Raw genomic sequence first — 72,089 nt, forward strand, 5'->3', positions numbered from 1 at the left:
ATGTGAGCAATTGAGTTTCTTTTATCCTTCTTGGAATAGATATATTGGTTTTTTGTTCTTTTTAATATTTTACTAAGGTTTTTGAGGTTTTTTTTTTTTTTGAATCATATATTGGACTTTTAGTTTCTCTGTTGCTTTAAAAAAAAAAACTTTTGCTGATTAATTAGGCTTTTATCTAATTTGGGGTTTTTTTTTTAGCTGAGCTTAGTTTTCTTCTGCTTATTGATCTGTGTTTTAAGTCTGATTTTGAATTATGTGATTATATTTTCTTTTTCTTTTTTTATCTAGAAATACAATTACTTTATGGTAAATATTTTCTTACCTTCCTTTTACTTGCACTATTACACAATATTCACAACCGATGCTAAGTACACATTTTAAAAAGCGAAAAAAATGATGTGTTATTTGAAACATGAAAAGTGGATGTAAAATAAAAGTAAGGGAGAATCATTATCCTTATTTTTATTTGACAAAAAAGTATCAATTATATAAAAGCAAATTTGGAAATTATAGTGATATCAAAATTTGAAGGCTATTATGTAAAAAACTTATACACTTGATATGACCTTCTTGATATGTCATAATTTTGTACGGATTACTCTTCAATAACCAAAGAATAAATAATTGTTCTGTTTCATTTAATTTTTTTTTCCTTTCTCTTGGTTTTGAGATTGTCTTTTTTCTTTTCACTATCTTACTTATGACTTCACAAATTAATTATGTATTTATTGGAATCAAATTTCAGATCCATGGAGTGCTATGTGCAATTGGTTGGGGAATTTTGATGCCTTTTGGTGTTATAATAGCAAGGTACATGAAGGTATTCAAATCCGCAGACCCTGCATGGTTTTACCTTCATGTCACTTGTCAAACCTCAGCTTATATTATTGGACTCGCTGGATGGGCAGTTGGTCTTAAACTTGGAAGCCAAACTCCTGGTGTCCAATACACTGGGCACAGAACAATCGGCATTTTGCTTTTTATTCTTGGAACACTTCAGGTACCCATAATTTTTCTAATGCAATGTGACATATTACTGTATATATTTCTTCTGAAGTTTTTATTTTAATTTTAGCTTTACTAAGAGAAAGATTTGCATTTTGCTTAGGTCTTCGCTTTGCTTATAAGGCCTAAAAAGGATCATAAATTCAGATTTTACTGGACTATTTGCCACCATTCAGTGGGATATCTTGTTATTCTTCTAGCCATCATTAACATATTCAAAGGTTTCGATATTTTGAATCCTGAAAAGAAGTGGAAGTATGTCTACATCGGTGTTGTTGCGATTTTGGCTATCAAAGCTGTGTGCTTGGAAGCTTTTACATGGTATATTGTTCTGAAGAGAAGAAAGTCAGAAACGGCGGAGAAAACACCTCAGGGTATGAATGGGGCTAATGGGCATGGTGCTAGGCCAACACATGTTTAGAATAGTATACCAGATATTGGACGTGATAACTATTTGTTTTTTATCACAAATATTCATTTTCTTTCTGCTTCTACGTATTTACACGCTTTTGTAAATTTATGAGAGAGGGTGTTTTGGATACCCCATGTAGTCATGTACTGAGGGAGTTCGAGACTAGAGGTGATTCTTTCATAGAGTAGCAGTGATTGGAGGCTTGGACCATATATATGGTGTCCTATACATACATGTATCAGTTATATTTATTATTACACCTATGTTTTCCTTGATTTATTATTATTATTATTATTATTATTATTATTATTATTATTTATCTCATTTCACTTATTTGTGTTATTTTACATCAATTTTATGAGTGAATTCAATTAACTTAACTGATAAAGTCTCTTGTCTTTAAATAAAAGAATTGGAGTTTGATTTCTACTTATACAAAAAACCAATAGCGAATCTAGGGTTCAATTTCCGTTTACACAAAAAACCAATTGCGAACCTGGGTTTGATTCCTACTCACACCAAAAAGCAATTGCGATAAAGAGATGTCTAGAATTTAAATTTTCCTCCCTAGGGTTTAGGGGAGAAAGAGTTCAAGTTACGGGATTAACAGCATATTGATTAAAAAAAAAAACTTTCGAGAATGAGGGAAAAAATTAAAAACCCTGTAAATTTCTCCTTTCAAGGTATAATTTTTTTTAGTATTCTCTCTTTAATTACAAATTTATTTGTAATTAGTTAAGGCTTTATTTCCTTTTTGGATGAAAATATGCAGAGATAAAAAATGTTGTTGCTATTATTTCTCAAAATAAATTGTTAACTTTAGATTCTATAAATCGTTAACTTTCTTAATATTGTCTATATTATTGTTGTTGTCATTTATATATAAACGAATGGTATATATATATATATATATATATAGAGGGTACCTAAAGGCTAATATTGTTGAATTAAGATAGTTTGATCCCGGTTAATTAATTCAATTATCCAAGTTAATTAATTACGTTCAACTGCATGCAAATCGTGAAGGCACTAACAAATCACCAATTAAACTAAGTGAAGCGAAAATTAAATTGATACGGTGATTTGTTGACAAATGGGAAAAACCTCTCGCAAGGTAAAAACCTCACTGGGTGAATTTAAGGTCACCACTCCTAAGAATTCACTAATCAACAATCAAGCGATTACAAGTATAAGAAATCTTACCACTACCCTGGACTATCCCGAAATACCAACATACAATTAAACCTTTACTCCAATACCCAATTAGACTTAATCTTGTAGTAGCCTTTTTCCTTTGATGCATAAATCTCCAATTTGTGACTATCCCTTTGCTCAGATCCTAGCACGTAACTAACTCTAGCAACTTGAATGATGTTGTTGGTTGCAAAGTTCTTCACTTCATCAACGATAAAGATCAAGAAGCATTTGATTATAAAACTCTATAGCGTACAAATGCAGTAGCTTCTCTCAGAGAAAAAAAATCTCTTGATCCTTGTATTCATATGTGACGGCTTTTAAAATATGTCTTATATATGTCTAGGGTTATGAGAAAAGAAACCCTAAACAAATACATAAGCTTGGGCCGAATTTTAGACTTGGAAATTCTGAAATCGTAATCTTGATAGATCAAGCTGATGTTGAGCTTGCCTAATAAATCTCGATAGATGCTATCTGTTGAGCTATCTGTTAAGCTTCAATAAAATAGTTTTTCTTCAATTGTTTTTTGAATCAATTTTCATGTCTTTAATACGAACACTTGATATGCTTGAACAACATATTTTTTGATGTATTAAACCCAACTTAAATCTACCTAATTACAAGTAAAGTACATTTTATCAAAAGATTAGCAATTACATAAAATATGACCTTAACAAATATTTATAAATTACAAACAAAAAACTTGTGCTAAAGCACCGTTCAACTAGTTATTTAAAAATAATAACAATCAACTTCATGATGTAACTAAGTATTGTTTTAGTACGTAATATATACAGTGAAAATTTATTTTTTGTCATTCTGTATTGGCCAGCCGTTTTAAATTATGAATCACTCTTTATAAAATACTTTCAATGGTAGTAGTTTACATAAACCTTTTCCTAGATTATCAATTAAAATGATGGCGGAAATCACATTTTCGTCCCTACATTTTCAGCCGATTCCCATTTTGGTCCATAGATTTTATTTTTACCGATTTTAGTCCCTATCCTTAAAAACGCTTCCCGTTTTGGTCCCTGCCGTTATATCATTGACGGAAAATGACACGTGGTAAACGGAAAAATTAAAAAAATATTTTATTTTATTTTAAAATAAAATAAAATTTTAGTTATCAATAATTTTAAAATAAAAATATTAAAAATTTTAATTAAAAATAATTGTTCTTCATGTTCTTCCACCAACAACATGGTTGCCCAAAAAATAGAAATTCAAGATTTTCTTCTCTTTTATTTCATTTTCTTATCATCCAAACAAGCAAAAACATATACAAAACTATGATTAAACTCAGATACCCACAAAAAAAATTCAAAGCAGAACCAAAACTTAAACCTAATCTAAGAGAAAGAATCGGAACACCCACAGACCCACTGCCACCAAATCGCCACCCACATCTATTGCAACCTGCATAAACCCGCAGCGAACCCATCCCCACCAACAACATAGCAATCCCCCACTGCCGCCACCATAAATCTGGCATCAATACCCACAACAAAAATTCAAAGCAAAACTAAAACCCACATCCAATTTGAGAGAGAGAATCAGAGTGAGAGAAAGAGAGAATCGGAATGAGAGAAAGAGAATCCACATCGCCACCACTCCAAACCACCACATCGTCGCCGTCGATCTCCAAACCACCATGCTGTCACTGCCGATCTCCAGTCCATACTACCGATGTCGATCTCCAGTCCATATTGCCGATCTTCAAACTCGATGTCGATCTCCAGTCTACGCCGATCTGAGAGAGACACCAGATCAAAGAGAGGGGAGAGAGAAAGGAAGATGAGAAATGAAAGAGAGGAGTGACTTTATGATTGAAAGAAGAGAGAGTGATTGTGTTGATTGTGTTGAAGTATCTGCGGTCCATAGTTGCTAATTTTTTTTTTTTTTTGGTTTTGTTAGTTGATTGCGCTAACGTATCTGAGTTTGATCATGGTTTTGTATATATATTTTATTGTTTGGATGCTAAAAAAATGAAATAAAAGAGAAGAAAAACTTGAATTTCTTATTTTCTGGGCAACCATGTTCTTGGGGAAGAACATGAAAAACAATTATTTTTAACTAAAATTTTTAATATTTTATTTTAAAATTATTGATAACTAAAATTTTATTTTATTTTAAAATAAAATTTAATATTTTTTTAATTCTGCTGTTTGCCACGTGTCACCCGTCAATGTTGTAACGACAGGGACCAAAATGGGAAGTGTTTTTCAGGATAAGGACTAAAAACGGTAAAAATAAAATCTATAGACCAAAGTAGGAATCGGCTGAAAATATAGGGACGAAAATGTAATTTCCACCTAAAATGATTTACATCCAACCTCAAACACGCGTGTTTCAATATTCTGGATTATTTTTCAGTGAATATCCCTTTAGTGTTTCGGTTAATAATTTATGACTTGTTGACCATTTTGGTTGTAGCACTAGCAACTAGCAAGTAGTAACTAGGGACACTTCATGCTTTAAATGTCAGCAGGTTTCTTATAGCAATTGTAATCATGCTTTTCTAATTCAGATCTGTTTGGAATTTCAATATTTTAAACTGGACATTTTGAAATCTAAATGAGAGTTGATTTTTATTTATTTAATGAATCAATTTAGGAATATCCAAAAAACAATTGTATCTATCGTGATTGAGGGGTCAAACAAAAAGTTGTAACCCTTTTTTATGTCTGACGGGTCAAACAAAAAGTATATCCTTATTGATCATGCTCGAGGATCCTTCAAGCTCTTTACTCTTTTGAGGATAAATAGTATATATGTAGAATTATTTATAAAACAATGTTAAAAGTACGGTCAATTTTATCCCAAAAGAATTTGTACATAATACATGTTAGGGGCAGTAATTTAAACAAAGCAAATTTGTATAAGCAATAATGTGAGTTCTCGTCTCATCTGAATGAATCTACAATGTCACAACCCTGAGTACAAGAGACTATTTCTATCAAAAATCATATCAAACCAAACCCAACTGAGAAATAAAGATACCATACCAAGAAGAATGCTATGTCAATCACAAATCACACCAAGAACATCATTGAAAAACTCTGATATCACACCAAGGACTCCCAAAGCCGTACGTGTTTATTGATCAAGCATTCCACATGCAATTTGTTGAGTTAAAAAATATAAATAGCTAAAATATAAATTATGTCATTTAAGTTTAGGCAATTTGTTTTTGCAATTTAACTTTTAATTTTATCTTTTTCATCTTTTTAAGTTCACATTCGCTGTCAAAGAATTCCTTTAGTCCACTACCACTAAAAAATTTGTCATTAACTCCTTAAAAAATGATATCAATCAATCATCAAAAAAAAAAAAAAATTATATATATATATATATATATATATATATATAAATAGAGACAGAGAGAGAGAGAGAGAGAGAGAGAGAGAGAGCTTACATGGAAAAGTATGAAGTTCTGTCAAGTGACACATTCTTGACAAAAAGTTCTCAAGTGCCACATCAAAGATAAGGTAAAATTAAATATTAAAATTTTATTTTATTTGGTTCAATGTTTCAAGACTTTTCTAATTAAAAAGTAAATATTCTTTATATCTTCTAGTTCAATGTTTCAAGACTTTTCCTCCCTCACACATACATGCAAGATTCTTTGCATTTCAATTCACCATTTTCACTCTCTGCACTTCTACTCCTTTATATATACCTACCAAGGCAGTCCCCATGGGCATGCTGAGGGATGCAGGCTAGGCCAAAGGCAGCTCCATATGCAAGCAGCTAAGGCCAAGGCATGCTTGCATGCATGTTGCCAAGGCTAAGGCATGCCTGCATGCATGCTGCCCCATAGCCCTTCATGTTATCCCATGTCAAATATGATAGATCAAAAATGATTTCATTTACCTTCAATCTTTCGACGACACTTAGCTTTAACATTGTTGTCTCATCTAATCCTAATCCATATGAATTGACTATTATTAAGGAAAGGGAGCTTGTATTTTATATTGAGTGACGACAGCAACAATTACAATTTTGGTGTTAAGGTCAAATGTTGTATATTTGTGGGTTTTCTAAATGATATAATTGATTGTAAGTGTTTGAGATGTGTATTTTGTTTCAGAATTAAGGAGAAAGAGAAAGACACATTTTATATAAACTTTTATTCTACAATATTTCTCCAATATTGTTTTTTTTTTCTCATTACTTGAACTGAATAATTATAACGGATATGTGTGTGTAATTTATAATTGTTTCTTCGTATGATGAACTCATTACTAACAAAATTCTATAACAATTATACTATAATATATGTACAACATTCTCCAAAACCATCTTACATAAAATATTACAATATTATCCGGGCATTGCATGGGCAACTTACTAGTTGCTTTGAAATGATGATGAAATTGATCTAGACGTGGTGGCGGAGAGCAATGCGAGCAGCATATTTGATCTAGATGTGGTGGTGAAGAGTAGCATTAGCGTAAACCCATAGGAATTTAGGCGTTTTCAAGTCATCATTGATGCTGCAAAAATTTTGATTGACAATCTTTGTCAAATTTGATAGTCCACGATTGTTTTAGCCCAAATCACCATCTTTCTATTCAGGGACAGACTCAAAAGAGGGCCCAAGGGGGCCTGAGCCCCCTGGCCTAAAATAAAATTTTAGCTATATTTTGTCTTGTTTTTTTAGTTGAAGCCTCTCTTCTCCAAAACCTTAGCTCCCATTAGCCAGCGCAGCCCAACCTAAACCTTTCTTTTTTTGTGTGTAGAAAATACGGTAACTTTATTAAAAAGAAGAAAAATACATAGTATCCTAAATCACTAGTAGGACTATGTAGAACTTGATCGACACTAACCGACTGAGCTGATGCCGGCAAGCAGAGGCAAAAGCTCATTCCGATGTCAATGCAGTGCTACCACCGGAGTTGCAATCCTTCTCTGCTGAAGACCTGAACCAAACTGACTACTTTTTTAAAAGATTGGTTTTTATTTTTTAAAACAAAAAGCGTCATTTCACTTAGCAATTAAAAAACACAAAACGGGCCAAAATGGGCAATTAGCCATAGTTATTGAACAATATAGTTAGTAGGCACAGTTTAGAAACTATATATTTTACTAACATCTCGACTTTAAAAGAGTCGATTTTGGGGGTCAAAATCGACTCTCTAAGACTCGATTTTCATAGTCTATCATTTCTGATGTGGCATTTTATCCACGTGATGACCACCTGGAAGTCGACTATTAGAGACTCGATTTACAAACCTTACATATTTCAAGACACTCTCAAAAAAAAAAAAAATCCCTGAAATTGTGACCTGGGTCGCGCCGCCTGGGTCGCGACCCAGGTGCGCGACCGCGACCCAGATCGCGACCCAGGTCGCGACCCAGATCACGACCTGCGCGCCTGGGTCGCGATCTGGGTCGCGGTCGCGCGCCTGGGTCTTGCGGGCTGGGTCGCGCCACTGGGTAGCGCCGCCTGGGTCGCGCTGCTGGTCAGTGGCGATGGGCCTGTGGTGGCTGACCTTGTGCCGGTAGCAAAACAGATGCAATAAGCAAATGGAACTCAGAAAAAAGGGGAAGGAAAATAAGAAAAAATAAGTGTAAGTGAAAGTTATAAATTGACTGTTAAATACTCGATTTTCAAGTACAGTCTACGTGGAAAAAATGCCACATCAGATTTGATCGGACTATGAAAATCGAGTCTCAAAAACTCGATTTATAGTCCAAAATCGACTCTCTTAAAGTCGAGATGTTAGTAAAATATATAGTTTCTAAATTGTGCCTACTAACTATATTGTTCAATAACTATGGCTAATTGCCCATTTTGGCCCACAAAACGGCATTGTTTTGAGTTAGGTTTTGGGGAGTATTAATACGTTCTTTTCTCTCCAAAGAACCTAACTCTCTCAGTCTCTCTCAACTCTCGCTCTCACCACTCTTGGAATGTCTTGCACTCCACCTCACTAGTCACCACGGTTGTTGCCGGTCCCTCCCTCCCTCCTCTCTCTCTCTCTCTCTCGTCTTCTACTTCTTCTTCTTCTTCTGCTTCTTCTTCTTCTTCTTCTTCAGTTTTCACCGAGACTGCACCAGTGTTCTTGTGCCTTTTGCTTTAGTTGTGTGTGTGTGTGGCTCTTGTTTCATGTGCCTTTTGTTTTGATTGTGTGTGGGGCTCTTGTTTAATATATTTTGTGTGAGGTCTGAGTCTTCTGACACCCCACGTGAACTAGAAATGAGCAATTTCAAACATGCTTTGACTTATAGCTGGCTACCACTCAAATTGGATAAGCCATTTTATGTTTTTTTTTTAAAATAATTAATATTACCTTTTTAGTTCTTTATTATTATTACAATCTAGTATGTAAGGATATATTAATAGGTTGATATTTGAGCAAGAAATAATCATATTAAAAATAAGCAATTAATTTAGAGAAATATGCTATTATAAATTCAAGGATTCTTATATAGATTTATAAATAATTCTAAATAAATAATCAAGTATGTCTATATATATAAAATAATAGCGATAACGAAACGGTTGTGTACGGTATCCAATATATCGTAATTGTTGTGTATTGAATCAATACACGATATTTCGAACTGACCAATACCATTCGTGTCTTAAACAGGTTGTGAATATTGGGCTTGAAAGCCCAATTAATAAATTTTTTTAAAAAAATATATATATATTTTTTCAAACTGACCAAACCAATTAAACCGACAATAAAAAAACTACACTAGGTCAGAAAACTGATCTTAAGTGGTGTGCATCGGTTCCAATTATAAAAAAATCGATCCCTATCGGTTTGGTGATAAATTTGGAAAAAAATCGCACTGACCAAAACATGCACACCCCGGAAATCAATTACGGATGGATTTTTCTCTATCTTAGTCATTTTAATACTGTATGAATGCTTATTTGAAGTTTTCTAATTTTTAATTTTTTAATTTATACTTTGGCCCCTTAACTTGAAATCTCGGGTTTGTTCTTGCATTGTCTTTGTTTGTGTGCATGCACGCGTATGCAGTATGCACGCTTTTAGCTGAATAGTGGATTGGGAGCTTTATGACAGCGTTGACATGGCTTGGAATTGAGTGGCTTTGAGGTGTTCCATTGCTGAGTAGAAATAAATTGATTTGAGGTTAATTGTAGCGTCATAGAGGTTGGATCACACATTGTGTTGTCAAGTGCACATATCCCAAAACCGTTGAAGGATAGTTTAGATGGAAAAACTTGAGAATGCAAATTCATAAGATACGTGAAAAATGGGAGTGGTTATCGATTTTATGATTTTATCATAGTTCGGTGCATCCTCGTGTACTTAATTCCACTTATGAAAGAATGGTTTATTTCATAGTATGGTTATGTTGTTTGGTGATGGATTATGACTCTTGAGGGAGACACAACTTTTCCTAAGGATGTGATTCTACGTAATATTAATTATGCATGCTCATCTAAACTAGTTAGAGATAAACATGGGATCATTCAGACTATATTAATCTTGTTTTGAACAAATTATTTGTACAAAATTACACTCGCACAAAAAATTATCTTATAAAATGGTCTCATAAAACTTCTATGTGATCACACCTGTACAAAAAATTATCATATAAGATGATTTCATAAAATCTCTTTCTCATAACATATATACTATAAGAGGGTGGTATTATAAGACAGTTTTGTGAGATACTCTCCCCTCACCGCTTTCACAACTCTCCTCCAAGACCAACAAATTAACATAACCCATACAAATAAAATGTGACATGATATTGCCGGCAATATGTACATCGATGAATTACATCTTGAAACACTTTAAAATGGCATCAAAACCTTTTCCAACACTTGATATTTTAATATAAAATCCAAAAACTCATGTCCACACGGATACGCTCTGAATAAGTGAAGAATTGTGATTAATAAAATGCAGCAGGATATAAGATATTCCGTATATATAATTTTAAATTTTAACAGGTTTTAGTTAATTAATAACTATTTGTTCTACAATCTTCTTAATTCTTTCTCTACCTTCCCAACGGTAACATCAAAGTTCAGAAGCTTGAAGAACGAAGAAGCCGCGTTGCGCCAAATGTAATTAAGAATTGAATAAAATTGTTAGATTTGGAACTTTGTGTTTATCATCCTACAAACATTTGAATGTTATTGCCGTAAACGTACAGGCAATGTGAGTAACTATATTTAAAATTTCTCTACAATTTTTTTTGTGACACTCATTGACTCATTAAGCAACAAAAGACAAACACAATGGGTTCGTCAATTCGGCACATTTCCTTTCACTCATGGCTTTGTATTGGGTGGAGGATATGAATATCCCACAATGTCTCATGAGTATATATACTTATAACTTATCTTTTTTAAAGGAATGTTAGGATCACGACTTTTACCACAACTTATTCACGTAGTAAGTTATAAGTGATAAATTATGAACTCATCATTTTTACTCTACCACTCATAAGTTGCGGCAAAAGTTATGCTCCTAATATTTTTCCCCCTCAATTTTAGCCTGTCCCACACGCTTTGCTCAGCTTTTTGCCCACAACTAAAAAGCTAACTTGTGGGCCTTGAGAAAACAAGCTCATAATTAAGCTTTGACAAAAGTGGGCTGGATCAAACGTGGTCCAACGCACCCAACAAATACATTGACTAATTAAGACCAAGAGTTTATGCAAATAATACCCCCTGAAAGTAATAATTAATTGTCCCTCACAACATACTCGGCCAAAGATGCTGTAATTTTGTCGTTGTCATGCCAATTACATACTCCTATATTATAAAGAAGTTTTTGTTTTGGCATTAATCAAATAAAAATCATATCAGAATCAAACTTTAACGTACGAAGTTTCCTTTGTTGAGCTCGTTAGTGCCAAAAAACTCAAAGAGAGAGAGAGAGAGAGATGACAAGCTATAGCGGCTGCACATGACAACAAATGGTGGACTTGGTATACTGTAGAATTGACAAGTTAATCTGGGTTTGGTTTTTTTTTTTTTTCTCATGGAAAGACGAGTTAAATTGTATCTGACCAGCTGAAAGAAACAGTTGGGTTGGTTAACACTTATTGAAGGGACGCTCTTGTATTTGTTTCAGCCTCTCAATTCTAACTTTTTATCTCACATAGACACAAACTCTTCTATTCTCTTCTCAATCATTCTCTTTCAATAATCTTTTCTCAAACCGATCGAATCTTGGATCGTCAAATTAAAAAATTTATGCATTTTTTTCAAAAAAAAAAAAAAATTATGCATTATATATATATATATAAATTTTTCTTTTTTTCATTCATTCTCTTGTTGGCAAAAAGAATATGCTCAACTTAGACAAAGTAAGATTTGGGTCCAACACTTCTCCTCCTTAATCCTCTAGCTCTTCTTGGTTCTTGGCACCCAAAAAATACATCCCCCATCTTTGTCCAACATGTTGAGGCTTGTGCTAGTTTTCTCTCTTCTTTTCACTCTCTGCCTTTCATCCTCTGCTCAAACATGTCACACATACAAATCTTTTTCTAACAACGTAACCTACAGCTCCTGCAACGACCTTCCTTATTTGAACTCTTCCATATATTGGAACTACAATTCATCGTCTGGAAGCCTCCAAATCGCCTATAGACACACCGGGATCACGGCCTCTAATTGGGTTGCATGGGCCATTAACCCCATTGGTTTACAATCAGCCATGATTGGAGCACAAGCACTTGTAGCTTTTCAACTATCCAATGGCACCATGAGAGCGTACACGTCCAAGATCACTAGCTATGCTACCACCTTGCCGGAGGACAAGCTGCAATATGATGTCCCGAATTTGACAGCAACTTATGCAAATTCTCAGATTATAATCTATGCTACTTTGGCACTTCCAAGCAATACAACCACTATCAACCAAGTTTGGCAAGAGGGTCCGGTTTCAAATGACAATCCAGGAGCACATCCTTTGGCTCCTAATAATACTAATTCCAAGGGTACCCTGGATCTTATTTCGACTCCGGCCCCTTCGAGGCGGTCTGGAACAAATTCTATAGCTCCAAATGCGAGCTCATCAAGAAGTAGTGGAACGATGCTTACATGGGTGTTATTGAGGTTTTGGCTAACAATGTTGTGTGGTTGGAAGCTTATTCACGTTATATTGTTCTGAAGAGGAGAAAGTCAAGGACTGAGAGGGTGGTTCTGGGCTTTAATTGGAGCACATGAAGCTAATAATTTGGTGATGGGTCAACATGTGGTTATTATTTTTTGGGTTGTAATTTTTATTCATTTCCTTTCTACTTTTTTATTATCATAGTTGTCAAAATCAACATGAATTGAGTAATGAATCAAATTTTCATTTTGTTCTATCAAGCATCATTATCATATTGCGTGTGGTAAGATACACAAAGCAGTTTATAGAATATTAGAATTTATAATAAAAAAATTAAAAATTTCATATATATAATATTTATTATAAACTTGAATTTATTTAATTAACAATTAATTTAATCAACACTTATGTACATACTAAACTCACTATACGTACAAAATAATAAAAATATTAGGCATGAGATAATATATTCATTATATATACACATCTAGTTATGTTCAACTAGGTTTTTTTATTTTTTTATTTTAGAAGTCATTTAGTTATATTAAACTAATAAATAACCACAAAAAGATATGAGTACAGAGTACAGGTCTTGATTTACTCCCTTATAATAAATATTGACCATCCATAATCTATAAAAACAAAATTAATCCAACATGCAGTTTCTACATTTACAAATACAGTATATAAAATATGGAAAAGTTTTGTATTTTTTAAATGTTTATATTCGGAAGTTAATAATAGTGGAGGAGAGAAATTTAAAACCTAGACATCTTTGTTGGGAATATCAAGAAATACTAATTGAAATACAAACCTCTTGACATTATGGACAAAATTAAAAAATTACCTTTAATCTAAATTGGATGTCAAAGAAACCCACACCTAGGATAAATGGGCCTCATGTGTCATGTTAAAATGTAAAAAAAAAATAATAATAATAAAGCTATGAATAACATACCATATCAACCAATATGACTAATATTTATCGTATCAATTACTTTTGTAAATATAAAATTGTTTTAATCTATCTCCCATATTCCGGCTATTTCAAAACATAAGTTTATTTTGGACCAATTCAAAAAGATTGATGTTTTTCAAAACTTGCTGATGTCGACAATGTTGCCATCAAAATTTGAACTTGTTGGTATCGCACTCTCGAGCAAACATATTATTGGCTTTTTCCTTCTTCCACATTGTGCATATCCTCTCACCTAGAAAATGTCTAATGATACAATCTGTATTAAAATTGGTTGAAATAACAAGTTATGATTAGTGAAAGTTACCCCTCAGCCACCTCTCCCTTCTAGGTTAGTCCGCTAGGCACTTGCATTTCTTAGTGAAAGTTACCCCTCAGCCACCTCTCCCTTCTAGATTAGTCCGCTAGGCACTTGCATTTCTTGTTTTATCCTCGTGCTAATTTCTTGCTTTACCAGCCACTTTCTTGGTTTCTCTCCAAATGACTTTAAGCTTTTTTATTTTATTTTTTAAATACAAACTTTCAACCTTTTTCCTTTCTTTTTACTTTATATTATATTATATTATATTATATTATATTATATTATATATATATATATATATATATATATATATATATAAAAAGTGAATTCCGGTTAGGTTATCGATAAAAGATTTAGAGTTCTATAGATTGAAACTCTATTAAAAAAATTAAAAAACTTAAAAATAATGCAATTTTTTTTTTAAGTTGGCATTTTAGTACTTTACTTTGCATAGATTGTATGTATTATTAAAATTTGTAAAAATTACATCATCGCTCAAATGAAAACTAAAACTTGAACTAAACACTGAGTAAAGCAAATTTATATAAGTAACAATGTTATTTGTCATCTCCTCTGAATCTACAAATAATTTGGCACTAACAAGTGACAAAGGCCACTATACCATTTGTAGTATTCTCAAAATTATAAATACTCTTAGCAAATGGAGCATGATATAATAGTAACATGGGAATGAACTTTAAGCCTCCATTTGAGATACCAATGGAAAACGAAAATTATTTCACTATTAAGTTCATTTTTGCTACTATTCATAGGCCCCTTGTACTATTTCAGCTAATTTTTACCTTTATCTGTTGTACTTTCAGCAATAAGTTTTCAGTTTCAGCACAATAAACGGTATCCAAATAGACCCTAAATATATTGAATAAGCAGTGGTCTCAATTCATTATCAAATGAGTGTTTTCTCATTCCGTTTGCTGCAAAGCCTCAATAAATGCATCCTTGAGAAGAGGGTTTGAAGCTGCTACCCGCTGTGCGGTAATGTCAAAATCTTTACCGGATCTGATACATAACAACCACCATCAATGTTGATATATAGGTTTAGTTTTTTGAAAACATCTATGGACGTAAAATGTTTTCAAAAGTTAACTAGCAAACATGTATTGGCCTGCCAGTTGTGCGGTATGCAAAACCAACCCCATTGCATGTCAAACTCAAGCATCAATTTGTGAAGACAGATCAATAGAGTTTACTATTTAATTTCCATTTTAAGATGCTTCTATGGAAGGATGTTAAACCTTTCCAGAACCCCTATTTCCTATGTCAAGCAAAAAAAAAAGCATAAATAAGTATGGTACTTACGGGTCATACACAAGTCCTCCAGCTTCTGTTACAATCACTGCACCACCTGCCACATCCCTGAGTAGATGACCAGACTATGTCAATCACAAATCAAACCAACCTCACTGAGAGATAACAATACCATTCTGAGAAGCAGGCTATGTAAATCACAACTCGCAAAAAGAACATCAGTGAAAACTATGATATCATACCATGGACCCCCAAAGCCAAGCTCATAAAATAGATCAAGCCTTCCACATGCAATTCCACAGAGATTTAATGCACAAGAGCCAGTCATTCGAAGGGATCTCACCTGATCAAAAGAGAAACTAAGATTCACAACAGAAACCAATGCATGCTATAAGCTCAATAACTTCTGTGGCAAGTTTATTTTTTACCTTGGCAAGTAAGATATTAATTCTGTTCATAGAGGAATCCAATGTTGGCTTATCACGTTTAGTTCCAGCCTGCTCTTTCAGAAGAACAAAATTTGAGAAGATATAAAATGTCCTCTTGATTGTCAAGAGTAGGGTATTTGCAAAGATATTGCAATGCAGTGAATTTTGAAATACATTCTGAATGCACTCTCTGTGTTTATGAGATGCTTTTTTTGGTAAGAGGTATATGAGATGCATGAGGCCAATTTCATCTGTTTACATAAACTAATACAAAGGAAAGAAGTTAAGAAGTATGTTTTTCCATTCAGGTGCTATTACGCATCAGCATATGCATGCTCACCGGAATACTTCAAAAATAACTAAACAAATAAAGTACCAAGTTAGGTTGTACCACAAAAGTTCAATCTCCCACATAAGCAGTCCTCAAGTCCAGACCACTACCTATTACAAACATCAAGTATGGGCCTAAATTATGCATTCAGGTGATACTCCTTGGCACTACATATAATTAAATAGGTATTTTCCTTTTCCGGTTTCGTTGCCTTGTAAGTTCTCTTCCATAGCTTGTTCCAAGTGTCCATTTGGGATGGCTTAAATTTATTGGCTTATTCGGTTTGAAAAATAAGTAGACTAAAAGAAGTAGGTTTGATAAATCTATGTATAAGTTGGCTTATTAAATAAGCCAACTTATAAGCATAAGCAAACAGACCCAAGGTAGAACTTTTGCTTAGTCTTTTTCATTTCTATCACCTGCCCACCCCCCACTTTCTTTTCTTTCTGGTGCCATTCTTTTGGGGGTTGGGGAAAAGGGGGCTTCACTTATGCATTTCAGCTCATACAACTAAAGTTTCATTACCAAATCAAAGTTCTTGGCCAAATAAAGAACAGTAGCTTCCATTACTGTCAAAGTTGTACTTGAAAATACCTTTTATAAACCCATCCCCCTGGGCACCAAATGAACAAATACACTTGAGCCACCCTATTCTAAAATAGTCTTCACAAGTAGTAGCTTATATCTATTTTATCATTCCTTTTCTCATTTCTCTTCTTTTTTCAACATTTTCTGTTTATAGAGAAAGATTGGGTAGACAAGAAGAAACAAGCTTTCAGGATTTAGAACCAACTTTAAAAGTAGGGTTTCTTAACCAAACCCATCCAATCCAGACTGAGCTGGTTGGATTAGCTGGTAGCAAGATCCAAGGACAGAACCACGATAAGACAGTTGGGTCTGCAGATTTTTCCAATTCCCTATCATTGACAACTAACCCTACACTCACTCACTCTCTCCAGATCCCATCAACCATAGTGGATCACCCCCCCACCCCACAAAAACCTTTCATGCTAGCTTCAGACTCCCCCTCTTTCTAATCCCTTCTTGATAATCAATGACACTAACAAAATTGACTACTCTCTCTCGGTCTCTCGTCTCATTTTCTTCTCTGTCTTCTCATTATGGGTGGTTTCTCCTTTCATTTTGATTGGTGGTTGGGGTGTGGTGAATGTGTGGTTTGCAGGCCACATAGCTTCTCTTTGTTTGAGTGGTATGGCCAATAATCCAGTGGATGTAGACTAGAACCTAACCACCCCACTGTTGGATATGACGGAGACTTTACTTAGCGTCTTGACCCACTCATTGCCTGTTAACCTAATCCTAACATTCTGTCTGCCAATCCAAAAAATGGCGGTCAGTTAGAAACCTAAGGTTACCAGTCAAAAGTGTGTTTTGTTCTCACAATCACACCTGATAGGATCAGGTCGGGTGACAGGTGTACCTCAGACCCACTCTGTTCCAAACTGTGAGCTTCCCTATTTAAATGTTTATTTTTAAGACTTTGGACACAGGCTTATTGAAAAAACTCAAATAGGGGAGAAAATAACTAGACCATGTGGAAATTGATCTTGACGTGTTTGTGTGTGTGTGTATTTTGCTTGAAGGAAATATTTTCTATAAGAAAGGACTATTACAGATACACCAGAACAGAAACAGAAACCAACCCAGATCGCTATATATATGACAAAATCCCATACCTTCAACCAATGACTCCATAAATGTGACTATGCAGACTAGTTCTATTATAAACATTATTCTTTTCTTTTTTCAACGTGTCACACAGCATCTATCAAGATTTCTGCTAAGTTTTTTTTTTTTTTTTGGTAATCAGATTTCTGCTAAGTTTGCTATGAGATAAAGGGATTTAAACCATAAAGTTAAATTTGCTATGGTTGTAGTTGTACACTGTTTAATTACATTAGTTCAGCCATGGTTGTTGGGTTAATTATGACACTGAGATTTCTGGCAACAGGAGCTTTACAGAAATGATGACAGAGATGGTGGCTTCTTTAAAATTTTATTTGAAAGAATTCATGATATAAGGAAATTTACTTTGAAAAACATGAATTGTGGTCCAAAAGGTGGCAAGGAAAAGCAAGAACTATAAGATTGTTAGCTCACATCCAGGGAAAAGCAATGACAAAGATGGGAATTAGTACAACCTAATGGATTATTAGGTGAGGACAGCATAGGGCATTATGCATACAATCAACATAAGAAAGATAAGGTTTTAGGTGCAACCTCCAAAAGTCTGAAATACTCTGTAACTAAGGTCACAGATAAAGTCACTGTTTGATATAGTTTCAACAAGACAATAAAGTTAGTAGAACATACAATTCCAGTTAGAGTAACCACAAATAGAGTTGGACTTGCTCTACAGCCAATTGATTGATTAATTGATTCTTTATCTAATTTTCTCTTGTTTTTATACTATTCCCTATTTACTCAGTTCTAAAAACCCACAATTAACATTCAACATCGCAAAAACCAAATAAAGATGATGCTGAGACTAAAAGGGATGTCATATTGAATAAATTGTGAATTAAAGGTTTCAACTTTCATCAAATAGTTTCCATCAAAGAATTAGTTCTATTATATACCCACATACCTCAGTTGCAAGGAGAGACTTCACCAGTTCAGTTTGAGATGAAACTGCAACATTAAAAAATATAAGCATATAGCTGTTAGAGGTTCAGAAGTTAGTTAAAGAGAAACACGAAACTGAAAGATTAAGATTAGAGAACTCACCTTTTATAGGGTTTCCATTCAAAAAAGCACCTTTTCCACGGATTCCAGTAAAAAGCTACAAAACCAAAAACCCAAATTTACACATAGCTCAGCCAGAAATACTTCTTAAAACATATTTTTAGACTTTCAAATTCGATAATGCATAGGACAGGAGAAATGCATAAGCCCTAGAAGCCGAGTGCTGAAAGAGGCCTGGAAACCTCATCAGCTAAAACAGAATGATGATCGTATCAAAGAAAAATCAAAACAAAAATTGTATAGAATCTCAGACCTCCAATGGGTGAAATTGATCATATCAGAGTCGTGGGTAACATGTATGGAGAAAAAAAAAACCACTTGACTGCTTACAAATTAAGTGCTTCCCCATGCACACATATAACAGTCTGAACAGCATAAAGTAAACAGAAATGCGGTGAATATTGTTCATGTGAGAGAAAGCAGGAATAACAGTCACCACAAGATAACTTAAATACCAAGGCCACTACAAGACTCCATCTATATAATATTTGGAAGATCATGCATATTATCTAAATATTTCTGGCTATGTAGCTCATAGAATTTTTGTTATGTTTGACCACTTGTGTTAAGCAAACATGAAGCATTAGAATTCTCACCTCATTCATTATTGGATTGTAAACAACACCAACTGTAGGAACCTTTCCAAGTGTAAGACCGATTGAAACACATACAAAGGGAAACCTACAAATAAGTTCATAGTGAAGAAATGAACTTGACTGAACATATGAAAAAGAAAGGATCAACTACAACAGGAGATAATGATATGTACCCATGGACAAAGTTAGTGGTTCCATCAAGAGGATCAACTATCCACGTGGGTTCATCGGTCAATTCCACAACACCAAAAGCAGCAGTAGTTTCTTCACCAATGAACTAAGAATACCAGTTGGAACAATTTTAGGAATTATTTTTAAAAGAAAAGGCCGTTTTGAGGAGATAAAAGATGCCATTAGAGCACTAATTGTGACTTTCTTGATGCATAAAGGAAACAAAATAAGAAACAAGCATTAACCTTATGCGTGGGATAAAGCTGCTTGAGATGATTGAAAATGAGATCTTCACACGCCTTATCAGTTTCTGTTACCAAATCCACCTGTGTTCCACCACAAGCACTATAAAATTATAATCTGCTACTTCTTTTACCACTTGACTTCCCAAATTAATTTTGTTTTCTATAGAATACCGCTCACTCACTATGCACCATCAGATTGCTAAAGACAATAGAAGGATAAAATAAACGAACAAATATAGGATTCTCAGATGTTTCACTGTCAACAAGATACAAAAAAATGCGCTCTTTTCGACAAGTCAAAATACAAAACCCATATTAATTTTAACTCAATGTTCTGTTTCTGATCAAAACTTTTCATGTTGAATTGTGATAAACTCTCACACATGGTGATAAAAAATTTTCAAATTGTGTGTGTTTGGGACTAGATTATAAGTTAGATTTTGCTTTTAGTCTTATGTACAGCTTTTTAAAATCTCATTTTTTCTTACTTTTTCTCACTTTTTCAAATTACAAGTATACTTTAGCACACTTTCAGCAAAAAGTTAAATAAAATGTTTCCAAACAGATAAAATTATTTCCCATCACTTTTTAGCTATCAAATAGAAAAGATAATGCTAACATCACAATGCAGATTGGGTAAGAGCATATCCAATAATGAAATGGGGTACAGTACGTATAACCAGGCACCCTCTTTGCCAAATCTAAGAAAATTTAATATTTTAACACAGAAATTGCCTACACATAATTCTTCACCTTAAGATTATTCACAATTTTCTACCTTCTAATCTCGACAATCCCATCAACATTTGTAATTTAAACAATTCATTGCCATTCTGAATGACATTTATGACCCATAACATGTAATGATCAGATAAATAAAACCCATAAAAAATTAGAAAAAAGGCATGAGATATGACAAACCCAGTTCAAAAAATTGAAAATGAAAAATCATACCGTGCCTTTATGCTCCACATGTTTGGTTTCATAGAATCCTTTACGAATTATCTGCAAAATTAAACATTTATGAGTCTGAATATAACAAATAGTGATGAAAGTTAATAAATATATAAAAAAAAAAAAAAAGAACTTTGAATTAACAAACCTCGCCAGCTCTCTTCGCTGCATCCACAGCAGAGGCAAGGAAGTCTGACAGCGAATCTAAGATCCAAATAATTTGCAAAAACAAAAACAAAATTTGAGAACTTAAACAAGAAAATTGCATTTAGAGTTTGGACCATAAAAGAGAAATTAAAAAGTGTAAAAGAGAAAAAGAGAGCGATAGGGTCCTACCATTTTCGGCCATTTTAAGAGGAGAGACAGAAATTTATTGAAACTCGAAAAGTAGATGATGATATGAATGGAAAGGCTGTGCTTTGTCTCTGAGCTTTTCACGTAGCACACTGTCTCAAGAAGTGAGGACTCGAAGTTTTATGTGTGTGCATATATATATATATATATATATATATATATATATAGTCATAGAGAGTTCTATATACATACGTGTCCCTACGGACCCTACAGTTGCTCTTGCTCTTATGCACCATTATTTGTCCAAATAATTTGCACCATCCATTTTTAATTTTTTGAGATGTGAAAAAATTGTCAATATTTTTTTTATTTTAAAAATAATATTTTTAAAAATAATTAATTATTGTGTGTAATTAGAGCACATATTAGTAAAATCCTATAATATATTATCTCTTGTGGCCTATCATATAAATTGATGTGGGATGAAAACACTCAAACCACCCAACCCGTCCATGGACGGATATCACCTCGGCAGCCGTCCAGAAGTTATCCTCAAGACGAGGGAAACGAACAAGGACGTCCAGAGGGTGAGCGAAGTTACATCCCTCGTCCGTGGGGTGCGCACAGCCTACCCTGAGAAGACTCGTCCACAGGAAGATCCATGGACTAGGATTTTACATTTGGAATCAGCAAGTTCACACGACGAAGGAAATTCAGGACGAGGGTACCATACTTGGGAGAGTCTCCGAATAAAATGTGACAATCCCTTATCCCACGCATAACGGTCATGTATCCGTTATGAAATAGAAATGTAACTCCCGGACGGTTATAGCAGTTACGTTTCAGCCTCGAATCCAGGAGAGGTTCCCATCTCAATAACCGTCTATAAGAACACTATATAAAGGCTGCTTCAGACAAGGCCAAGGTATGTTCAGTTTTCACTCCAAAAAAGTTGGAACTCAAATAACTTAGAGGAAAAAACTAACTTTGCCATCGGAGGATCTTTGGCCGGCAGCCCCGGTCGCCTTTGATACGCTTTTCTTTCTTTTTCAGGCCGTAGAAAGAACCAGTAGTCCTTCCAAGTCCGAAGCATCCAGCCTACTGATTTTCTTGGCATCATCATAAATAGTGGGACTCTTCTCTCCACGTTACTTAGTGAACTAGCATTCGGAGTTGTTATTTTACAACTTAAAAACTTATTTTATCTATTATATTATCTCATTTTACAATACATTTACTATCTCAAATTTTATTTTTCTATACAACACAATAAAATAATATAAGTCAACACAATAATATAATATAATTACACCATAAAATATTATAAAATAATATTTTACTAGCAACTAGAAGAGAGATAAGTGAATAAAATAATGTCTTTTAAGTTTACATCCAAGTGAATAGTAGGCTGTAAATTAAGCAATTACTTGTAGCTGGATTGTATTTTTTTTTTTAGATATACAACCCCAGATGTGGCATGTTTTGGGGCACAAAGGACGTAAAATAGCCACTTGGGGTTTTACACTCCCCAATACTAATGCTCTTAATTATGAATTTGAGAGTTGTAAATTTAAATAGTAACAAATCTCGCTATTGCCTTAATGTGGTCTCACATCATGCATGACAAAGTTGACTAAGGAGGTTCTTGGTGCAATTCGGTGTAATTTTATGCCATACGGTTTTCCCAAAACCCTTATCGCATTGCACTTTAATATATGTTAAATACTATCATTTTATTGGCGATTATGGTCGGTATAGGTTCATTCATGCAATCTAAGCAGTTTTTTGAATACCCTTATGCATGACCATATCAAAGACCAAAAAAAGAAAAAATTAGCGATCTCTTCATAAATTTAATTAATGAAATATATTATTGTGTGGGGGAAAATTGCTCCTGTAACGCAGTAGAAAATTACTCCTCATATAAGCTATTGAGAGTAGAGGTCTCCAAAAAAAAAAAAAAAAAGACTTTGATGTTTGTTTTCCTTTTTTGATTGTGCTTGCCATTAAGTTACACCTCACCTAGTGTAACTTTAATCAATATTACACCACTCAATATTTTTTAATTAGATGTTAATTTTGACAAATTCACCATTAGATTATATTATCTTCATATATTTTTCATGCTTGCAAAATTTCAAGGTGATCAAAGATTAATAGCTATGTCATCATTCAATTTTTTAAATTCAAATTTTTGTAATTTAAAATAATGCATAAAAAATAAATTTATAAATTGAATGGTAAATAACATCCAATTGGCATAAAAATTGGCATGAGTGTTAAGAATATATAGAATTTATAATTCAACGGTAGAATTTTCAAAATATAAATTCTATAACAAATTATTAGACGGCGTAATATTGCTTAAAGTTACCAAATATAACTTGATCCCAACCCTATATATAAAAATATTTCTATATATAAATGAAGTGGCATATTCGTTTCTTATCAGCAAGATATATGAATATGCTTTTTCGCCCAACAGAACGGTATGTCGGTTGATGGAATATGTTTTAAAGCTAGTAATTGGTATGAGATTCATTGGTGGTGGACCTGGTGGTTGCCTTGTGTGGTTCCACCATAAAAGGTAGGAAACATTATTTTTCCTTTTTTGAAAAATCACCATAAAAGGTAAACTTATTAGATATGCTCTAATGATCAAATTAATATGTATTTTTTTAATAGAATTTTAACTTATAGAGTCCGTTTTTATGATTTTTACTCTATCATCAGATTATAATACTAATAAGTTTTTGGTGTAGACGGAGATTGAATTCTAAAGTTTTTATTCAACCATCAAAACTCTTATAATCAAATTAATATGTATTTTTTTTTAATAGAGTTTTAACTTATAGCGTCCATTTATGTGATTTTTATTCTATCATCAGATTATAATATTAATTAGTTTTTAGTGTAGACGGAGATTGGATTCTAAAGTTCTTATTCAATCATCAAAGATTTTACGAATTGAGCTAACTGAAACCCACAAATTAATATGTAATTGAATTAAGAGTTTTGTAATTTAATTAATTGACATTTTCTAATTTTTTAAAAGAAATATTTAAAATTCAAATCTCCAATCTCCTAATTATTGAATTTTAAAATATTAAAAAAAAACAAAAACAAAAACAAACAAACAAACATAATTGGTGATTAATTCACAGCCTTAATAATAAGATACACCTCTATTGGAACTTGCTATTTTGATTACCAGGTATTCTCTTGTGTGGCATCCAGTGAATTTGGAATAATGCAGGAAACTTCGGGTTAGGTCAGTTTTATGGGATAAAGAAAAAGAGAACAAAAACTTATATGAACATTACACTTCGAATATTCTATGATATATAATGTTTGCCATTTTGGCATGTGGCGTCTCTAATTAAGTGATTCTACTACATTCATTGTCATGGAAAAGAGATGCATGGAATATGCAAAGATGCTGTCTATTTACTCGTGACTTGTACGCTCAGTGAGATTATGATTATATGCCCTCTGAGAAATGGAACTTGAAGAATCCCACCACACCACATGCAATGTCGTACTTAATTGGATCATATGATTAAGATAGTGTGATCAAACAGTTAATGGAGTAACCCTTTAGGTTGTTTTGAAGGTCAGGTAAGGTTTTCTTCCTCTTCATTGGGTTTCAAGTTTCAACTCAATACTTCAAAGATCGAAAGGCTGTTTGTAGTGTTGCTTGATGATGATACTAGTTGACCCCTGTTTGTTTGTTTTTCTAGTCGTTTTGTTTTTCTATGTTAGAGATCTACCAAGATCACTTCTACCCACTAGTGGTGGCTCCAAAATGTTTTTTTACAGTATTGGGTCAGCAATGGCAGAATTAGGAATTTGTCATGGAACAAGTAAAAAATAAAATAATTAATCTTTTTTTCTATAGACACAACTTCCATATTATATACAATAATCTAAAATAATATTCTAGATACAATTTAATATAAAATACAACTATATTATACAATAGTCTAAAAATGTTATAAAATAGGAAAGACAACAACTATTGAAAGCATAAACTTATATAATTAAATTACTAATCATACATTTTTGTCAAATTAATAATAACTTATTATATTTATATGTAATATCAATTATATAAAAATATATGATAAAGAAATTCCAAGAATACATAGGATAACCACCATAAAAGTCAAATGAATATATGACAAATTATAATTAATGGAGTATAAAGTAGAACAATTAAAGTGGGATAGAGAATTTTATTGTCAATAGAACACATAAAATAGGCGGGTGAAAAAACAAGAACATGCAATCCAATATTGAAACTTTTAAAATACTAGTCTAATAAGAAGTTATTTATTTTTATAATTTAATAAGAAGATTTAAACCTAAAATTCTCTAGTAGAAATATCTCATGTGTTAGTTGAGTTACAAGATATTTTTCCAATAAAAAGTGATTAAGGAATATTAACAAAGAGTTATACTATATATTCACCTTATTTTGTCTATTGTGTGTATTTTCATGAATGTTTACAAGCAAGTCCAAAATATATTATTGGGCAAGCCCAAAAGTAACATTCACATCGAATAAGTCTTTAAGCGTACTATTATATTGAAAACAGAAGGTGCAAGTGAAAAAGGCCCAGCCCACCATCCCACCATCATTCATACAAAGTTCAGTGCTATAGGCACCAATTGTTTCACACCTTCTCATAAGAATTCACTTTTACCAAGACCGCACTATAATACAAAAACAAAGGGTATGAAAAATTTCAATGCATATTTTCGGTGCCTCTAGGAATTCCCTAATAAAAAATCACCCATCCACGTGACCAACATCCGACCTTATTTATTATAAATAAATAAAAACACTAAACTAGGAGGCGCAACTCTTTTGAACAACCATTAGTGGGAAAGCCATTATATTGAATAATAATATTTTGCCATTATATTATATTCATGTTCCGTACACAAAGCTTCCATTTTTGTACAAGGGTTCGAAAGAATTATGTTAGGCAACCTTACCCCACTATCTTGCCATTGCATTGAACAAAATTATCATTTCAAATATAAAACCTATTTATACCACAAAGCCACAAAGCTGTAAATCATTTTATATGTGAAACACCTAAATTTTTTACTATTAATATTTTTAAAATGTGAGGCATGGAATAGGAAGTTTTATTTTCTATAAATTTGCAAATACATAACACATCGGGGATGTTCACTTAAAAAATGATAATTTCACATTTCAAAACTTAATTACAAGTACAAAAAACATCTTGCTCTTAGGAATACATAGTCCATATTGCAACCCACCTTCAACATTAACTTCACACACAGCTTTCTCCATATACACATGTCAAAATCTACCACTCCAAACAAGGCAGAGACGCTACAAGAAATTTCTTAAGAACCGGTCATCAATAGCAAACAACTTTTAAACAAATTATATTCACAATGATGGGACAACAAAGACTTAGATGTTTTATTAGTAGACATTCCAACTGTTGATCTTGGTTTACTTACTCACATCCTTGTCAACCAACAAAGAAGAGCTGGAGAAACTTAAATCAGCTCTAATGCGCCCTTTGTTTTTGCTAATACCAACCACTGTTATCAATTTGAGAAGCAGGCAACAGAGGATGAGGACGAGAAACAGAATTGAGAAAACATAACCAAAAAAGAATATTGGAAATGCGGGTATAGAATTAAATTGCAGGTGAATGGTTTATCAAAGAATCACCTGTCAAGACCTGTGTTAAAATGTATAGTATGCATTGCTCACTGAAAAATAAGTGAAAAACTTAAATGGGAAACAGAACAATAGGAATCTCATTTCAATTGTATTCCAGAAATATGGCCCGTCACAAAGCATTACATGTTTCTAGCATGTTCAATTACAAACATGCAAATCAAAATAAACCTTTTTCTTTTCGGAACATCAAGAGAAGCAGACCAAGCATTTATGAAACAGGTTGTAAACAAGGTTCATTTGCATATTATCTAAGCCATCGTGTTAGTCAACCACGGCAAAATAGATACAAAGATCAAAGAAATATGATTATTATTATTATTATTATTATTATTATTGGGGTAAGAAAATCAAATGATCATTGTGTTATCACAAATAACATTTTTTTGTTATTCATTGCACATCATATTATACAACACAATTAATACATAACACAAGTTTTTATACGAACTTTTATATATTTAATAACTCATGTTTAACATCAATAGTACATTAGTATCACTACCATTGAACATTTCAATATGTAAGCAAGGATAACATGCTAGTTTATGATAAAGTGATAATCTCAAATTTAATTCAATCTCCAATTATAGTATTTTTTACTAGACTAATTACACGCGTTTTGCGCATGCAATAATACCTTTTTTTTTAATGGAAAATGTTAACCAATGCCTTTAGGAACTATTTTTAGAAATATTTTATTGGGAGAATGATAAAAATAAATAAATGTTGTTGATAGTTTTTTATATTTTCCGATGAAAGTGATGTTAAAACTTTCCAATTATGGTTTATTAATAATTGCCTTAAGAGCATCTGTGAGGTTATGAGGACCCAAGAGCCCGAAGACCTGAAGAAGGGAAGGTCGACATGCAGTAGGTAAGATGGAGCAAAGGAGTAAGGGAAGTTACCTGAAAATACCCGAAGATGACGTGGCATGGGCATTGCTGACATAAGGGTTACAAATATCCGAAGGTGGTAGGCTCATTTAGAGGGATGCATTAAATGCCCGGCAACAACCATTCTGGCCACATTAATTGGAAGATACCAGTTCAATCCGTTGCATTAATGTGGATATGACCTGAACAGTGTTGAACGCAAAGTTAGAACTCTGCTCCATTACCGACAGACAGGTGTCAGAGGGAAAAACATAGTAGATTGTGAGGTGTAGGGCCATGATGAAAGGAGCAAATAGTATAAATAAGAGTCGGGACACTATAGAAGGGGGATTTTTGTTGTTGAACCCTCTCTACCAAATGTATTGTATGAGGACCTTAAGTGAATAAAGAAGCAGCCACGTTTTAAGCTAGTTTTATGAGTTTTTGGTCCTTACAATTAGCGCCGTCTGTGGGAACAACAACAACGTAACACATTCCATTTAGAAGTGTATGGCGGAGGTGTATCTAGAAGGGGAGGAATCAGTAAGTTCACGAAGCAGGGACGTAGCTGTGAGTCTCCAGCGTGACAAGGGGAAGGGACATACTTCGGGGGTGGTGAAAGCATATGATGGCGGTCAGGGGGCTAAGCAACGATCGTTAACTGAAGGGCATATGTCTCGCGACGATGTATTGCGACAGATGCAATCTGAGATAGCGTACTTACGCAAGTGCGTGAATCGTAAGAAGCGAAGACGTAGGGGTAATGCTAGCTCTTCCAGTGATAGTTCGGAAGCAAACCCAGGAGGAATTCATCCCCCAATGTTTGAGCCTACTCGAAGTGTGACCCATGCCAGTGTGTCTTCGGGCGTTGGGGCAAAGCCGCAGAAGGAGACGAGGATGCCCGGTACTGATGGGATATATCGCGAGGACGGGAGTGATGCAATGGGTAAAGCCTTGAGACAAATTGCCAAATCCCCTTTTGTGGCAAAGATAAACAGGGCAAAGCTACCTCGTAGGTTTTCTCAACCCATCTTTGCTATGTATAACGGGAGGACTGACCCTGTAGAGCACGTTAGTCATTTTAGTCAAAAGATGGCCGTTTATTCGAATAATGAGGCATTGATGTGCAGAGTTTTTCCCTCCAGTTTGGGGCCCGTGGCTATGAGGTGGTTTGATGCTTTGGCAGAAGGTTCCCTGAGGTCTTTTGAGGAATTGACTAGGGCATTTGGAGCAAGGTTCATAACTTGCACGAGGATTCCAAAACCTTTGGATGCTCTACTGTCTATGTCTATGAGGGAAGGTGAAACACTCAAAACATATTCTGACCGATACTGGGAAACGTATAACGAGATTGATGGGGATGTGGAAAGTGTAGCCGTGAGAACTTTCAAGGTGGGTCTTCCCACGGAGCATGGGTTAAGGAAGTCTTTGACAATGAAGGCCGCGATAGACATGCGTCAGCTTATGGACCGGATAGATAAATACCAACGGGTAGAAGAGGATCAGATGCAAAGCAAAGGCAAGATGAAAGGGTATCTGGAGAGAAAGGATCTTCGGGTAGGGGGTTTCAAGGTATTCGGCCCAGACGAGACTTTACAAGCCATCCGAAGACCGCTGAGTCTCCTATAGTTAACTCATTATTTAAGAAACCAGTGCATCACATACTGGAGAAAATTCGGCATGAGCCATATTTTAGGCCACCAAACAAAATGAGTGGAGATGCATCCACGAGAAACCAAAACCTGCACTGCCATTACCATCAGGATAAGGGACACACCACGGAGAAGTGCAGGACACTGCGCGACCATTTGAATCAATTGATTAGGGCCGGGAAGATCAATCACTTATTGGCAAAGCCGAATGGGAATCAGGAACAACTTGATACTCGGAAATATTGGGGTCAGTCCCCTCAACCATCTCTAGGCACTATTAACGTTATCTTGACCCAGCCGAGAGGAGACTATGGGAAACCTTCTCGGGTCATGACCGTTCAAAACAAGTGTGGGAATGAGGATGTGGAAGAAAATCATCAAACAAACAAAAGAATGAGATCCTCGGCGACGCCTATTTTGGGCTTTTCTGATAAGGATAAAGAGGGAACGTTTCAACCCCATGATGATGCCTTGGTCGTCACCGTTCGTATCGGGGGATATGATGTGAAACGAGTCTTGGTGGATGATGGAAGTGGTGCCGAGATTATGTATCCAGACCTATTCAATGGATTAAAGTTGAAAGAGGAGGACTTGGAAAAATACGACCATCCGTTGGTCGGTTTTGATGGAAACCAGGTGATCCCACGAGGAATGATTACAGTGCCGTCTGTAGGTGGAGGGTTCCGAAGTGCGGAAACTTCATAGTTGTTATGGCATACTCTCCGTACACGGCCATTTTGGCTAGACCATGGCTGCATGCAATGGAGGCAGTTTCATCTACTTTACATGTGATGGTGAAGTACCCTATACGAGGAAGCGTGGGAGTATTACATGGTAGCCAAATGGTAGCCAGGCAGTGTCTAACGTACGCACTATTCATACGAGGCCGAGGTACGATGTTGGAAGGTGAAGTTCTTGGGACATCATAGCAATTAAAGGAGGTTGCTCGGGAAGTCGGCCTAGGAGAGGGTGAAGGCTCTGCCGAGCAGCTAACCAAGGTAATTATTGGGGAAGATGAAGAGAAATATTTTCAAGTCGGGTCCAAGCTTCCGGTACAGGAAAGAGAAGAGTTGATTCAATTCTTGCGGGACAATATGGATGTTTTTGCATGGACGACTTATGACGTACTAGGAATTGATCCAGAAGTTATCTGTCATCATTTGAACATTAACCCCCATGCGACGCCTAGACGCGGACCTCCTCGGCGAGCATCTCAAGAGCACGCCGAGGAGGTTAAAGAGGAGGTTGGTAAGCTAAAGCAAGGCGGTGCGATCAAGGAGATCTTTTATCTGAGTGGTCGGCCAATACGTCGTGGTAAAAGAAGAACGGGAAATGGAGAGTCTGTGTTGACTTTCTGATTTGAATAAGGCATGTCCCAAGGATCCTTTCCCTATACCCCGAATTGATCAATTGGTGGATGCAACGCTGGGGCACCCCCGAAATGAGCTTCTTGGATGCATTCCAAGGGTATCATCAGATCCTTTGTCATTGAATGATCGGGAGATGACGGCTTTTCGTGCCTAATGGTAACTACCATTACCGAGTGATGCCCTTTGGTCTTAAAAGAATGCGGGGTCTACTTATCAACGAATGGTGACCGAGAATGTTTGATGCGCGATTGGGGCGTAATATGGAAGCTTATATCGATGACATGGTCATTAAAAGTAAGAGGACAGAAGACCATTTGGCAGATTTGCAGGAAACCTTCTCGGTATTAAGAAAGTATAAGTTACGCTTGAATGCATCAAAGTGTTCCTTCGGCGTGGGATCGGGAAAATTTTTAGGGTACATGATTACTCATCGGGGAATTGAAGTTAATCCGATCAAATTAAAGCATCTTAGATTTGCATCCCCCTCGAAATCCGAAAGAAGTGAGAAGTTAGGCGGTATGATTGCGGCCTTGAACGAGGTTTATATCTCGGTACGGAACAGGTGCCGCCCCTTTTATCGCCTTTTGCACAAGTGGAAAGATTTCTGGTGGACTAATGAATGCAACTTGGCCTTTGAGGACTTAAAACAATACCTATCTAGACCACCGATATTATCAACACCCGAGAAGGAAGAAGTGTTATATGCATACCTAGGCATCACAAATCACTCGGTAAGTCTCGTCTTAATACGGAATGATGATGGGGTTCGAAGCGGATATTACGTCGGAAGTGCCTGGGAAGTAGAACAGCGATACCTACTTTTGGAAAAAGCACTTCTAGCTGTGGTGCATGCGACAAGGAAATTGCCCCACTACTTCCAAGCTCACACCGTTGTAATACTCACACAATTGCCTTTGCAAGCTATCATGAGGAAATTGGATTACACGGGTCGTGTAGCAAAGTGGGGAACCAAACTGGGAGCTTATGACATCAAGTATATGCCTCGGACAGCTATCAAAGGGCAAATCCTTGCCGACTTCGTGGCCGAGTTCACGGAAGGTCAGATTAACCACGAGGGTACCATGATGACAGTAATGTCCATTGGGCTAGAAAATGTCACCCCGTGGGAAGTCTACACGGATGGGGCGTCAAACCGAAAGGGAGCCGGGGTTGGAGTTGTGTTAATATCCCCCGAGAAACTAGTTATTGAAAAGTCGTTGAGGTTGGGATTCCCCGCCACTAATAATGAGGCCGAGTACGAGGCTTGGTTTGCCAAATGGTTAAACACTTGGGAGGAAAAGTAGTAAGGTTGTATTGTGATTCCCGATTAGTAGTAGGGCAAGTTAATGGGAAATTTGAAGCAAAAGATGAGCGAATGAAAGGCTATCTCAAGCGAGTTCAAGGGGTGTTGGGTTTGTTTGACAGTTTCAAGGTACAACAAGTCCCAAGGGGACATAACTCTCATGCTGACTCATTAGCAATGTTGGCCACTTCACTGGGTTCGGAGTTACCACGTATGGTCATGGTGGAGGATTTACTGACTTCTAGCTTGACCAACGTTTCGGCAGTACGGGTTCACAGCGTTCATGTTGGTCCAAGTTGGATGGACCCAATTGTAACTTTCTTGCAGCACGGAATACTACCTGAAGACAGAACAGTTGCCGAGAAGGTACGAAGAAGCGCTCCCTGTTATTGGCTATCAGAGGAGAAAAAACTCTATAGACGTTCCTACACAGGGCCGTACCTGCTTTGCGTACATCCTGAAGCAGTGGAACCTCTGCTGGAGGAGTTGCATGAAGGTGTGTGTGGGAGTCATACTGGAGGAAGATCACTAGCTCATAGAGCCATGACCCAAGGGTATTGGTGGCCAAGCACGGAGAACCTCTCGAAGATTATGCCAAGAAATGTGATCAATGTCAAAGGTTTGCGACTAGCATACATCAACCGGAGGTAACTTAAACCCGTTATCCAGCCCATGGCCCTTTGCTAAGTGGGGCTTAGATATCGTCGGACCTTTTCCTCGGGCACCAGGTAATAGGAGATGGCTCATTGTCGGCACAGATTATTTTACGAAGTGGGTGGAGGCCGAGCCATTAGCCAATATTAGGGATGTGGATGCGACGAAATTCATCTGGAAAAATATCATAACTCGCTTCGGAGTCCCTCATACTTTGATTTCTGATAATGGGCTCCAATTTAATAGCAAGGCTTTCCGACGGTACTGCGCCGAAATGGGAATAAGAAATGGATATTCAACACCATCCTATCCTCAAGGAAATGGTCAGGCCGAGGCAACCAATAAAGTCATCTTGGCAGGTTTGAAGAAACGATTAGACGATGCCAAAGGAGGCTGGGTAGAGGAATTGCCTCATGTGCTATGGGCTTATCGCACTACACCCCGAAGATCGACAGGCGAGACTCCCTTTTCAATGACGTATGGAATGGAAGCTGTAATACCATTAGAGTCAGGCTTTCCCACTTTGAAGTCCGACCAGTATAACGAAGTGAGCAATCATGAGAAGATATATGATTGTTTGAATACTATTAAGGAAAGGAGAGAAGTGGCCAGTGTGAAAATGGGCAGTTATCAGCAAAAGCTTAAGCAGGCGTACGACAAGGGAGTTAGATCCGAGACCACTTGGTACCAGGTGATTTGGTGCTAAGAAAGTAGTGGGGTAGCAAGAAATTCGGCTTGGGGAAAGTTAGGTCCTAATTGGGAGGGGCCATATAGAATTACCTCGGTAAGAGGTATAGGGGCTTACGTTTGGAAGATCTGGATGGAGGGGTGGTTCCTCGCCCTTGGAATGTAAATAACTTACGACGTTATTTTTTTTTAGAAAAGAGTTTCCTTTTGTGCTAAGGATGTGTGTGCATGGGTCCCGTTTGTATCAATTCTGCATCAACAAAAATGCTAGTGTTAAACTGACCTTAGTGCTTGTTCGGCTCCTCGGGCCACAAGTCTAAGAGAAATTAATCACTTGCAATATGCATAAGTGTTAAGGCGAACCTTAGTGCTTGTTCGGCTCCTCGGGCCACAAGTCTAAGAGAAATTAATCACTTGCAGGAAACCTAAGTGTTAAGGCGGCCTTAGTGCTTGTTCGGCTCCTCGGGCCACAAGTCTAAGAGAAATTAATCACTTGCAAAAAACCTAAGTGTTAAACTGACCTTAGTGCTTGTTCGGCTCCTCGGGCCACAAGTCTAAGAGAAATTAATCACTTGCATAAAACCTACGTGTTAAACTGACCTTAGTGCTTGTTCGGCTCCTCGGGGCACAAGTCTAAGAAAAAATTAAGCGCTTGCGAAAACATAAGTGTTAAACTGACCCTCGTTCTTTTTTGGTTTCTCGGACCATAACTCAGGAATTATAAATCCAACAAGATCACGGCTAAAGAATCTCAAACATCTAAAGCAGTAGCATAAATAAATCATTAAGTCTCGTTGCTCGTTATCATATTGGATTTCTTGCTTTCTCGCTCAAACGTCAAAAGGTTGAGTAATGAAGTTATAGAACTTAGGTTAAGCTTTGCGCGTTTCTTAAAATCACAAGTATAATGAACAAATTAAAGTAATATTATGAAGTGACAGTGACAGTTGGATGGTAGCGCATTGAAATAAGACTTGTGTATGAAACAAAAGAGAAGGACTAAATATTAATTTCTTAATAAATACCCGTTACAAAATTGGGGCAATCATGTAGCCCACACATCTGTAAAAAAAAAAATAAGGAAACAACAAAAAGAAGAAGGAAACAACCATGATAGAATGACTAGGCAATGGGCTGCTTGTCCTTCCTTTTCTACGGTTCTTTATCTTTTTCTTCTTTCTTGGCTCTTCGGCCACATCACCCTCAACTACCCCTTCCACGGACTCTAGCGGGGAGAAGGGCCTTTTGAGGCTGGCATCGAAGGATCGGGAACGAGGAGCGAGGCTCGGCTGGTTCAGCGGGAGGCATGGGGGGATCAGGGGCAAGCCGTAGTGCTGTAGGATAGTAAACACTATCTGGAGCTCAAAGTTCAGCATCGGCGGCTACCCCAGCAGCGTCCAAGGCATGACCCCATACCTCCAAGCAAAACGCCCTAGCAACACCTTTAAGTTGGGCGGCCAAGCTATCCGAAGCCTTTTTCATTCCTGCATCGTATGCTGCTTGTTCCGCTACGGCCTGTTCCTGCTCCTTGGCGGCCAGTTTCTCTTGCGTTTGTTTGAGCTCAACGACAGTAAAAGCGAGTCTACTTTGAGCTTGTTTTTGAGCCTCGAGAGCAAGGTTTGCTTGTGACTCGTAGCTTTTCAAGGCCGACTCAGCATTCTTGTGAGCCTTTTCTACCTCGGACAGGTGAGTGAGGGTCTCTTTCAAGTTCAACTCAGCTTCTTTTTGTGCCCTCACTGCCGCCTCGGCATTCTGATCAGCTTTTCGGGCAAGATCCAGGGAGTGATCTACCCATTCCTCAGCCATAAATGAAGCTTGGACCGCCTATGATGTATCCGAGTAAAAAAAAAAAAAAAAGAGTTAGTCATAAGAAAGAGTTAAACTCATGTATAAACTGTGCAAAGGCTTAAAAAAATAATAATAAATAAATATATATATACCTTGGCTAAGTCCTGCTTCAAAGACAAGAAAACCTCCCTCTTACGGAAGGATCGTAATTATGCCATATCCTCTGGAAGGCATAGAGCCTTCTCTAGACACTCGGCCACCGGGCTCGAGCTTCCCTTCTTCGGGTCCCTCAGGTTCGCGTCATCCATAACGGGCGCCGGGCTGAGAGTGAAGTTGGGTCGCCAGGTTGACGCCTTCTTTGTAGGCTCACTACTGGGGTCCTTAGACGAACCAGTAGGAGCAACTTTCTTGGAAAGGGCTTTCACAGCCCTGGTGTCTTTAACAAAAGGGTCGGGATTCTCCCCTTCTTCGATTTCTATCACATGCTTGCTACTTTGGCCCCTTTTCCGTTTCTTATCCGTCGCCTCTGAGGAAAGTGCACGGGTAGTAGCTGGAGTGATCGGACGAGGTGGGACCTGAACCGCCGGTGAAGAGTCGCATGCGTGCGCCTGCAGCAAGGCCAACAAGTCGGGCTCCTTCTCTTGAAAACCCATTTCGCTGGTTGACGGGTTGGAGCTGGAAGGAGCGTCTGGACGGTAGAACACTTCAAAATCCTTCTCGGTCACCTCGGGAGGATTTGGCTCGGGCGTATCAACTCTTTCCTCGGCTACAAGATTAGTAGCCTGGTCCAAGGGGGGATAAAGTAACTGGGCCGCAAGAGGGGCTGGAAGCTGTGGGTCTTGAGTTCCTGCAGGAGGAGGTGCGAGCAGTAGGAATCCAGGGGCCGCAACGTCAATCCGAGCTAAGCGTAGATCTCTTGCTCTGATTACGTTCTTCGGGCTTTGGAAACGTTTTGTAGATGGTGTGTACCCGAGGATAATGTGGGCTGCTCGGAGTTGTCCGTCCCGGTGTACAAATATCTCTAACCGAAGAATCCGGTTTAGATCGGCTCGATTTATAGCGGATAAATTCGGAGCAGTATGGAAATCGTCTACAATAAGGAATGAAATGGTTAGAATGAATAAGTTAAGCAAAGCAGAACACATGAAAATTTTGGTCAATCCTAAGTGCCAGGTCAGTCTTCTGGAGTACTACCTGGCGTCCCTTCTCGGGTTGGGCAGTGTAAGCCATCATGCCAATTGCCCAAGACGACAAGGTAATCTTCGTCCATCCCTTTACTCGAATCGGGTAAGTAGGAGATCAACCTAACGGAAGAAAATCTACATTTCATGTAGTATTTAGTCCTATCCCCTTTTTGGCAGTTGTACACCCAGTTTACATCTTGCCATGTCAAATTGGTCCCCATTTTTTGGTTAAGAGCATCTACGCATCCTAAGATTCTAAGGACGTTTGGGGAACATTGTGAGGGGGTAAGCCTGTAGTTTATTAAAAAATCTCGGGTTACCCTACCCATAGGAATTTCCATGCCCCCCTCGATAACCGCAATCATGGGAATTAAAACGGACTCAGGGGGGCGAGGTGCGAGTGGAATTTCTTCTTCCTCACAATACGTGATGGTTACGTCATCAGGGATCCTATACCGGTTTTTAAAGGCAGCCTTTGCCTCATCCGTGTTTACTAGCTTAGCGTACCTACCCATCAATCCCCGCGGCAAGAGAAGAGAAGCAAGCAAATAGAGAAAGGAAAAGGAACACACCTCTGAAGATCGCTTAAAGATGGTCCTCGGGAGCTCACTCTTCTTTCAATCCTTCAAAATGCCAAAATGAGCCACATCCAGCCAAAGGGTGTGCTTTTATAGGGGAGGGGTAAAAGAAATAAGAGCGGTAACTTTCCCGCTCATAATTGAAAGCAGAATCTGAACCGTACATTACTCATCCAGCCGTAGAACGTGCGCGGGAAAAAGAAACGTCAGGTTCCATAAATTCTCCATCGTGGGATACGAGGCGCCAGACGCGGGTCATGGGGCAGCGACAAGACGGCTATACGTGTGAAAACAAAGGGAAGGTAAGAAGCGTGTGTAAGTTATTAAAACTTGGTTATTAACTAATCATTAATAACTCAAGTGTTAAAGGGGCTATTGTGAGGTTATGAGGACCCAAGAGCCCGAAGACCCGAAGAAGGGAAGGTCGACATGCAGTAGGTAAGATGGAGCAAAGGAGTAAGGGAAGTTACACGAAAAATACCCGAAGATGACGTGGCATGGGCATTGCCGACATAAGGGTTACAAATATCCGAAGGTGGTAGGCTCATTTTAGAGGGATGCATTAAATGCGGCAACATGACCATTCTGGCCGCATTAATTGGAAGATACCGGTTCAATCCGTTGCATTAATGTGGATATGACTGAAACAGTGTTGAACGCAAAGTTAGAACCTCGCTCCAATTAAACAGACAGGTGTCAGAGGGAAAAACATAGTAGATTGTGAGGTGTAGGGCCATGATGAAAGGAGCAAATAGTATAAATAAGAGTCGAGACACTATAGAAGGGGGATTTTTGTTGTTGAACCCTCTCTACCAAATGTATTGTATGAGGACCTTAAGTGAATAAAGAAGCAGCCACGTTTTAAGCTAGTTTTATGAGTTTTTGGTCCTTACAGCATCTGTTAACATGACTCTTTTTTCTATTTATTTGTTTTTTTTTTTTTGGATTAGTATTATAATGTTTAAAAGTGAGATAGAGATTGTGGCCTAAATTTTAAACTGAATTGAGAAGATAAAGGAAAAATGCTAAAATTTAGGAATAGTAAATTATTCATTTTAACTATTTTGTGTTTTTTAATTTAAAATTATTTAGATAAAAGATAAGAGTATTTTAGAGAGTTTAAGAATTTGTGTGAGGATATTTTAGTATGCAAAATGTTGAAACTCAAACAAATAATCGTGTTATTAATAGTATAGATAAAGTGGTAATTCCAAATTTAATTCAAACTCCAAAATCTTTAAAAATTTTAGGACTAATATGTCTAATAAGTTCATGTTTAACTGTTTAAGAAGAAGCCGTGTATTAGAATGGTCAAACTTCAACGTGCATTAAATTTCTATCTAGTAATTAAGATTTTATGCTTAAAAAAAAGGTTTTTATGCATACCAAAGAAGTCGTAAGTATATACCACCGCACACTCTTGATGCAATGATCATTTTATAAGTATAAGCACAATGATCACTTTAGGAAAGAGTTTCACACACATATTCACTTAAATTAGGTTATGGTAAAATTTCTATCTTTGTATTAAAATAAAAAAAAATACTGTTAAGTATAAGAAATAAGTGTCTAACTTCAACATGCATATTGTGTAACTAACAATTAAGATTCTAAAAAAAAATAAAAAATAAAACTTACAATTAAGGTTTTATAAATTTATGCTTAAAAAAAAACGTTTTTATGTATACCCAAGAAGCGGTACATATTGGGGAAAAAAAAAAGTCTAACTTTGATGTGAATTAATTGTATAACTAACAGTAAAAATTAAGAACAAATTAACAAGAAGTAAGAGAATGTTTAGTAACTGTTTTTTTCTCTTATATTTTGTTTCTAAAAATAATTTTCTATTTTTGAAATTAAAAAACTTGTTTGGTAACCCAAAATAGATAGAAAACAAAAACTGTTCTCAAAACTCAATTTATGAAATAAATTGAAAACATGCAAAAGACTCTTTTCAGTTTCTATTTTTCAAAAGTCAATGAAAACACGCATTTGAGTTAATGGATCTGTGTCATTTAATGAGTTAACATTAAAGTTCAAATCTTAGTAACAACATATTTTAGTATTTTTTATTTTTTCTTCAAAAAACTATTTTTTTAATTTCAACGAACAAAAAATATTTTTTATTTCAAAAATACAAGAAAATTATTTTTTTTATATTCCCGGAATTAAGTTTTTGAAAATAGAAAACAAAAACTATTATCAAACATAACCTAAGCTTTTTTGTGTTTATCCTTTTTTTTTTTTTTTTTGAGAATGGGTTTATCCCTAAAATTGATAAAGCAATAGAAGAATAGTTTTTTGATTAAAAGCAATAGAAGAATAGTTGATAAATGATAATTATAAGAGCAAGTATAAAGTGAATAATGTTGTGTTCCACACCAATTTACGTGCGGCCCTTGCTTTCATTTCATTTATATAGACTTCCGTAGAATTTCCTATAAAAAAAATTTTAAAGAAAAAACTTACAGAGAATTTGAATTAAAAAAAAAAAAAATCGGTTGTATCTTGTCTAACGTCTAATTGTACCAATTGATAAACAATTGAAAGTCTCTTTTTCCCATCGAAACTCTCTATCCATATCCCTATAAAAAGTACAACTCTACCTTTATTTGATATTTCTGGTGATAAGGTACGTGCCACAATGCAGTGTTTAGAAGAGATAAAAAGACTCAGTTTAGAAGATATGAAAAGACTTGATGAGCAACTTGAGAGGGAGTTTCATCGTATGGAAAGCAAGATTCATGATGTGGAAAACAAGTTGAGGTTGGTAGCGAAACACAAGGTATTCTCTATTTTTAGCTTCTTTTTTTTTTTTTTTTTTTTCTAAAATGTGTTTCAATTATATAATTTAATTAGTTTGTTTCCGTTTTATTGGCAATGGCAGAGAGAATTGGAAGAATTTCAAATAGGATCCTTAACCTTTTAAAGGACATTGATGCCGGATGTGCAATTGAGTTGGAGATGGTGAGCATTCATGCCAGACAAGCAATTGAGTTGGTGATACATGCAATGGAGTTGGATATGGTGCGCATGAAAGAGGACGAGTTGTGGAAGCATTAGCTAGTTAAACTAGCGTTCCTTTTTTGATTGTTTAAACTGTCTATTTTTGTGATTTCTTCCATATCTTAGTTGTTTGGTTAATAACAATACTTGGATTGCAATTTTAGCATTAGAGAAAGAGATCTCCGAGTGATTATTTTCAACGTGTACGTAGGAATGTTCATCCTTACTGGAGAGGAGACAGAGTAGGATTTTACAAAGTAGAGTGAATTATGCAGTAAATTTTTTTTAAAAAATTTAAATCTGGTTTTTTTTTTTCACTAAACACATTATATTTAATATGTTAAAAATATAAACACATTTTCACCAAAAAAAAGAAATCTACAAAGGTGCAAAATATATAATACTTCATCCGTACTCAATAGTACCTGTACCATTTTAAAAATAAATAACCATACGGGTACCTCTGTCATCAAAGAACCTTACTATACGACCCAGCAAGCTCGATCAACAACGCCAATGCCTCATCAACGTTATCATCTCTCATAAGAGGTCTTGCAACCAACTCCAATCAGAAGAGACCTATAAGCGCGTTGTTGCTTTGAGGCTCGTTAAGGCCCCCAAAAACACAAAAAACAAAATAGGTTTCTAGTATTGTTGATTTGACCGTATCAACCCGTACAAAAATGAAACTTATTTTACTTTTGAGTTCTACTCATACTCCAGAGCTGAACTGAAAGGTCTATTATTTTATAATAAATTAATAATAATAGTGGACAAGTTAGTTCTCAAAAATAAAGGTTGTCTAGCCGATTTGTTTCATTTGACAAAGAAATAAAAAGTAACTGATACGATTAGTATCAAGTCTACCAATCTCTCAAAAAAAAAAAAAAATTCAGATCTACCGGGACCACTTCTACTCTTAATCATGTACAGCGCGGATCACCACACTACTCTAAAGCATTAAGCTGAGGTTTTTTTTTTTTAATTTTTAATAAATATCCATAACTTTTTGCAGAACTATTAACTTTGATGTTGCTACTCTTAATCATGTACAGCGTGGATCCCCACACTACTCTAAAGCATTAAGCTGAGGTTTTTTTTTTTTTTTTTTAAATTTTTTATAATAAATATCCATAACTTTTTGCAGAACTACTAACTTTGATGTTGCAGATTGGTCCATAATGAAAGTGGTATCAATCAATGATCTCTTTTTCATTCACAATTTGCCAATGTAGCAAATTTCGAAGCTGAGTTGTGAAAAGGTCAGTGTAGTAAATATTAGACTGGTACCCGTCGACATATACTGTATTGATACGTATACCGATATTAAAATATCAACATTTTGTATCAGTTTAAATACTGGTTGTACCAGTCATACCGGCTAATTTTAGACAATACTGGCTGGTACAGAAAATTTTTTTTTTTTTTTTGAATTTTTGTAAGGGTAAAATGGTAACTTATTTGCATTATTTACTCTCTTAGTATACAATGAACAATTAAGTTTTCTATTTTTTATATTGTGTTTTTTTTTTCTTATAATTAATTCTAAAGTTTAAAACTATAATTAGTTTGTTTTGAATTAAGGTAATGTTTTATGGTAAACTTTTATATTTATTATAACACACACATATATACGTGTGTGTGTGTATATATATTTATAAATATAAAAAATAACGGTAAATTCGAAACGGTACACCGGTATTGACCGGTACAGAAATATATCGTTCTACTGGTCAAATCGGTACCGCCTCTAATGCGAGATTGACTCTCTTGAAAAAGAGACTGAAAAACTATCCTCAACATTGCTCCGTTCCAAAAGCATCATAACCCCTGATACGCAACCCCAACATAACGATTGCACATGCAAATGTGTGCGCCTCTGCTTCGATGATTACAAGACTGGACAGGAAACAAGTTGAATCCAATTTTTGCATATACATGCCTCCATTAGGGAGCATAAATCGGTTCTAGTTACATAATTCACCCTCTCGCAAAATGAGTCTTGCACATGTCCTTGTGTGAGGAGGCGGTATAATAAACTGGGTGTGCAATAATTTCACCTACAAAGCCTTGGCAGTTCCAACAACTTGTGCAGAGCAACAGACGTTTTCTGAGGCCAATATACAGAAAAAAGGTGTCTGTATAAATAAACAAGATGAATTCAAATACCCTTGCATGAACCCTATATATTGGTTAAACCATGCAAGCATCCTCAGCTAAGTTCTGCAGTAAAGCAATTTCATCAATTTATTTATGTACTTCTTAGAAAAAGTATATTTAAATTACAAAACAGAATCTTTAGAAACTACTGGATATGCAATCAAACACTAGAAAATAAAGCTTTGGAAGATATTAATAACTTGTCATGTTGAGGGCTATGAGACTATAAAATTCATAATTGAATTGACTTAAAAAACCCCAGCAACTTCACATACAACAAAGCTCACTCATGGTCATGAGCGGTCCCTAGGTTCCAGGGCAGCAATTTCTCTCACTACTTGAGCCTTGTCAGCCTCAAACTGTTCATCCTCTGCAATAGCAAACTATTATGGTAAACATGGTGCCAATTAACAATCCAACTTTCAAATTATCGTTGATAATAAAATGACTTTTACCCTTATCAGTTTTGAAATCGGCAAATAGCCTTAGAAGCTTGCTTCTATTAGCAACAAGTATGCTGATGATGTCGGGAGGTTTATTTTGATTAGCAGCAAATAGCTGTAGCAATGTAAACATGTGAACATAAATAAAAGAAGGAGCACTTAACAGATCATTAGTTTAAAATGCAGCCTAATCCAAAATATATTACCTTAAACACATGAAATGCTTCTATCTGGATGGTCTTGCTCGACTCCTGCAAATGAGGAAATCCACAATTTTACAATGCCAGTTTTGGTTAAACAAAGATTAGATATTCGAACTTCTATTTTGGGTGATAAATTAGAATAAGATGAATATTCTAACTTTTAATCTCAGTAATTTGAAACTTTACACTACGTTAGAAGTGGAGATGGTACATCTAGGTCAGATGTCTGGGGAAAATGAAAATGTTGGCATATTGGCAAGAGCCATAAAAGATGAAAACATTATCATCTCAACAGGAGGCCCATCATATATTTAGAGGGCCATTGTCATTTACTAACATAAAGACAAAAAAAAGAATATGAAATGAATCATAAACTGCTGTAAAATAATTGTGATTTTAAAGAAAATATGGTTTTACTAAGCAATCAGATAGATTATCATACTCTAAGAAGATTCATAAGAATCCTCAAGTTGTCCCTTGAGCTCACGTATCGGGTCATTATGACTGAATTCGAACGATCTAGTAGCATATCTCCCAACAGCTGTAACAAATAAAAAGGCCCTATTAGCATATTATATAATGTCAGAAGTACTAGCAACAATTCCACAAAGACCAATGAGAAAAGAAAAATTCTCTGGAACACTACAAACGGAAAAAAGGAAAGAAAATCGTAGACTTAAAAGGATTATATTTTCAATGAGGAGAAAACATTCCTAGCTCTGAAATCTACTTGTTTTCTTCATTTGGTTCATATATTTTTCCTTTTAAATAGTTGGGTCAAATGTCAAGTAGTGATCATACCTTGACAGCTTGTCGCCTGGTGATGTAATTAGAAGATTCTAAGAGCTTTGAGTTGTACTCCGCGAAAAACTGGAAAAAAGAAAAAAGAAAAAAGGAGAAATATCAAGTTGTGATCAATCAAAAACCGTAGGTACCTGGCCTCGAGGGTAACAAACTTAGCTCCCGTTAGACTACTTGGTTGAACAATTAAATTCACTCTTTCCCAATAACTTAAGCATCCAGAATAAGTCATCATTTATTATAGTATCAAAGTAGGTGATTCTGAGTTCAAATCCTATCTCCACTTAATACCCATTTAGAGTTAAAATACCACATGCAGGACTTCATTAAAGAAGAGTCTAGGCCCAAACATGACAGAAGCGTTAGAATATTGATTAAATGATAATACAAACCCATTTCCATCAACTTAGGCTTTTGGGGTCAGTAGTAATTTATCAACACCTCATTGGCAGGAGTTTCCAAACTTGGCACTTAACATAAGCAACAAAAATAGCATGAAGTTTGGAAACAAAAAGTTGATATGCAAATAATGAGTTTTTATGCTAGCCACACCCAAATGCTAAAGCCCGTTGAAAGTTGATCATATCAAAGATGAGATCTTACGAAAATGAAGTTGTACTGCAATGGCAAGTGCCTTCCACTAAAAGCAATAGGTTGGGGGGTTTAAGTCGAAGAATTAGCCTCTCCAATAAATTGGGAGTGAGGCTGTCTACCATGAATTCTCTCAAACCTTGCAGAAGTGGGAGTTTTGTACGCAAGTACAACCTTTTATAAGATCTTACGAGACAAATGAGCAACAAAAACAGAGCCAAAAGTAAACAACCAAGTGGATGAACTAAGTCGTAGGTCTTATAGTTATTTTTTTCACCTCCAAGATATGATATGTTTTTTTTTTAATACATCGATAATTGGGGTTGGAGGTACTTAAAACTTGGATGTCCCTATTAAAAAAACACCAAAAGGTGCTAGTTGAGATACAAGGCTCTTGGCATGATATACTATGTATTTTAAGCGTGATGAATGGAGGCAACAATAAGTTATAATATCACAGAATCATTGCCTGAATGGTATTACAGTTCTTACCCATGTATATATATATACACACTTAAGTATCCTTTATGGATTTTTTCAGTTGATCATGCATCATATAGCTTCTTCTCATGTTAGTGTGTGTATATGTAAAAACATGCAACCAAAGGTAAAAATGTTTACCCAGTTAGTTACCAAAAAAAAAAAATGTTTACCCAATCATAATTCTTAGAAAGAAACTCAGCAACAGTTGATTTATGCCTGGTCAAGAGCTCCTGCAACAAAATGTTACAATAGTGTCAGAATGACCCCTTAGTGAAATAGTGAAAGAACTATGATACCAAATAGAAAATTATATCAAGCATTAAATATGTTCAACATTAATAGAAGTAGTGAAAAAGAACAAGTAAATTATGGAAGTAACAAGAAATATGATTTCAGACAGAGTAGAATAGCATATAAGAGTACATGTGGTTGACCTTGACTAGCTTGTTGAGGTTATATAGCCGACCTCAAAATTTTGAGACTAAGGCTTAATTGTTATTGTTGTTTTCAATATGTTCAAAACTTTGTCCAAATGGAGTGCAGCAAGTGGGAGTCTAGTTAAAGGAAGGGCTCCTAACTTCAGAAATTGGATCATAGTGATTAAGGCACAAAATTTATGATTCATGACTAGTTCTGTCACTTGAACTTAACCTTAAAAGTTGTAGCAGCATCTGCAGCAATGTCGAAATGTGGGAGTTGTATATAATCAAAAAACTTCTTCATGTGCTGAGATTCCAAAACATATCTACAATTAAACCGGAAAAATCCAATGAGTCATAAGAGTTTATTATAGACAAACACCATAAAAATTAGGCTCAAAATAATTTGAAATTTGACCAAAACTGCAACAGAATATATAGATCTAATTGTGTTAAATAGCATATTGAATGATAGCATGATATCCACACCAATTTGGTAGACATGCCTAAGAACTTTATCCAAGAAGGATATCTACAGAACAAAACTTGTAAAAACTTAATTGCTCAAGAATTTAGTGATGTAATGGCTTAGAAAGGCAATCAGCCAATTTCTTTTTACTCACCTTGCAACAGTTTGGTGACGTATGCACTCCCTCAACATTGCACTATAGTGCAAAGCCATGTCTGTATTTTCATAACTATAGGAAACAACATTCTACCATTAGAACATGAAAATTTATATGGGAAAATAAGAAAACAGCAGTTTTGAAAACCCTAGACATTCTAAACAACAGATTCTAACAACCCAAAGTGAATATATTTTTCTTCTTCTTTTTCCGCTGAATATTCAAAATGATTATCTAAGAGCATCTAACAATAATGTGAATATCCAATAATTATAGAATAATTAATAAGCCCAAAGCCTTAACAAAAAATTTCTCACTTTCATGCCCTGTTTCCAGGGAACTCCCTTTCCCCCAACCCTCCACAAGGAAAGTAAAGAAGGAAGGTATAACAATGTGTGAATAGCAGATAATTAAAGAGTAATTAATATGCCCAAAGCCTTAACAAAAATTTTCTCACTTTCATTCTCTATTTCCAGGGAACTCCCTTTCCCCCAACCCTCCACAAGGAAAGTAAAGAAGGAAAGAAAAGGATGAAACCTCTCACTGCATGTTTGATGAACCATATGAGAGGTTTGTAAAACACCCTAGTTTAGAGTATCTAGTCTAGACCAACTGCTTGATGCTAAGAGCATTAGTATCAGTTTACCTAAAATTTTCCCCCTATTTTAGGATAAGAATCTACTTTATCTATTTTAGCTAATCACTTTTCCTTACATCAAATTCCCTATTTTAAACCCTATTTCGTTTAAATATTACTTCTTCATTCAGTTTTTATTATTTCTCTCACCCTAAAATAGGGCACGGGTAGGGAGGCTAATGAGGATTGTTTTTTGGGTGATTTTTGGTTTTGCTTACCTCTATTGACCCCTTGCCCTAAATTAGGGAAGTTGCTACCAATGCTCTTATAAACCCAGAGGTCCCAAACCACTTCAAAGTTCAGTTTATTTGTGTATTTTTTTTTTCCCGTCCATAACCAAAGTGAACCAAATCCTTGGTTTGCCAAAAATAGAAACTTGCAAATTAACTCGGTGGATGAAAATGATATAATTAGTTTTGACCAAGGAATACCCCAGAGCAATGATGTGACTATCCAGTTCAAGAAAAAAGCTAACATGGGTCAAATGAGAGAGAGAGAGAGAGAGAGAGAGAGAGAGTTCTAAAACTCTAAACAGCAGACTCCCAAAGAACAGATTATAACAAATCAAAATGATTGTCCAACAAAATAAGTATGAAAAGATGTTATTATGAATGCTAAAAGCATCCAACAACAGTGTAAATGGCTGACAATTAAAGAGATCAGTAAATTAATAAGCACAAAGCCTTGACACAAATTTTTTCAATTTTTAATCTCTATTTCCAGGGAACTCCCATCTTCCCACTCCCATAATATAAAATTAAGGAAAGAAAGGGCTGAAAACCTCTCACTGCATGTTTGATTAACGGTGTGAGCTCTAGCTATTAATCACCCATATTTTAACCCATAAGTACTTGGCCAATGGTAACCCTACCATCTACATAGACTCTTCCGATAGTGGCTTACCCGGCTATCAAAATATCCATTAGGTCTAAGTTTGCTTCCAAGTAATCAGATGCAATTAATCTTGAATTAACTTGCTGCCTTTGCAAATTTGCAACAACTTGAGTGGCATCTTTTCGAGCCTGCAAAAGATTATTGTTGTCAAAATTTATGCCAAGCTATGATATGTAGACAAAAACAAGGTGTTAGGTGGTAGTTTTTGGTCCGTTGTTGGGTGCTCCACTTTATTTTCCTGTTAAGGCTATACAGATAACTTAAAAAAAAAAATTCTCAATATTGTAAGTGGATAAGTACAGAACTTACAAAAATCTAGACAAGAGGAAGCCTATATCATATGCGTGTCTTTGTGAATTCATAATATCAAACATATGCATTTAGCTTTGTTTTATTCAAGCAAGTCGAAGATGTGTTTTGAAAAAATCATGAAAATAACAACTATGTATAAATTTCTCATATACATGCATAAAATATATTCATCATTCTAAACACTTTTAAGGTAGAGGTAGATGTGTTCTTTCATAGGTGTCCAAATGAGTTTTGATAGAGGTGGAGATGCAGATCATGTGCTCCAAGGTCAAACTGATCAATTACTTAAAGTTCGCGCATGCTATAAATCATAGGTAATAAGAGAACAGTTGTAATAGAATATATGCCTTGACTCAATACATTCAAAAGTTCATTTCTAAAATCCATACAGTTCAACGTTGGAAATTCAAGGCAAGTATACAAATTTGGTAATCAAGTGCTCAAACAGGAGCCCATTAAACTGAATTAAACCTCAAAAACTAATCCTAAAAAGGCAGCATGCTTACCTCCAAGGTCAGTTTCGGTAGACATAAAATCAGAAGTCGCAGGGTGTCCTCTCTGAAAAACTCTTGAGTCAATTGTGCACAAGCTTCTGAGACTGGCTCGGACTCGCTATTTCCATAAAGAATTGATTTTATCTCCCTGATATTTCTACATAACTCTGACATCTGATGAGAAATGCATCGTTTAAAAGCAAAGTAAATCATAAACACTAGCCAAAACAGAGTGCATTAAATAGGCCAGAATTCCAAAACTCTTTATCTTATGTATTTATCTTCAAGCACATTGATCCCTATTTCAACTATCGAACTTAATTTAAATGATGATTTATGAAAAGTTTTCTTATATACTACATCTACAAACCATGCATTAATGCATCCATAATCACCAACATGAATCAATGGAAACCATGGCTGACACATACTACATTTAAGCTTAGATTCAAACAAATAATGAGAAATTCAAATTCATGTTAATTTGAATTTCTCATTAGAGATTCATTTCCATGATTTTTGCAAAAAAATTAAAACACAAACAAAAAAAAAAAATACCAAATCAGCTGATGCATCTATATGTATTAATAATATCTCAGAAAGGCTTTTGATTTCGATTCTTTTAGTAAGCTAAAATTCCCTCAATTTCACAAGCCTAGAATGAAATTCCAATCACTGAGCCAGATTTTCACTATTTAGCTTAATTTCAGCAAAAAAAAGAAATCACAAAGCAACAAAAATTGAACAAAGATTTTCAATTTCCATTTCCACAATTCTCAGCTGATTGAAACAAAAAAAAAGAAGAAGAAGAGAACATACTGAGGATCCGGTTCGGATCCGAGTTAGGATAAAAACAAGGTAAAGACGGGTTAACCTTCTCTTCGCGCTTGCTTTCGCGAAGATCGGAGGAGGCGCGGTTGGTGTAGAGGAGGAGATCGCGGGTTTGGCGAACGATTTCGGGCGGAGTTCGAGGCTTGGACTTGAAGAGGCCTTTCATCTTCTTGTTGGACAGCTCCGACGGAGACACCGACTTGTTTTTTAGAAGCTGCGGCGCCTGCAGCGGCGTTTGAGAGACTGAGAGCGCCTTAGCCACCCTCCGTGCACTCGCTGGATTTGACACGCAATTTCCTATCGTGACTCACTCTTTCACCTCACTTTTTTTATTTTAGGGTTTACTTTGAGACTTGTTCTTTCTATCTACTTGTCTCTTTCTCTGTTTGGCGTCAAAGACGAAGATGATCACAGAGATAATACATTATTGTCACCCCAAAAAAAAAAAATACAATTTTTTAACAAAACCAAACAAACCCAAAAAAAAAAAAACCGATTATCTGTTGCGTTTTACTAAATACTGTCTGGGGTGGGGGGGGAAGTGGGGAAGACTTCGTGAGATCCAACGGTTGTCAGCTTTGGGCTTTGGATCTTTACTCAAATGGAAGGTCGTTGTTCTGCTTCTAACTTGGACTCACTTGAATATTTTATTTTGAGTAATCCTAAAAAGGTAAATTATTTAAGAAATGATATATCCACAATATTTTTATAATAAAGTTTAAGTGGTAGGTTGTTACTGGTTGTTATTATTGGGATAAAAAAGTAATCTTAGGTTGCGTTTTTTATGGCTTAGAAAGTTAACTTATTTTACTATTAGTTTATTTTTGGTACTACTTATAGGTCTCATTGTACTATTTCAACTAACTTTTATCCTTATCTATAATACTTTCAGTAAAAAGCTAGCTTATGTCCACAATATTTTTACAACAAATTTTAAATGGTAGGTTGTTACTGGTTATTATTAGGACAAAAAAGTAATCTTAGGTTACATGTGTGATGGTTTAAAAAGCTAACTTATTTTTCTATTAACTTATTTTTGCTACTATTCATAGGTTACACTGCACTTTTTGGTACTATTAATGAGTCTCACTATATTATTTCAACTAATTTTTATCTTTATATTTATCTACAATACTTTCGACAAAAAAGTTTTTCAGTTTTAGCTAAATAAATTGTTCTCAAACGAACACTAAGTGCCTGTTTAGATACCGCTTATTTTGCTGAAAACTAAAAATACTATAACAAAATAATTTAAAAACGCGGATCCCAGTATAGACATGACATGACAAGACAAATTGCACCGAAAATAAAACGGTTGGGTGTTGAGCCAAAAAGTTACTAGAATGAATGGCTTATATTTACTTTGATTAAAAAATTATATTTGAATGAATGGTTGGTGTTTAGTATATCTGTGTTGTGAATATATAATAATATAATATTGATTAATACTGTTGAATATTCTGTCTATAATGCTACCTGTGCGTTTATTTTCATTTATGTGCACAGTGTCATAGGTCCCACTAAAAAAAACACCAAATGCAAAACGTGCAATCAGTGCAATCCAAATGTAGACTAAGTATTAGATTTAAATTTGAACTAATAATAACTCACCACCTATAATTTGTTGTGGATGTAGCACCTCTCAAATTATTTTATAACTTTTTTACAAATTATTGATGTGACAAATTTTTACTAGTTCTAACTAGGGCTCATTGCTAACTTCACATTTTTATTTACCAATAATTGTTTGAAAAATGTTAAAGTCACATTAGTAATTTGTAAAAATATTGTAAAATAGTTTATGTGTGTAACATTACTCTTTTATTTTATTTTATTTTTTATTTCATAAAAAAGATACTACTAGAGCATTTGGATAACATTTTTGTAGAAGAATAAAAAAATGGGAAAAAATTGAGTGGATGTAGATTTTGGATTTTTTTTTTATATATTTTAAATCATTTTTCTTCATTTATTCAAGTGAAATCTAAAAAAGTTGTCTATCATAATTAGTATTGTGTGGGTAAAAATGGTCAGAACATGCATTTGGGACTTAGGCCTGATTTGGCGGTATGAGCTTGTTCGAGCAGACCCTTTGAGGCCCACAAGCCAGCTCTTACTAGAAAGGTTAATGAGCTTGTCCGATGAGAGGCATCTCATCGGCTAAGTCAAAGGAAGATCGTATGACACATCATAATATTTAGGGAGAGAATTCTGGAAAGCTTGTTGGATAAAGATGTGTTCCACACGGTTATAGAGAGGGGGAACGTATGAGAAATATCAACGGAAAAGGCTGCTACCACCGCATTAAAGACTCTGCACCTACCTCCCTGGCCGCATTAATGGAGAAATGACCTCTGAACAATAAATGTTCAGCCTTTCAACTATTGTTTGAAGACTTTTAGAAAGTGGTGAATGGGACAAGAATCTAATTGGGTGATCTGTGCTACACGTGGAAGATGAAAGGGAGGAAAAAAGGGATATAAGAAAGAAAAGAGGATGGAAGGAAAGAGGGAGGAAGAGATAGAGAGAGCACTGTACATATTATCTTCAGTCTTAATCTTTTGTTTAAAGAAAGAAAGGCAATACAAGTGATCCTTGGCTTACATCCGAGGAGAGTTTCTGTTATTTTTCATCCATTGGTTGCTTAGGTAGTGGCGATTTAGCCCACCTATCTGTTGTCCAATATCCGTAAAGCCTAGGTTTCAAGCCTACGCTCTATAAATTTCATTGTATAAGGCTCTTTGGGCCTGAGCCCATCACTCGTTTGGGTTCGGGTACAAATTGTGCACTTACAATTGGCGTCGTCTATGGAAAATCTAGTGTGTAAGGAATTGGAACACTATGGCAGGCTCAGATCCGCATCATGTAGAGTCTCAGGGGTCCTAACATGAGGATCACTTCTAACGTCTTGAGTGGGAAAGGGATCGAGAGGGCAGTGTACATACGGTGCACACCGGTGTGAGTCATTCGCGGGATGGAAGCAGAATCCCTTATGAGGACGATGCAAAGGCCATGCAAAGGGAGATCGATCACCTTAAGAAGAGGTTGCGTTGTGCTAGAAGGAGGCGAACACCATCTCTTTCTTATCCTTCCTCTAAGGGCTCCCAAGGCAGTAGTTACAGGCCAAGGTCAAGAATTCGTCCTAGTGATACTTTCTTGTACGAGAAAAACGATCTTCTTGGTCGTAGGGATAAAAAGTCTTCCTCTAGGGGCTTGGGAAATGATGCTATGAGCAGGGCGTTGTACCAAATCACCAAGTCACCTTTCTCACACAAGATCAAAAAGGGAAAGCTTTCACGACAGTTCACTTAACCCACGTTCACCATCTATAATGGAAAAATAGACCTAGTGGAGCATGTGAGTCATTTCAATCAGAGGATGGCGGTATACTCCAAGAATGAAACCTTAATGTGCAAAGTCTTCCTCTTTAGCTTGGGACCTGTTGCTATGAGATGGTTTAATAGCCTGAAGGCAGGTTCTTTCGATTCCTTCATAGAGCTCACTAGGGCATTTGGGTCTTGGTTCATTACATGCAATAGAGTTCCTCGGCCTTTGAACTCGTTATTATCTATGGCCATGAGGGAAGGAGAGACATTGAAAACGTATTCTGATAGATACTGGGAGATGTTTAATAAAATTGATGGCGATTTTGACGAGGTGGTGATTAACACTTTTAAGGTGGGCCTCCCAACTGATCATGACTTAAGGAAATCTTTGACCAAAAAGCCTGTACGGAGTGTACGGCGGCTCATGGATCGTATTGACGAGAACAAAAGAATTGAGGAAGATCAACAGTAAGGTAGGGGGAAGGTGAAGGTTATCCCACAAAAGAGGAGAGATTTCAGGTTGGATAGATATAATAATAACAGGCCGAGGAGAGATTTTGCTGGGCAGTCTGGTTCAGCCCCTCCTCAAGTAGTCAACACCGTATTCCGAGGATCGGTACACCAGTTGCTAGAGAAGATCTAGAAGGAATCGTACTTCAAATGGCTCAACAAGATGGCTAGAGACCCTACGAAGTGGAATCATAATCTCATTTGTCAATATCATCAGGACGTGGGTCATACTACCGAAAATTGCTGGACGCTATTGAACCATTTGGAGCAGTTGGTTAGTAAAGGAAAGTTAAAGCAATTCTTGTATCAGCCCAATAGACAGGAAAGCCATTCAGGTCTGAGTAATCAAAGGAACAGCTCATCTCGGCCTCCCTTAGGAATGATTAATGTCATTTTCGTTGCTCTTGGCAGGACTGGCTCCTGTCCTACTAGGGTGATGTCTGTGTCACATGTTCTTGCCGAGGAGTCTAGCTTGAAACCAAAGAGAATTAAAGGAAGTATTTCACCTTTTTGGGCTTCTCGGATGAAGATAAGGTGGGGACCATTCAACCGCATGACGATGCTTTGGTGGTTACATTGAGGATAGGGGGCTATAATGTAAAGAGAGTAATGGTCGATCAGGGTAGTGGAGCGGATATTATGTACCCTGATTTGTTCAAGGGGCTTAATTTAAAGCTCGAGGATCTTACAACTTATGATTCGCTACTAATAAGTTTCGAAGGAAAGGCTGTCATACCAAAGGGATAGATTCGCTTGCCTGTGCAGTCAGGTCCGGAAACAGTTGATGTAGATTTCATTATGGTTAATGCTTATTCCTCATACACAGCCATTGTCATAAGGCCTTGGCTGCATGCTCTGAGTGCTGTTTCTTCAACTCTACATGTCAAGGTGAAGTTCCCATCAAAGGGACTGATTGAAGAAATTCTTAGGAGCCAATCAGTAGCAAGAGAATGCATATCGGCTGCAATACTGCATCAAGCCGAACCAAAGTCCTCAGTCTCGGCTACGGAGGACTTATAGCAATTAACGTTTTCGGATGAAACAACACCATCTCATCCATGGGCATCAACCTCGTCCATGGCCATTAACCTCATCCGTACTAAGGTCATCCATAGAGGAACGACCTTCCTTGGAAGCGAGGAACGCTCGACAGGAGGACCCCTAGACGAACCCTTGACACTTAGGAAATTCTCGAGGATATACAAAAACTCCTTATCACACCCATAACTTCCAGCGACCGTTATATGAGAAAAATGTAACTCCTAAACAGTTGTGGAAGTTATTCCTGAACCCTCGCACCTCCTCAAATTCAGAGGAGGTTATAAGTTTGATAATTGCCTTTAGGACACTATATAAACGTTAATTCAGACCAAACAAAGGTACGCTTTTACATATCCTAAAAAGTTGGAACTCCAAAATTATAGAGAGATAAACAAACTTTGCCACCGGAGGGTTCTTGGCCAGCGACCCCAGTCACCTTTGATTGCTTTCAATATTTATAATCCTCTTAATAATATAAAATTTACTAAAGAAAAAAAATGTGAAAAAACAATTTACTCAATAACTGATTTTTGGATAGTAAAATGTTATACAAAAAGAAAATAAAAAAAGGATAAAGATAAATCATTCAACGCCCTAAATTCCAATTACTATCTTATATATTTATAATTCACTTAATATTATAAAATTTACAAAAGAAAAAAATGAAAAAAAAATTTACTCAGTACTTGATTTCTTAAAAGTAAAGTACCATACAATAAAAAAAGAAAAAAATAGAGATAAAGATAAATCACTCCTCAGTCCACAATTTAAATATTAATTACTATCTTAAATATTTATAATCCACTTAATAATATAAAATTTACTAAAGAAAAAAAATGTGAAAAGAAAAATTTACTCATTACTTTATTTTTGTAAAGTAAAGTACCATACAAAAAGAAAAAAAAATGAAAGAGATAAATCACTCCGAATTCGACACTCTAAATAGTAATTACTATCTTATATATTTATAATTCACTTAATAATATAAAATTAAAAAAAGAAATAATAGTGAAAAATAGTTTTTTACCCAGTACTTGATTTATTGCAAGTAAAGTACCTTACAAAGAGAAAAGGAAAATAAATAAATAAATCACTCCAGAGCCTACACTCTAAATATTAGTTTCTATCTTAAATATTTATAATCTACTTAATAATATAAAATTTATAAAAGAAAAAAAAAAGTGAAAAAAAATTATCCAGTACTTGATTTCTTGAAAGGAAAGTAAAGTACCATACGAAAAGAAAAAATAAATGATAAATATAAATCACTCCACATTACACACTCTAAATGCTAATTACTATTTTATATATTTATAAGCCACTTAATACTATAAAATTTACAAAAGAGAATAAAAAAAGTGAAAAAAAAAATTTACCCAATAGTTGATTTCTTGAAAGTAAAGTTTCAAAGAAAAAGAAGAAGAAAATTAATAAATATATTTCTCCGGAGTCTACGCTCTAAATACTAATTACTATCTTAAATATTTATATTCCACTTAATAATATAAAATTTACAAAAGAAAAAGAAAAAGTGAAAAAAAGAATTTACCTAGTACTGGATTTCTAGAAAGTAAAGTACTATACAAACAGAAAAAAAAAAGATGTAGATAAATCACTATAAAGTCCGCATTCTAAATAATAATTACTATATTCAGTATTTAAAATCCTCTTAATAATATAAATTTACTACAGAAAAAAGATGTGAAAATTTTTTTTTACTCAATACTTTATTTTTGGAAAGTAAAGTACTATACAAAAAGAAAATGAAAAAAAGGATAAAGATAAATCACTCCACATTCCACACTCTAAATACTAATTACTATCTTATATATTTATAATCCACTTAATAATATAAAATTTATAAAAAAAGAAAAAAGAAAAAAAATTTACTCAATACTTGATTTCTTGAAACTAAAGTACCATACCAAAAAAAAAAGATAAAGATAAATCACTCCTTAGTCACAATTTAAATATTAATTAATGACTTAAATATTTATAATTTACTTAATAATATAAAATTTACTAAAGGAAAAAAATTGTGAAAAAAGTCAATACTTTATTTTTGGAAATTAAAGTACTTTACAAAAAGAAAAAAAATTGATAAAGATAAATCACTCCACATTCCACACTCTAAATATTAATTACTATCTTATATATTTATAATCTACTTAAGAATATAAAATTTACAAAAGAAAAAAACGTAAAAAATATTTTTTTACCCAGTACTTTATTTCTTGAAAGTAAAGTACCTTACAAAAAGAAAAAGAAAAAGAAAATAAATCACTACATAATTTACACTCTAAATACTAGTTATTATCTTAAATATTTATAATCCACTATATAATATAAAATTTACAAAAGAAAAAAAAAAGAGAGAAAAAAAGAACTTATCTAGTACTGGATTTCTTTAAAGTAAAGTACTATGCAAACAGAAAAAAAAAAGGTAAAGATAAATCACTACAAACTCCACATTTTAAATATTAATTCCTATACTCAATATTTATAATCCTCTTAATAATATAAATTTTACTAAAGAAAAAAAATGTGAAATTTTTTTTTACTCAATACTTGATTTTTGGAAAGTAAAGTACTATACAAAAAGAAAATGGAAAAAAAGGATAATGATAAATCTCTCCACACTCTAAATTCTAATTACTATATTATATATTTATAATCCACTTAATAATATAAAATTTAGAAAAGAAAAAAAAGATGAAAACAAAATTTACTTAGTACTAGATTTCTTGAGAGCAAAGTATCATACAAAAAAAGAAGAAGATAAAGATAACTCACTCCTCAGTCTACAATTTAAATATTAATTACTATCTTAAATATTTATAATCCACTTAATAATATAAATTTACTAAAGAAAAAACATGTGAAAAAAAAATTACTCTATACTTGATTTTTGGAAAGTAAAGTACCATACAAAAAGAAAAAAAAGGGATAAAGATAAATAACTCCACATTCGACATTCTACACTCTAAATACTAATTACTATCTTATATATTTATTATCTACTTAATAATATAAAATTTACAAATGAAAAAAATGAAAAAAAAATTTACTCAATACTTGATTTTTTGAGAATAAAGTACCATACAAAAAAAGAAAAAGAAAAAAAAAAGAAAAAGAAAAATCACTCCTCAATCCACAATTTGAATATTAATTAATAACTTAAATATTTATAATCTACTTATTAATATAAAATTTACTAAAGAAAAAAAATGTGAAATTTTTTTACTCAATACTTGATTTTTAGAAAGTAAAGTACCATACAAAAAGAAAACGAAAAAAAATGGATAAAGATAAATCACTCCACATTCCAATCTCTAAATAATAATTACTATCTTATATATTTATAAGCCACTTAATCATATAAAATTTAGAAAAGATAAAAAAAAAAAAAAGTGAAAAAGAAAAATTTACCAAATACTTGATTTCTTGAAAGTAATGTATCATAGAAAAAGAAAAAGAAAATTAATAAATATATTTCTCATCCTTTTGGAGAGAAACGTGGGGTGCGGGTGCGGCCTCAGCTATGTCACTCCTTGCTGTTTCGATGGCTTTCACCTCTAAGCACCTAAGCAGCACTCCTATTAGGCGATCTCCAGCCAATAAGTTCATGTTCATGGTGGAGCAACAGCAACTTGTTCATGACTTTGTATGCATGGGATTGAGAGAAATTATAAGGTCCTCATGGTGGTCTATGTCACTTGTCCATTATTCTACTAAAAAATTTTTATCTGTTTAAAATTGCTGAGTTAGAAAAGTTTTTAAAATAGAAATTGATTACTGACTTAGCAATTATAAACAAGTAAAAGTCTTTTAATGAAATAGTGGACAAGTGACGTGGTCCACCATCCACCACGAGGACCTTATAATTTCTCTAGGATTGGGCTCTCATTTGACTCGGCTTCGAGACTAGAGGTCCCCTCATATGAGCTAGTAGGGCTTACTTATGAGAACTATATATTTAAAAAAAAGCTTACAATTAATTCAATTAATAAAGTTTTTTGTCATCAAATTAGAGATTTAGGGTCTTACAGATTGCAAGAACTAATCAACTTATGCACTTTCTCCGTTTGTAACAAGTACGAATAGTAGAGGTGGTAACATTTCCAGGAATCCAAAGCATATTTTGCTAAGGAGTGGACCAGTACATGCATTACTCCCTCAGTACACGAAGAGCACGTCAATTATCACAAAAAAGCAATGGTAAGCTTTTTCTTTTCTTTTTTGGAAGGAGCTATGGTAAACTTAATGAATACGCTTATAATCTGTAATTAGCTCCACATGTTGAAGAAATATTATTCATAACTGTCAAAATCTTAAAATATAAATAAAGACTTTGCATCTCAAGAAAAGACACACATCATCTATTGACTTCTCCTGTTAGTATTTCGTTAGTTTAGGGATTTGTGTAGTCTTTTAATTAAGTAGTGTTCATAAAAAAATAAAATTAAGTAGTAGCCTTTTATCTTGCAATATCTTTATTAATTTAAAAAAAAAAAAAAACTTGCACTATCTTTATTGGTTCTTTAATTTGAAAAATACCAAAACCTACGACAATTACAAAATATCACATAGTTCTAATATTTTTTAGTGAAGCCTATGACAAATTTGATGACACTACTTTCATAGGCTTCAAGCATGTGGGTGAAGGCATGATGTGTTTAAGGCTCTAAATTTTTTTAGTGAAGCCCTATGATATCAAGATTTGATTGGAAATCCAAGTTCCAGAATGATTTAAGAGGTGATGCATTAGTAAGTTGTTCTTTCCCATCACTCTAATTTGGTGTTCCTTTCCTTTCCTTATTTTGTTAAGTTGTTATGCTATGTGTGTAATTGATCTCCAAGTTAATCATGAATTCCTTATTTGATTTGGAATCATTTTTTTTTCTTCAAATTTTTGTCATAATGCATTATCAATTCCATTACGAAAAGTTAAAACTCCATACATTTTTTCACTAATAGGTGGTTAAAACTCCATACTTGAGTAGTATTCATGAATCTAATTAAATTTCTTCATCCAATATTTTGATTTATCTGGTTATGGGTGGTTGTGTTTTATATCATATCAACTACTTGTCCTTAATAATTTTACTTGTTTCCACTCTCATCTGGATGTGGCTTCTTTTGCCATTGGAATGATTTTGTCAATCTCTTTTGGGTGTTCTATTGTTTATTTAATTTTTTTTAATGATTGATGGCTAAATTATAAGTAATAGTTTGTTTGTATTTATCATTGTTGTATGTATCTGATTTACTGATTTACATCCCATTGTTGAAGCTATCAATTAGAATTGATTGTGTGCAATGAACTTTTACTTGATGATATAACATACGCGTGGACAGAGGAATTTGCTTCCTCTAGCCCATTACCTGAAAAGGCGACTACCTTACCTATCAATGGCCCAGTTCCTAACAAAACCAAACGCACACCTACTCTCTTATTTAGAACCAGCAAGGCGCTTTGCTCGGTCGGAGATAGAAGGCTACTTCCCTGCCCTTAGAGGAGGTATCGGAAACAAAGACTCGAAAAAAGCCTCTCTTTGTCCCACTTCTGAAATATAGTGTAAATCTCCCCCTCTCCATGAGTGGAAATGCACTCGATTTGTCCATCCTCATACATTATTCTAGTAAGGCTGCACTTTCAGGCTAGTATGCTGTTTTGGTACATTCTTTCGTCACTGGTTTTCATACCTTAGATGACCTTATTTATGCTGGAAAAGAAAAAGAAAATCCTACTCATTTAGAAGGGGGCGCCAGAGGGGTACTAGACCATTGATTTGAAGTTTCTAGAATAGACCCCTATCAGAGATTTCAGGGGTGGAGAAGAAGACCGGTGCTAGTCTTATTAAGAATCCCCTGCGCATTAATCTGACTCTATCAATTCCCATTTTGAATGGAAGAGAAGCTTGACTTAAAAAGATGCTTAGTGGGGCAAAGAGATTCGAAGGTTCAGAGATGGACTAGAGGTTAACAATAGGCCGATAAAGATTAACCTTTTTATTTGAGCCTAACTATATATATAAGGGGGAGCACAGATAGATTTAGGAAATGCTTAATCTGACCTGCTAGGCGCGGATCTGACCTGGTCGATAGGGGATGTTGGGGGCGTCACCGATGCCACGTCGCTGCTATTTCTGGCTCTTCCCTCTTTGACGGAGTAGCGGGCAAAGTCCCCCAGTCGATATTAGATCGCCTCGAGGCCGAATAGACTGAGAGGTCTCAATTCAAAATTGCTTTTTTTTGGTACTAGTCGGACTTCCTTCTCATCATATTGGAAAGCCGCACTTGTTGCCGCCCGCCACCGCATATGTAGAAAAAGTGGGAGTAGGGAAGGAAGAACAACCGTTTGACTTTGGCACATGAGGTGGGGGCTTTGGCTAGGTAACATAATGGAAATGTATTGGACTGCAAATCCTGGAATGACGGTTTGACCCCGCCCATCTCTCCTAAACTTCCCCCGGTCTTCGGCCCGAGCTGTATGAGGCAGAAACTCGTCTCACGTACGGTTCAGAGGCTGATAATAGATGAGATCTCTTAATAGATAGGCTTATTGATACCTTACCACTTTTCAATTAAACATCTACCATTTTTTTTTTTTTGAGGAAACATAAAAAAGTTTAGAATAAAACAGAAATTTAAAAATGAAATAAGCAAACTAATATGAAAAGGTACCTCCAGCTTTATTACATTTATTCTCTAAATCCAACCGAAGAAGTTTGGTACATCAATTCACTTACATTACAAAAAAACTCCTTAAGAATAATTTAAGCCTTAACCGGAGTAAACGAGGTAAGGTTCCTAAATTGTTCCCAAACCTTTTCCCACACAACAGCTTGGTAGTTTTTGGCGAGGGCACCATCCTTAGTGGCCACGATGAGGCGGTAATTGATTCCGGCCACCACCTGGGTCTCACCCTTCACGACGCTCACGAATGTCAACTGAGACTTAGACTCCTTGTTGTACTCCTTCACCGCGTACTCTCCGATCTCCTTCACGTGCGGCTCTGTTATGTTCTTTATTGGCTGCCACCCACCCACAAGAACACCACCACCGCGTTTGCCTCCTAGTCCCAGGGCTGTTGATGCGTAAATTGGAACGATCATAAGTGTAAGAAGAAGGTAAAAGCAGTGCTTCTTTTGGGGCTCCATTGTAAGTTACAGATAGTTAAAAACTTATTATCAGAGGAAGTTGGAGAGAATGGTTTGATTGGTCGTTGGTAATTTGGTATTTATAGGGGATAACGGCTACTTGTGACTTTTGTCATGATTCATAAGTCATGGAGAGGAGAGAAAATTGTCCTTGTAAACGACATGGCACATGCGTTACGTGAAAAAGGGGTGGAGACATTTTCTTTTTTTTTGGACCACAATTTTTTTTTAATTAGTTGAACTAATTGAAACTAATTAGTGTGAGGGTTCTCATCTTGGTGGCTATACAATTGGTCACTCATAATTTAAAATAATAAAAAAAGATAGAATTTGATTACAAACTTGATTGTAACATAGCTATAACTCACATTCAAAATATTAAGATAACTACATATTTTAAAAATCTAACGATTAGATTACATATTCTATGAGTCTGTTTGGATAGAACTTATTGCTGAAAACTGAAAACACTGTAGCAAAATAATTTTTAAAGGGTAAAAAACACTGTTCATTGGCCTAAAATCACTGTTCATGGCCAATGAATAGTAACAAACACGCGTTGAAAAAAAAAAAAAACGTGGACGCAGCTAAAAGAAGCTGGATCCAAACGTATTCTATATGTTCCTAAAAAATGTGTCAAATCTAGTCTTAATTAGATGTTACTTTACTATTCGATCCATAAACTTATTTTTGTAACAATTTTAGACTATAAAAACTTGAAATTTAAACATTTAATTAGTAGCACAGCTATTGATCTTTGATTTTCAATAAGTTTTTTCAATCATGATTAATATAAGAAGAAAACGTTATCTAATGTTAGATTTATCAAATTTTATATTTAATAAAAAAATATTGAGTGAAGTTATAACCAAACATTTTCTTTAAAAAAAAAAAAAAAGGAAATGTAATATGCGGAAAAGGAGGAGGGAGAGACAAAATCAAGCACAATTATAGGAGTGACCTTTATTGGATTGCCAAAGACAAAAAAGGCGGCGCTGATTGGTATGGCCTAAGCGTCACTCACAAGCACATTTTGATTGGGAAATGGTAGTGACTTTTTTTTTAATTTACTCATCCTAAATTGACTTCATTCATGCATGAGTTAAACTTTTATGCAATTCATGTAATCTATGGAATAATATATCTACATATGGTTAAATCATCATAATTTAATGTAAGAAATGTTTTGCTACATACTAATATGCAGTAGTTGTTGCATAATGAGTTATGTGGCAGCGAAAAGAAAAAAAACATATATCCAAGGGTCAGATGGACCCTTGTGTACATGTTGCTTTCTTTTTTTTGGTTGGAATATAGAAAAGTAGGAGGATAAAACCTCATTTTTCCCTCAATGTTAGACATAAATAAGAGGAGATAAGTAATTTTCCATCAAGCACTCTCTTTCCCTCACATTTTCTCCCCAAGACTCAGGAGTAAGGGCTTTGCATTGATAAGAGTTTGGGCCCAATGGTGGCTCCACGTTGAAGGCAGTGTGGTCACAAGGCCACCCTAACCTAGAAAATAACTAAATAAAAATTATATATGAAGTTTAAAAAAATTATGATTTGTCCACCCTTAAAAATGGTGACCACCCTAAATTTTTTTAGGCACAACATCCTTATGGAATTTAAACTCTATTATATAATTCTTGAAATATTATTATATAAGGTGCATAAGCTTCAAGTGTGCTAGTAGTGCACACATTTGCCACATAGACATTTTTTGTTAGTGAATTAACGGTATGGAGCAAATTTGGCCGTAAGTTAAAAATAATATGAACCAAACTGATTGTTACCAAAATGTAGAGACTAATATGGTATTTTAGCCTCTCTTTTTTTTGTTAGCCCGTGAGAAAACCAATCGGCTTTAGATTTGACTTCTCACACACAATCTCCCGGTTCTAACAAGAGAGAATGATGAAGCCAAGGAGATTATAGAGGTGGTTAGGTTGAGCACAGAGGATTGGGTTTTGGTGCAGTTATAGCAGTAGGTTGTGCTAGTGGTGGATTTGATGGGGAAGGTAGTTTTTTCCTTTTTTTTTTTTTTAAAAAAAAAATTTTCTTACAAGGTCACGTTAACAAATACTTTTAGAGTAAAAGATAATAAACAATTTTAGGAAAGTTTTTATATTACTTTTTGTGAAAAATATAAAAAGCCGTAAAAAAAATTATTTGTTTTTTCTTTTCTCATAAATTTTTTTAAAAAATATATCATTTTTTTATAGTAAAAAATATATTCTAAACCAATGCCTTTAAAGCATTCACTAATATTTCCATTTTTTTTTTTTTGTAATTTGTGTTATTTAGGAATGAATATGATGAACAACTGTTATTATTCAAATGGCTATTTGTTCCAAACTAAAGAGAATTGGATTTGTCGAAGCAGTCGTTACAATGACAATCTCTTTAAAAAAGAAAAAGAAAAAGGAAAAGAAAAGAAAAGAAAAGAAAAGAAAAGGATAATTTGTGTAACATACGGACAGGCCAATCTTCTAATGAAAAAAATGGGATTAATGGAGAAGATCATTCCAGGCTTCCACTATGATTTCCAGCTCCTCTGTCCTTCTAAAGCCATATTTTATCTTCTGATATTGTGTGAGAGAAGTTTAAGAGATCTACAATTGATGCGTTTTCTGGTAGGCAGAATTCAAAAAAAAGAAAAAGAAAAAAGAAGAATGGTGTTTATCACGGTTTGTTTAGTTATTTAATTAGACAAATGACAGAAAATTAAGAGAACCAAAGGAATAGTCCCAAAGTTTAAGAGTATTAGATTTGTTACTAGCTTACTGCCATGGTATCATGATGTAATTGTGGACCATAAGTGCTTGAAATTTAGACACGCACTCCATTAAAAAAAAATAAAAATCAAAATTCAAAAAAGGCAAGAGTAGATTACTCCAGGTCCAAAATTTTTTAAAACTAACTAATTTGATCCCTAAAGCCAACATAGTCCCTAAAACAGTTGAGAAAAATAACTAACTGACCTAACAGTATTTAGGGACTAATTTGGCTTGAGGGACCAAATTGGTTAGTTTTGAAAAGCCTTGAACCTGGTTGGCATTAGCCCAAAGTTTAGGATATGTTAGTGGAATTTACCCTTAACTTTAATTTGAAAAATAATGCTAATTGGACATTTATTTTTAATTAAAAAAATTGGTAGATAATTGGAAAGGTTAATGTGATATTCAAACCACAAACATAAGATACAAAAAAGATGCCACTATTATTGGGCTATCACTTAAACCCAAACATTTGTATTTTCTCTATGATATACTTGCATTTTTTATTCTCATTTTATAAAAAAAAAGCTTTTATTTTTATGAAACTTTTAACCCCATGATTATTGAAATTTACGGTAAATTATAATTACCCCTTATGGTTTGACCTGTTGCAATTTAGTTTATAAGTTTTCAATTGTCATATTTGACCTTCTAATCTTTGGACTAAAATAAAATCATTAGGATTCTATCCAAAATAACATTTAGGATTTCATTTTTGTGCAAACCTTAGAGGCTTAGAGGTGAAAAAGTAGGAAATTGAAAAGTTCATGAAATTAGGCTGTGTTTGGTTCTCTGTAAAATGTTTTCCAAGTGTAAAATATTTTCAAGTGAAAATATTTTTTGGAAAAGAAAATATTTTCAGGTGTTTGGTGGCATTTTAAAAAATAGTTTGAAAAATATTTTTTAGTGTTTGGTTATATTTTTGAAAATACTATAGAAAACACATTGTCTACTTGATGCTCACATTTTCTTAGCTTCCAAACAAATATATAATATCATTTCTAAATAAATAAACACAAAAGAAACAAAACCATACAAAAAAATTCATCAACTCTGGTCAAATTGAGAGAGAAGAAGGAAGAGAGAGAGGCGACTGGGTTTGATCTAGAGGCGGTGGAGGCAAGATTGCGCGGTGGAGGTGACTGGGTCACGGTGGGTCGCTCGTCTTGCGGTGGTTTGCTCGACATGGGTAGAGAGAAAAAGGGTAGATCGATGACATGGGTGGCAGAGGGAGGAAGAGGGAGAAATAGAGAAACAAGGCAGATCGGGGGTGAGAGGCACGACCTAGACGGCGGTGGAGTCGATCTCAAGTTCAGGTGACCGGCCTCTCTCTCTTTGACGGTGGGCAGCTCTCTCTCACTCTCTCTCTTAGTTCGGTTCTTCTTCTTTCTTTTTTTTCTTTTTTTTTTTTCTAGAAATGGTTTGAAGGTAAAACAGAAGTGTAATCTATTTTACAATTCAAGCCTTCATATTTTACAATCAACGAAAATGATTTTCCGTTTGACTTAGTTTTTCGGCCAACCCAAACACCTCTGGTGGTGGAAAATATTTTCCAAATTCTGTTTACACCAGAAAAAAACGCAGCCTAAGCTATGACAAGAGAAAATAACTTATCCACTAAATGCTAAATCTATTAATTTGGATGAAACCCTAACCATTTTATTTGATTAAAAAGGAGCCAAAACTCAAATGTAGCAATTGAAAGTTGTAGATTAAATCGTGATCCAACCAAACAACATCAGGCAAATTATATGTTTTCATCAAATTTAAATATTTACACTTTATCTTCAGGGAACTCATACTTCTATTTTTTGGGGGGGAGGGGTTCAAAGTAGAAAAAACATGGTTTTAATTTTTATTTATTTATGAAAGCCTAAATTTTTTTAATAACTAGAATTCCAGTATCTCTAGACATCTCCTTGTGTAGGTGTATTTGATCCAAAGCCAAACTTGATAAAACTGTACAATAACTTTTATGCTGATAAACAGGGCAAATGGATCCTGATAATAAATATATATATAAGCTGCAATGATTAGGGTATTAACGTAACAGATCTTGTAGTTGGTGTTGAAGCTAAGAAGAGCATAGCTGAGTATTGTTGTTATCCTTGGCAGTGGTGTTAAGGCTTAGAAGTGATAGCTTGAGTGTTGTCATTGATATTGTTTTTTTTTTATACAGTCATTGATATTGTTATCATTGTGTATCTTGTGAACGCATGACATTGACTGAATGGATATTATAGTTATGCAAAAGATTTCATGAATTTACAATAAATGGAAGCCATATTCTTATATAATTTTGGAATTTTTTTTTTGTGAGTAACACAACAATATATGTGAGCTACAATCAAACAAAGTTACCATTTCCTCATATACATTAAACTCTGTTTGAAAGAAGCTTTTCTGGCACCATTAAATTTGTCCATAGGGAGAAATCTGTACTTAGTGTAATGTATCCAATAAATTCACCTAACATAATGTATTAGAGTTTTAAAATCAAGTAGACTGTGCACCTTTATAATTTGTTTCAAATTCTTGTTACAATTTACCAATCCTCTTATTAAAACTTGTAAACCTTTGTTTAAACTCTGTTGAATTTCCAGATTTCAAGCATAAAACCTTGAATGTTATGGATATACAATGTGAAAGAACTCTATCAGAAACATATGTAGCTAGCCCTCCATTTAGTCTATTCCTATCAATTTCTCTTGTGGCCTCTAATATATATATATATATATATATATATATATATATATGTAACAACACAATGAGTAAGAATTACCAATTTTGTTTTTAATGTAATTAGGAAAAAAATATCTTTAACATATCTTATAACTACAATAATGTATTTTATGTCCATCCAATTTCATTATTGATGCATTTCACTAGATATGTTTATGTCACATTGAATTTTCATAATACCATTTCGATGGAGGCATATGGGTATTGCTTAAAAAAAAAACAAAACAAAATCACAACTACGAAGTATCATTATTATCATTAGTTTTATTCTATCTTCTTCTACTTTTTTTTTTTAACTCAAAATAACATTTTCATTCAACAATCAAAGATATATCAGCCAACAACTGGAAGTTTAGGGTGATCTTTAGTTTTAAACTTATGTTGATTTTGATTTTGATTTTTTTATTATTTATGTTTATGTGTATTGTGCTATATGTGCCTTTAGTGGCGGTTTTATAGTTTTTAGTGGCAGCTTTGATGTGCCGCAATAGAATTTTTTTTTGGGTAGTTTATGTCCCTAAAAAGCACTCATTAGTGATATATATATATATATATATATATATATATATATATATATATATATATATATACCTAACCATAAGAGAAAATTCTCATCTTAACAAAAAATATTTTTCCAATTGACTAGACTCGTGTAAGCAGAAGAAAAGTGTTCAATTTAATTCCTAGAATGGTAAATAAAAATTTTAAAAATGCAAGGGTTGGTTTTTATGAGAGGGTGGCCATCTATGGAGATGCATTGGCCTCATTAATATCAAAGAAGCCACAAAAGGTGAGCAAATGCAAAGGTGTTTCACCATTTCCTATTCATTTTGATAATTATTGCTTTGATTTTATCATTAAAAATTGCAACAATAAATTTAACATGGTTGCAATGGCAACCTCCATGGTTTGTATGGTAGCTGCATTAGTTCTTTTGTCTTATTTTCTTAAAATAAAAATCCTGCCGGCGTCTAACGTAGGGGTAAGTCTTAACTCTTCCAAGATATTGAAAAGTATTTTATTGATAGAAGTTCTTTTTTTATTCACCATTACAAAAATTGAGATTGCAATATTTGCTTTTATCTTTTTGAAATACAAATAATTTCCGCTATTTACAAAACAGAGTCCTTAAAAATCATTAAGTTCTCCAATAGCCATCAAATTCAGAAAATTGTCTAAGACATCAATGCTTTGAAATCTCCTTTTTTTTTTTTTTTAATAATAATTTTACATGGTTTCTAATTTCTCAAATACAAATGCAACTAAAATTGATATCAACCAGTCCATTCAATTTGTCACTGCCAAGCACATTGGTTAGGTTTTCCATTTCAATCCCAAATTATTAAAGCCAATAATGCATGATGAAAGAATAATTGATTATTCATATTCTGATGCATTCTTGCCAACCTATAATTATTGGTAAAAAAATATAAATAATGAAGGCTTAAGGTTAAGGGTATTGCTTGAAAACCAAAATCACAAATAAGAAAGTATCATCATCATGATTACCATCATTATTTGTATCAATATTTATGTTCATGTTTATTGCTATTTTATTTATGTTTATGTGTATTGTTATTAATAATAATTAGTCGCTAAAATGTGCAATGTGCACAAAAGTTATATATATAACAAATCAAATTTGTTAGGACATATGTGGAAATTGTTATGTACATATGTCATTTAGAATTGACTAATCCTTTGACAAAATGCACTTTACTTGTAATTGGATAGATCTATGATGGTTTAAGTCTTCAAGCGAATTTATGTTCAAGTCAAGAGTAAAAGCCATGCAAATCTGTTCGAGAAACAAGTGAAGAATTGTTGTATTTTAAAGCTCGACAGATTGAATCTATCGAGGTTTAAAAGAAGCTTTTTACCCGAAGCTCGACAGATAACCTATCTATTGAAGTTTACGAAAATCAAATTTTCAGATATGTTTTTCACGTATATCCAAGTTATTTGTGTAGGGTTTCTTTTCTCACAACCCTAGACATATGTAAGGATTATTTTAAGGGCCGTCTAAAATGATGCAACTTCATGCAAAGTGATTATTCACTCAAATTGTAATCGGAGACAATTTGCCCTAGTTCATCATTCTCTTGAAGAAACTACTGCGTTTGTACACTTAGGGTTTTGTAACTAAGGAGCTTCTTGATCTTCATTGTGTAGATGAACTGAAGAACTTTGCAGCCAACATCCTTTTCAAGTTGGTGTGTTAGCCACGTACTAGGATTCGTGCAAAGGAGTAAGACACGTATTGGGATCCACACATTGATTGATTAGTCACATACTGAGAGCAATGCATTGAAAGGAGAGCTTGTCACTACATTACAAGTCCAATTGTGTATTAGGGTAAGGGTTCAACTATAGGTTGGTGTAAGGTATTATGATTCCTTTACTTGTAACCACTTGTTTTGATAATAATAAATTCTCGGGAGTAGTGACCTTAAATTCACTCGGTAGGGTTTTGTCTCGATGGTTTTCCCCATTCGTAAACAAATCACCTGCGTCAAATTTATTTTCCGCTGCATTTAACTTAATTGGTGATTTGTTTGTGCTTCCACGCATATTGCATGTAATTGAATCTAATTAGTTTACTTGGCTTAATTAATTGATTTAATTTCCCAAAGAGGTTAATACATTCTTGGCCTATCAAGTGGTATTAGAGCGGGCATACTCTGATTAGGAATTAATCTTTGCTATGTGATCCATTAACCCCTGTTGTTATGGCTGCAATCGGCAAGAAAAGATCTAAGGATGGGGTGTGCTTTATGATGAAGTCTGCATTCAAGGTAATGGACACATATTTGTGGTACCTTGACAGTGGATGCTCATGACACATGACTGGAGACCGCTCTCTCTTTGAGGTTTTTGAGTCCAAGAAAGATGGAAATGTCATCTTTGGTGATGGGAGCAAATCACAGATAAAAGGGAAGGGAACTATCTTTATACCAAGACTACTAGACATTGCTAATGTGTTATATGTAGAAGGTCTGAGGGTGAATCTATTGAGTATAAGCCTGGTGCTATTCTCAAAAGGAAAATGCCTTGTGTTGAATGAGTCTGGGAAGAAACTCATAAGTGGTGTTTGCACTCTAGATACCTGTTATGGATTGGTACCTGATGATGATATTGTGTGCAATAGCATTCATTTGCCAAATGAAGACCTATGGCACCAAAGGATGGGACATGCTAGCACTTTGTTTGGTCATGTGATAGATGAAAGTCGAAGTTTAGGCGCTACTCTTCAGTATTGCAAGTTCCAGCATGTTCGAAGGGAAGGAAATAGATTAGCTCACGTCTTAGCTAGAAGAGCAGTTTTATCTGTAAACATAGATGTATGGGTAGAATCTCTACCTAGTGATTTGGTTATTGTTTTCCAATCGGATTTAGTTCAATAAAATTTACTTACTTTTTTCTCAAAAAAAAAAAGAAAAAGATTAAAGTACATATATATGTAAAGGAAAAGTTATATGTATAGTTAAAATTGAACCCAAGATGAATGGGTAGAGTCAATCTATTTGTATTTTTAATATATAAATAATAAATGAGAGAAAAAAAAAAATGACGATGTAACAGATGAGGTGCCGCAATTAGAGCATCACAATATTAAATACTACACTTCTATTTTTATATAGTATAAAAATATAGATTTTGAGGTAGTGCATTTGAGTATCTTGGTTTCATAGATCATGACTTTACTTTGGGATAACCACTCAAATATATTCAAAGGATTAATTGTTGGTGCAAACACAATAATAATGGAAATAATACAAAGAGAAACTGAATAATTCTTATGAATATTACTAATTTGAAGATAAAAAATACATAACATTATTTGAACTAAGACATGCTACTCGCTCTCTTTAAAGAGATTCAAGCCCTTGGTTGGCTAAACTTTATAACCGGTGCAGATCTTCTTTAACTTGTTTTCCCTAGGATACATCATCCCAACAAATATCGTATGACTAGAACAACCTTTGCACAAACTGTTCAAACCCAAAGCTCTACCAGAAAGAACACCCTTCTTTGCAAAGAACCTCTCTATTTTTTTAGTGTATAAGAATGCTTAATATTGCTGGATTTTTTGGTGTCTTAACGTTGTTATACTGCAGCTACGTGGATTTGGTCTGAATGGGTCTATTTATAGGCTCAATGGGCCACACAAAATTATTACCCAAATTAATCTAGTTAATTTGGTTTATAAATCTGATGTAGTGAGTGTTACATGATTAATTGCTAGACATAAATTTAATGGGCTGCAGTTACAAAATTAATGGATGAGATAAGGGGTTTCTGAAGGAATAAATAAGCCCAACAACTAATCTATTAAGTGGGTGAATGACTCTTCATATTTCATATTAAAAAGGTCATTTACTCACCAATGGATATGAAAAATATTATGAATGTATCTAGCTCAATATTTGCTCAATACATATCAGCCCATTAATCACCATAATTAAAAGATAAATAAAATAGCCTCTCTCATTTTCAAGAGTAATACTTAGGTACTCCCGGAGCATGAAGAATGGTGCTCCCTCCTCTCACATTTATGATGGGGCCTGCTCATTAAATTCATGGTGGGGTCCACCATGAATGTGAGAGGAGGGAGCACCATTTCACTATACTCCGGGAGTACCTAAGAATTTTCCCATTTTCAATGTGAAATTACACATTTTCACCAACTTCTTATCTTTCATATTAACTCCCACATCTTTACATTTATATTGTCATATAAATACATTTTAATTAATTAATATTGATATGCTCCAACATTAATCTAGTAGTTTCTAAGGTTCATGAGATTCATGAGATGTAGATTCGAAATCTCTAACTAGTTCTTTAGGATAACCCCCATGACAATTTCTCCCAATAGTTATACACTCAAAAAAAGTTAATATTGTTTGAAGGGGTTAGGGAGACCTTACCCAAAAATAAATAAATAATAAATGACTTTCACTTGACTATAATAGAGAATAGAGCTCCTTAGAGCACTAGCATTAGGGGGTGTAAAAACCCCCTAGTTGCTATTTTAGCCACCAAACACGTAAAAACATGCTCCAACCTGGTGTGAGAATGGAAAAGATCTTAACATCTGTGAACAGTGAGGTTGTGTTTATACAACCTCATTGTTTATCAGTTGTAAAAAATTATAATTTTTTTTTCTAACTGAAAGCTCAAATAGTGTAAAACACTATAGTTTATTTAGACCCTCATTTTTAAAAAAAAACTACTTAATTGCTTTTACTCTAACTTATCTAAGTGCTAAACAAGAGTAAATAATATGCAATAATCGAAACAACTCTCTAAGTCATATTTACAAGCAAATGACAATAAATATAATGCTTTAAAGAGTAAGGAAAGAGAGATGCAAACACAAGATAACATTAAGATGTGTTATTGAAGAGGAAACCGAAGTACTCAGCGAAAAACCTCTTCGCGACCATGTGGACACAATGGGGAGTCGCCACCTAGTTTTTGCAATGGCTTAGGAATCAAAAATATATCATCCTTTCGAGGAAAGACATTTTTTTTATCTTACTACCAAGGATATGGGTTTGGAATTTAGGTATGGTTTTGGGAAGGTGTTAGGCACCCAAAACCACCCAACCCTAAGGTTGGCTTCCTCTCATTGTCTCTTATGTCTTAACCCTATTAAAGGCAAATTCAAAATTGTATTTATACTCACACACACACTAACATACATCTATCATGCATCTTATCATATCATATCCAAGGTAGAAGCATGTAAACATTTAATCAAGGCAAGAACACAAGCATAAGTAGACATATGATT

General features: G+C 34.7%; 5 protein-coding genes across 7 annotated transcripts in view; 2 read left to right on the forward strand and 3 right to left on the reverse strand.

Annotated features, from left to right (window-relative positions):
* Positions 1–1,723, forward strand: part of LOC142637206 (cytochrome b561 and DOMON domain-containing protein At5g47530) — a 2,521-nt gene extending 798 nt beyond the window's left edge. Inside the window, exons 1-3 of the mRNA XM_075811492.1 lie at positions 1–2; positions 746–1,000; positions 1,109–1,723. The exon at positions 1–2 is cut by the window's left edge and continues 798 nt beyond it. Of these exons, the coding sequence (XP_075667607.1) occupies positions 1–2; positions 746–1,000; positions 1,109–1,426 (575 nt within the window). The 3' untranslated portion in view covers positions 1,427–1,723. The remainder of the gene's footprint in view (positions 3–745; positions 1,001–1,108) is intronic.
* Positions 1,724–14,491: 12,768 nt separating this feature from the next.
* On the reverse strand, positions 14,492–21,196 carry LOC142637054 (inositol-phosphate phosphatase). Its single transcript, XM_075811343.1, has 12 exons — positions 21,049–21,196; positions 20,861–20,916; positions 20,713–20,763; positions 19,759–19,839; positions 19,516–19,619; positions 19,343–19,427; positions 18,729–18,783; positions 18,589–18,632; positions 15,650–15,718; positions 15,464–15,564; positions 15,273–15,329; positions 14,492–14,972 (listed from the first exon to the last, which is right to left on the reverse strand). The coding sequence occupies exons 1-12, from the start codon at positions 21,059–21,061 to the stop codon at positions 14,876–14,878; spliced, it is 813 nt and encodes a 270-aa protein (XP_075667458.1). The 5' UTR covers positions 21,062–21,196; the 3' UTR covers positions 14,492–14,875.
* Positions 21,197–32,009: 10,813 nt separating this feature from the next.
* On the forward strand, positions 32,010–33,297 carry LOC142635622 (uncharacterized). Its single transcript, XM_075809755.1, has 2 exons — positions 32,010–32,556; positions 32,909–33,297. Exons 1-2 carry the CDS (start codon positions 32,010–32,012, stop codon positions 33,295–33,297), a joined length of 936 nt encoding a protein of 311 aa, XP_075665870.1.
* Positions 33,298–41,740: 8,443 nt separating this feature from the next.
* LOC142636149 (putative MO25-like protein At5g47540) lies at positions 41,741–49,207 on the reverse strand. 3 transcript variants are annotated; one of them, XM_075810254.1, is made up of 12 exons: positions 48,772–49,207; positions 47,910–48,071; positions 47,101–47,219; positions 45,558–45,632; positions 45,167–45,260; positions 44,686–44,745; positions 43,442–43,510; positions 43,083–43,181; positions 42,644–42,688; positions 42,450–42,552; positions 42,270–42,364; positions 41,741–41,944 (listed from the first exon to the last, which is right to left on the reverse strand). In XM_075810254.1, the coding sequence occupies exons 1-11, from the start codon at positions 48,892–48,894 to the stop codon at positions 42,288–42,290; spliced, it is 1,026 nt and encodes a 341-aa protein (XP_075666369.1). In that variant the 5' UTR covers positions 48,895–49,207; the 3' UTR covers positions 41,741–41,944; positions 42,270–42,287. The 3 variants fall into 3 exon arrangements, with proteins under 3 accessions (XP_075666369.1, XP_075666370.1, XP_075666368.1); XM_075810255.1 differs by having other exon boundaries at positions 41,940–42,057; XM_075810253.1 differs by lacking the exon at positions 41,741–41,944 and having other exon boundaries at positions 42,059–42,364.
* An 11,177-nt stretch (positions 49,208–60,384) lies between these two features.
* LOC142635623 (cysteine proteinase inhibitor 5-like) lies at positions 60,385–60,768 on the reverse strand. Its single transcript, XM_075809756.1, has one exon. It carries the CDS (start codon positions 60,766–60,768, stop codon positions 60,385–60,387), a length of 384 nt encoding a protein of 127 aa, XP_075665871.1.
* Between the last annotated feature and the right edge of the window lie 11,321 nt (positions 60,769–72,089).

This window comes from Castanea sativa, chromosome 5 (assembly GCF_040712315.1).
Source record: "Castanea sativa cultivar Marrone di Chiusa Pesio chromosome 5, ASM4071231v1".
NCBI classification, from domain to species: domain Eukaryota; kingdom Viridiplantae; phylum Streptophyta; class Magnoliopsida; order Fagales; family Fagaceae; genus Castanea; species Castanea sativa.

Coding starts and splice junctions, on each gene's coding strand:
- LOC142637054 (XM_075811343.1), bottom strand. Junction 20,764..20,860: donor CAGCGAAGAGAGCTGGCGAG/GTTTGTTAATTC, acceptor TTAATTTTGCAG/ATAATTCGTAAAGGATTCTA. Junction 19,840..20,712: donor ATGTGGAGCATAAAGGCACG/GTATGATTTTTC, acceptor GGTGGAACACAG/GTGGATTTGGTAACAGAAAC.
- LOC142635622 (XM_075809755.1), top strand. CDS start 32,010: ATGAAAGGCTATCTCAAGCGAGTTCAAGGGGTGTTGGGTTTGTTTGAC. Junction 32,557..32,908: donor AAATGTGATCAATGTCAAAG/GTTTGCGACTAG, acceptor CCTATCCTCAAG/GAAATGGTCAGGCCGAGGCA.
- LOC142635623 (XM_075809756.1), bottom strand. CDS start 60,768: ATGGAGCCCCAAAAGAAGCACTGCTTTTACCTTCTTCTTACACTTATG.
- LOC142636149 (XM_075810254.1), bottom strand. CDS start 48,894: ATGAAAGGCCTCTTCAAGTCCAAGCCTCGAACTCCGCCCGAAATCGTT. Junction 48,072..48,771: donor AAAGCAAGCGCGAAGAGAAG/GTTAACCCGTCT, acceptor ATTTCTCATCAG/ATGTCAGAGTTATGTAGAAA. Junction 42,365..42,449: donor CGATTTCAAAACTGATAAGG/GTAAAAGTCATT, acceptor TTGCTATTGCAG/AGGATGAACAGTTTGAGGCT.